Genomic DNA, 72,089 nt, shown 5'->3' on the forward strand with positions numbered 1-72,089 from the left:
GGCAACAGTCATCCCCTGTGTCAGAGATTGCTGCACGGCCGTTGGGAGGAGCAAAGAGGACTCCGAGCAGCTGAAGATGGCGAGTTCCGCCTCCAGTTGGAGGGTTATAGAATCTGTTATTAAACAAGTATTTTTGTTTGTGAATCAATTTGCTACTATATATTTTAACGAAAACACCGGCACTTTGCAGGGAAGGACATTATTACTGTTGACAAAATGTGATATTGTAAGTCGCTTTGGATAAAAGTGTCTGCTAAATGACGTAATGTAATGTAGCCTTGCAACTTTAGTGTACAACGTCAGAATTTTTATATGAGATGAGATGAGGTGAGAAGAGATAACAGGATACAGCACAGAAAAAATAGAATATAAACTGAACAATAGCCTACAGCAATGCACAATAACAGTGCAAAATGTACATTAGCACATCATTCCAGATCTCTCAGTGTCTGGATTATTGTGTGACACTGAAACCAATCACGTCATCAGTGTCCTGCAGAATCTCTCGGGAAACAATCCCTCGGTGGTCGGTCACAGTAAACAACAAAGGCTGAATAGGAGAGATAGTGTCTGCAGGTCTGCCCATAATGTTTTCCATCAGTCAGATCTCCAGTTGCTCAGATCTCAGTCAATGGCATACCACACACTATTGTCCATCTGGCTGCTGTGTAGCTGACCTGATATAAACCCTATGTGTCCAAGAAAACAAAAACAGACAACATGTGCTGCAGACTTGTCAGGGTTTTCATTAGATCAACTTTGTGGGCTCTGGGTTCTTACATATGGTTTTGGGTTACAGGAAGTAAAATTGAGTCACTAATCTTGCCCCTTTCTTACTCAGACTGTTGAACCCAGAAATGTGATCTGGCACCAAGAGGCCCCCTGTTGTAGGATGTTTTTTCCCCCTCCAAAGACTCAAAAATATTAGTGAGTAAAAGGTTCATATTGATAACACAGACTTAATACTTTCCTTTTACTTTTACTGAAATAATATGCCCATGAATGAGTCAAGTATGGATAGACATTCATAAACATCCATACAAATCATGAATCATAATTTATTTCCAAATGCTACTACAATATTTGGGAGAGCTAACTGAAAATGCCTGAACACACTAGATCTTTCCTTCTGGCGTATATCATTGGCCGTGCGTCATTTCAAAAGAAACACAATTGTTTTTGCAGAGTTGCGGACTTCCCATATGACACAAGATTTAATTTGGAGGACTGACTGAACATTCCACTGACTTCACCAAAATGTGCTTCATATGAAAACCCTTTATGTAACAAGTTGGCAGGTTAGCGTTGCATGGAAACATACAAGGTTGTAGTAGTAGTAGTCCTAGTGGGAGTTTTTAAAGGCTAATATAGCGCTGGGAGATTCTCCTAATTGTTTTTTTTTCTTTTTTCCTGTTGTTGGGCACCAGCAAGGAATAATATTGCTGCCATGATGGGACATTTGATTTAAACCTAATAGTAAAGAATATCCCATGTCCCATATATATTCTATTATTATTATTGTATACTATAATATTCTATAAATGTGGACATCATTAAAGATGGCAAAGATTTGAAGGCCCCACTATGTTCCCTCAACACATGGGATTTTTTGAAGCATGATGACAGTGTCAAAACTTGCGCTTCTGCATTTGGTGTAAATCACCATGATAGTCCCCAGACTTTAGAAAATGCCTGAGGAAATATGACAAATAAAATCCGAGTCTTTCCTCCATTTGGTTTAGATTTGATGGTGCACTTTTGTGATACAATTGAATGGTCTTTTGTTTCAATGTACTGTGTTATGGGCTGTATGGAAATGTGTAGCATATGTCCAATGTTAAATGATAAAGTTGCTGTTCCTTGTTTTATTCCTGTCCTGGTGAGCAGGCTTTAACAGAGCCAGCACTGGAAATCATACCTTTATCACAGCTGATGTTTCCCTTTAGGTTTAGGTCTTGCTTTATAAGGTTTAGTTTATGTTTTACTATTTCATTAGCACAAATAGATACAGTCAATGTCTCTTTAGACGCTGGGGGCGTGGTCAGGGTGGGGTAAATCCTCCTGTTCTCCCCATTCAGCATAGTTAGCATTTAGCTGCTAGCCCAGCCCAGGCAAACAGGATCTGTGATTCAACAACCGCAGTAAACGCACATCTGAACAGATGTCCATGTACCTGCTCTAGAATCCCCAATCCTGTAGTGTAGAGCCGCAGCACCGTCCTTTGGTGAGTCAGCCCATTGAGATATATTTTTTTACCCCACTCGCGTGCCAGCCGTAATAACATTTTGTGGGCGTTCCCACACAGACTGACTCTATCTGTGATAAACCCAAAACAAAGAGGACATCACTTCCAATGGGTCACTGACAGTAAACATAACAAACATCACACATGCATTAAAGAATAGATGCACCCATAGAATAACTACCGCAGTGGTTCTCAGTGGTCTTCTTTTCCATATCAAGGACCACTAATTTAGTAAACATGAGGGCCACAGACCCCCATTTGATGAGATTTGTCTCTCTGAACCGAATCTGAGAACATTTTTATTGTATGATTTTGTCCAGAATCCCATGAAAGATCATTATTTTAAATTCTCTAATTGTGTTATGTTATTGTAAATTAAATAATGAAGTATAACAATTCATCAATGTTGGGGGGGCCCTCAAGGACCCCACTATGAGAACCACTGATGTACTATATCTTAATCCTATGTCCAGAAAGCTGACTATTTCCCATGAGGCCACGCTTGGCCTGGACATTGAGTTTACTCCTGCATCATTAATTCATGTTAATTTATGTCCATTCATTGAGAAGCTACTGTACCTTGAGGAGATAGTGATAACTTTGTCAGCTCAGTGCTGTAGATGTAGACTACTGCCCCCCTGTGTTAAATCACTGGAATTTAATCTAGTATTTGGCATGCAAGTCGCTGAATTGTTATCTATCAATGGTTGTTACACACTACACCTCACATTGCCTTTTAAACACCTTGCCATGTTTTCTTTTCTTTTCTTTCATTTTCTTTCTTTTTGTTGTTGTTCTTCTCAACTGTTCTTGTTTATATTGTATGTTTGTTTTTGCTGTAACTGTTGGTTAACTTGGTTTAATTTCTGAGGTAATAGACCTCCCATGAGCCCTCTATGGTTTCTTGTCTCTTACAATGTTTGCATATACTTGTTTCTTTTATTCTGTTGTAACTTTGCTGTGTGCAAATAAAAAATAAAATTGTACTGGTTTAATTTCCACTGATAACTAACGTTTACCCTTCTTTGATGTATGAGGCTTGTTGTTATGATTTACAGTAATCACTTTTGATTGTGTTTTTATTTTGTCTAGCAGCAAGTCTAAATGGATTGAAGTAGGCCTAGCCTATGCAGTAAGATAAACAACACTGAATTTATCACCTTTCTTGTCTTCAGGAATGATTATTTTGTGGAGTAGCCTATATTAAAAACATATTGACTGACTGTCATACATTTCCATTCAGTGTAAGGCTCACACACATTACTTCAGATACAAGACACAATACTGTCTGCATTACCGGTATTTTCCTATACCAGTTTGATTTTTCTATATATTTTTAATTAAATTCAAGTAAAGCTAGTGGCCACCCATGATCCCAGATAATTGAAGTCCTCCACCTTTCCAGTGAGTATAAGTATGGAGTAAGTATGTGATTCAATGGATAAAATATAAGAAATAACTAAGAATATGACCTATATACACACACTTCAGTCAGAGAAGCTACAGTAGACTCATCTCATACGCGTGGTAACTGTTACTTAGTGACAGTAGGTGGCGGTATGCACTTACATGTTGATTTGCGAACCCTTCAAACGCAAAGACGAAGAAGCAGAATCACATTCTGTTAGCTTTGGTAGCTTCAGGCTAACCACAATTCTTATACGAAACTAAGAAAACACGTAAGCAAGCCACCTTGAACCTACATGTATTTTTCGGCTAATTAGTTCATTGTCAGTGCTAAAGCAGCTGAAGTTGCTAACACAGTTTAATCGCGAACGTTATCATTGTTCATGTAAGAGCTGTTAGCGTTAGCTATCCACATTCATTGTTGAATGTAGTTAGCCATAGCCATACGGTCGTAGCATACATTTCAGTAACAAAATGTGGTTGCTGTACTGTCACTTGATGTAGAAACAGTATTCTTGCTACGTTTGTGTTGTAAGGCCTAACAGCTAATGCTAGGTTATATAATATAACATAATATGTTAGGTTGAGTCTGGTTGAGTTTGTGTGCTTATACGTTTGCTAATTCTGCTAGCTGTTTCTCCGTCTTTTCCTCATGCACAGAGTTGTCTAAGGCAGGTAATGTCACCTGCTCAACCTGTCCTGTGTCTGATTCTGAGTTGTGCCACTTAATGATGAATCGTCCAAAGCCAACAACACTCAGGCGCCCTAGTGCTGCCAAACCATCAGGTATGTAACATGAACACCTCGTTAATTAGACAATCCTAGATACGTCTTGATGTCATTTCACTCAGATCATATTGATGATAGTCGCAAACCAAGCGTATGAAAATCATAACTGTTACGGCTCTTGCCAGGTCATGCTCCCCCAGGAGATTTCATAGCTCTAGGATCAAAAGGTCAAGGTGGAGGAGAGTCCAAAGCACCTGCGGTCCTCCTGAAGCCAGTATCCACAGGTTTACCTGCTGACCGTAAGAGAGAGCCTTCCTCCACTCTGCCCTCCTCATCGGGTCTGTCCACTCTGACCAAGCGTCCCAAACTGTCCTCCACCCCACCAGTGAGCGCCCTGGGACGACTCGCTGATGTTGCAGCTGTGGACAAGAGGGCAATATCACCCTCCATTAAGGAGCCATCAGTGGTACCTATTGAAGGTAAATCCGTGGCTTTTTGTCTGCTTTTGTGAAAGAGAAAAAAGCTTGAAATGCATGCACCAGAACGCTTTATCTGAATGTGGAGGTCCTTTGGCTTATTGAAATACTACCTAAAATCTTTTTAAAGATAGGAAGAATGCTACCCTAAGAATACTGTGCTGTCTGATATACAGTCTTGTGGTTTGCAAGGAGAGTTACAAATAATTTCTCTTTGTTTTATGATAGTTCCACCAGGAGTGCTGCTGGATGAGATTGAGGCTGCAGAGTCTGAAGGAAATGATGATCGCATTGAGGGACTGCTGTGTGGAGCCGTCAAACAGCTCAAGATGAACCGGGCCAAGCCTGACATCACACTGTACCTCAGTCTCATGTTCCTGGCCAAAATCAAGCCTAATGTATTTGCCACGGAAGGAATTATTGAGGTAAGAATAGATACTACAATGCAGTGATGCTCAGATAGTTAAACTTTAGCCTATTCACCATATGTAGCCCTGCCCACTTGACCCAGTTGTGTTATGAGTTCCTGTTCAAAACACCATCTGTTTTACCTGGTCTGGTCACTAGTACTGTACTGTCACAGGAAGTGTAAACACAATAGGAAGTAACTGGCTGACCCCTTTGTTGGAAAATAAGGGGAATAGGGTGAAATGACAGGGATCCACTGCATTTAATATACTATTTTGAGGATATTTATTTTAAATATACTGTAAATTTATTTTCACAAAATGCTTAAGTAGTTTTTGATACTTTGAGAAGATCACCACACTCATGATGAGTGTTGAATATGCCAGAAGACCGAAGAACATTATTAACCTCACAGATTTTGGAACTTGACTGCATCTTTTTTGACTTTCTTCCTCTCACCCTCTGTCACCAGGCCTTGTGCAGCCTCCTGCGTCGAGATGCTTCTATCAACTTCAAAGCAAAGGGCAACAGCCTCGTTTCTGTACTTGCTTGCAATCTGCTAATGGCCGCCTATGAGGAGGACGAGAACTGGCCTGAGATCTTTGTCAAAGTGAGAACCTCCCTAAAAAAATAAACTTTTTTTAAATTGCTTTTTGTAATGCTGCATTTTAGCCATATATAATGAACTCTGTTTGAAATGTCTCAATCTAAAATGTTGTATTTCCAGGTGTACATTGAGGACTCTCTGGGGGAAAGAATCTGGGTGGACAGTTCTCATTGTAAGAATTTTGTTGACAACATCCAGACTGCTTTTGGCACCAAGATGCCCCCAAAGAGTATGCTACTGCAGGCTGACACTGGGCGCTCTGGTGGAGATATCAGCGCAGGTACATTGAGAAGGAACTCTGTCTTAGTGGGGCAAAAGTTAGTTCATACAAGAGATGAATGATGATTGATTATGCTGCCTTAAATGTTTGCTTTCCAGGTAGCAGCCCTCATCCCTCGACCCCAGACGAGGATGACAGCCAGACTGAATTGCTGATAGCAGAGGAGAAACTTAGTCCTGAGGATGATGGGCAGGTTATGCCGAGGTATAACAAATTACCCATATACAGTAGATGTGACTGATACTAGAGGCAAAAGAACACTGATTGAAGTTGCCAGATTTGCCATCTATCTCTCTCTCTCTCTCTCTCCCTCTCTCTCTCTCTCTCTCTCTCTCTCTCTCTCTCCTGAAAGAGTTATCCTTAAATGGCAATGCAAACTGAAACACATGAAAGCATGTCTCTTTTTTTCCATAATAGATGACTGTCAGCAGCTGTTCTTTATTACCGTACTTCAGTCAGAGTGGCTCTGTTATCCTTCTGCAAATGAGTCACGCATTTGCGTTATTGGAATATTGTCATTCCTACCAAACGATGGATCCTTTTCTCTTTTGTCTTACCCTCTGGCACACTGTAGGTATGAGGAGCTGGCTGAGAGCGTTGAAGACTATGTGCTGGACGTCCTCAGGGATCAGCTGAACCGCAGGCAGCCCATGGATAACGTGTCGCGGAACCTGCTGCGTCTGCTCACGGCCACCTGTGGCTACAAGGAGGCTCGCCTCATGGCTGTGCAGAGGCTGGAGATGTGGCTTCAGAACCCAAAGGTGAGAGGTGTAACACACAAGGGATAACCTCTTTAGATAAACACAAACACCTGCAATGTCTTACTTCAGATCTCACTTTAACACTAGTGTTCAATCTGAGGTACTGCTTTTAAGAAACTGCTTTGGAATTGGTGTTTCAACTTTCAACTATAGTGTTTCTTCAGGTGCTATTTTCTGTCTGCAAAAAGTATTGAAATAAAACATGCAAATCAAAATGTTCCGAAAGCGTTTTCACTAAACACAGGTCAGTTTTAATATTTCCCATGAAAATCATACCGTAGTCAGTGTATTCTCTTCTGTAAAAAATGTCCAGTGTAACTCCTTTGTCGTTTTTTTTATTACCTCTAGTTTCTCCTAAATCCGTTTATGAGATTGTTTCATTGGTTCCTGTGTCTACAGCTGACTCGACCAGCTCAAGACCTTCTCATGTCTCTGTGTATGAACTGCAACACCCATGGGACAGATGACCTGGAGGTGATCTCCAACCTGATCAAGATCCGGCTAAAACCCAAAGTCCTCCTTAATCACTACATGCTCTGTGTCAGGTGTGCCAAGTACCTTTTGGGCAATGCTTTTTCTTTGTCCCTATATTAATGTTACACTAAGTGACTTGCAGTAACTGTTACCTTGGGTGTGACTCTCCAGGGAGCTGCTAAATGCAAACAGAGACAACCTGGGCACCATGGTGAAGCTGGTCATCTTCAATGAGCTGTCCAATGCCAGAAACCCCAACAACATGCAAGTCGTCCACACAGTGCTGCAGCACAGTCCAGAGCAGGCTCCAAAGGTGAAACTCGTCTTTGTTCTGACATTCGTGTCTGGGGAAAAAGAAGACATGTTAGAATAGCTTACACTGTCATTTGTAGATAATATTACCTTTTTTATCATGAGAAGTCTAGAAAAGATGCCCCAGCTATTAAATTCCTTACTTTGCTTCACTGAGATATACTGTATGTTGATGCTTTGCTTACATTGTTTACTCAAATTCAATCTTGTTCCCTTCTTCCACCCTCTCTCCAGTTCTTGGCCATGGTGTTCCAGGACCTGCTAACAAATAAAGATGATTACCTCCGTGCCTCCCGAGCGCTGCTGAGAGAGATCATCAAACAGACCAAGCATGAGATCAACTTCCAGTCCTTCTGCTTGGGTTTAATGCAGGAGAGAAAGGAGCCCACCTATGTGGACATGGAGTTCAAAGTAAGCATAATGCATGATGGACATTTCTCGGTTACATTTCAGCTTTTATTTGATAATGTATTTACATTTGGGTATGAACTGTTTTCCTGTCTCTCCCATAGGAGCGTTTTGTTATCCAGGTGACAGATTTGTTAACTGTCTCCATGATGCTGGGCATCACTGCCCAGGTCAAAGAAGCAGGCATTGCATGGGACAAAGGAGAGAAGAAGAGTGAGTGCTTTGCATTTGTTCACATTAGGGCTGCAATAATGGTTATTCTCATTATTAATTAATCTGTTGATTATTTTCTCCGCTAATCGATTATAAAATTAGTTGGTGATTAATTTTCTGTCGAGCGACTAATCGTTGCAGCTCTAGTTCACATGCCGTATTTATCATCATAGAGTGGATGTGTACAGTTGCCTTCAACATCTTGTTTCAGATCTGGAAGGCCTGAGGTCATTTCAGCATCAGATGGCTGCCATCCAGAGAGACGCTGTGTGGTGGCTTCACAGTGTGGTTCCCACTATCAGCAAAGTTGGTGCAAAAGACTATGTCCACTGGTAAGTATCAGCCCATATCTGACTGAGCAGTTTCTATTATTCAAATTGCATGTGGTAATCATATCAGGGTTTTTCCTAGCTCAGAATGGGCCTTTTGACCGTAAGCATGATCGGTCCACTGTCGTGGGTACAGTTGACTTTTGGGTTAGTGTATAGTCAGGGTTATCCTGAACACAAATATATCAGTCGTCATCAGAAATTATGGAGAAATGTGTTTGAACTTTGCACAGAATCCCAAGTTTCAGACATAGTCATTTCAAGGTACTGTAGAAATGTGAGACTTGAATTTGGAAATTCATGGTAAATGGTAAATTAAAATGATACAATAAAAAGGCTTTATTTTGAGTTTGTGTGTAGTCAGCATTGTCATGAACTCAAATATATCGGTCGTTGTCAGGATTCTGTTGGCCATGGGCCTTTTGGAAGTGGGTAAAACCTCTTTGGGGGGGGGGGGTGCAAACAATTCCTCTATGCAGAAAAACCCTGCATATGCACTTTTGAGCCTTGCCTAAGGAAATGTTCTGTTGCTTTGTGACAGACAATAGTTATTTTGAATCTTTTGAATCTCGAAAATGATGAGCTACTCACATTATGCATGATATATCTCATCTCCTTCTCATCTCTTTTTTCCCCATGTCCCCAGCCTTCACAAAGTGCTTTTCACAGAGCAACCTGAGACCTATTACAAGTGGGACAACTGGCCACCTGAGAGCGACAGAAAGTAAGCCTACCCCAATATAAAAAAGAAAGAAAGGAAACAAGAATGTAAAAAGTTTTTCTCTGATTGTGTGTCTGACTGCCTGTGGCACCAGGCCGTAATATATATTGGGTGGGACACCCGCCCCCCCCCCCCATATTCAAATATGCTCAAAATGAATCCTCCAATATTGCCAGTGTCTGCAGCCGACATTACTGGCTTTCAGAGGCTGTAGCGGACTCGTTTTTAAAGCTAGTGTGAAGATGCTGGTATCATATTAAATTAGAAGCCATAAGGCATGCATCCATTGTTACCAACCCTGTCGTGCTAGTTTGTCGGGAAGGGGGCTAAATAATACTCTAAATTTAGGCTAAATTTGGGGGGAAACTGGCATGGCCATTTTCAAAGGGGTCTCTTGACCTTTCACCTCAATATATCTGAATGAGAATGGGTCCTATCGGTACCCATGAGTCTCCCCTTTACACTTTATACTAATCCCATGCAGTTGTTAGTTTTTTGCATGTAGTATAAATGTTATTCTCGCCACCTAATCACCAACAAATGCAATTCTTACAGAAATCTCCAAATGTCAGTTTTTGATACCAAATCACAGCATGAATCTTTCTATGGTATTCCTGAAAGTCTTGGCACCTTAAGACCAAATAATGCCATCAACATTCTATCTAGTACTGATATTTATTTAATGTTCATTCACTCTGCTGTATTCAGAGTAAAGAAAGAGAGGGAGAGTGAGAGCACGAGGATGTTGACAGGGCAGGGGGAGCAGGTGATGTTGACTCCATGACTACGGCCTTGCTGTGGCATTTTGACTTTTACAAAGATGGTTTTTAATCTTTTTTCCCAGTTTCTTCCTTCGCCTCTGCTCGGAGGTGCCCCTGCTGGAGGACACGCTGATGCGTGTTTTGGTGATTGGGCTGTCACGTGATCTGCCCCTGGGCCCAGCTGATGCCATGGAGCTGGCAGATCACCTGGTTAAGAGGGCTGCTGGAGTTCAGTCTGATGGTGCGTGGATAACTACTTGGGCTCTTAGTGAGCTGGTTGTGTTGTCATAGAAAGCTATATATGTTTGACTCCGTATAGTGAGCAATCAACTTTCCTGTTTTGAGACACCGCATTTTTCTTTATTTTTACTATTCGACAAATTAAAATAATAGTAAAGACACCAAAACTGAAATAACACATGGCATTCTGAAGTGAACAAAAAAAGTGTTAAACAAACCAAAACTTTATATTTCATTTTAGATTGTTTAAAGTAACCACCCTTCCTTGATGGAACGGCAAAAGCTTTGGAAATAAATTGATACCTAGGCTCAACTTCAATGAAAGGAAGTTCACAACATCAATACGGATAGCTGGAGCAGCCAGTAGTTAGCAATTGACAAGCCGGCATTGGGCCCTGAATGCAGAAAAGTGAAAATGCTCTATAAAGTGAAGATTAAGCTGTAGAGCTGACCCGACTTTTTCTTGTTGAACAGATCTAGCTGTTTTGAGAGTGGAGAGGATCCAACTGATCGACGCAGTGCTGAACCTGTGTACATACCACCACCCAGAGAACATTCATCTGCCCTCAGGGTATTTCACATGTCTCTCCTGGTATTTTAAAACATGTATTTTTGACTTTGTATTTGGTATTTCAAAATAACAAATAACTGTTCCTGTTGAAGGTATCAGGCGCCAAATTTGGCTATATCCGCGCTGTACTGGAAGGCATGGCTTCTGTTGCTTGTGGTGGCTGCATTCAATCCACAGAAGATAGGTATGACAGTTTTCTATACATACCTTCATAACAGCAGTTATTGTCTATATTCAAAGCCACAAAATACTTTCAACAACTAATGTCTGACCCCTTTTTAGGTTTGGCTGCATGGGATGGCTATCCCACACTGAAAATGCTCATGGAGATGGTTATGACAAAGTAAGTAAAGATGATTGCATGCGATAAACTAAATCCAAAGTTATAAGACTTACTGTAACAACTAACATATCTGTTCCTTATAGTAACTATTCCTACCCTCCTTGCACCATTGCGGATGAGGAGACAAAGACGGAGATGATCAACCGAGAGCTGCAGCTCTCCCAAAGGGAGAAACAAGAGATCTTGGCCTTTGAGAGCCACTTGGCAGCAGCTTCCACCAAACAGACCATCACAGAAAGCAACAGCTTGCTGTTGTCCCAGCTCACCAGTCTGGACCCACAGTAAGAGACTTGAGGCACACTGCCAGGTGCCTCTAAGCCATTACCTTACATGATTTAACTTAAATCCATCTTACTGTGATGGATTTGTGATTCTAAAGCTTTTTTTTTTATGTTTACTTGGCTGGAAAACACTGTTTATATGTGCAAAATTGACCAATGAAGCCTTTATTATGCCTCCGGGTTGTCCGTCCGTACGTCCATCCGTCCAATGTTCGTTAACGCGATATCTGAGGAACGCCTTGACGGAATTTCATCAAATTTGCCTCAAACATCGACTTGGACTCAAGGATGAACTGATTAGATTTTGGTGGTCAAAGGTCAAAGGCCAAGGTCACTGTGACCTCTCGAACGCCATTTTCAAGCTTGTTAACGCGATATCTCAGGAATGCCTTGATGGAATTTCTTCCAATTTGGCTCAAATGTCGACTTGGGCGCAAGGATGAACAGATTACATTTTGGTGATCAAAGGTCAAGGTCACTGTGACCTCTCCAACGCCATTTTCAAGCTTGTTAACGCCATATCTCAGGAATGCCTTGACGGAATTTCATAAAATTTGCCTCAAACATTAACTTGGCCTCAAGGATGAACTGATTACATTTTGGTGGTCAAAGTTCAAGGTCACTGTGACCTCACGAACGCGATTCCCAAGAATGAACTAATGGCAGAGGCATAAATCCGCAGTGCGGTCGTTCTAGTTTTCTCTCTCTTTTCACAGTCTCCTCATATTGCAAGATTTTAAACAATATGCCCTAATGCCAGCCTACGTTGTGAATGAAACATAGGCTAATAAGTAACATTTTCATCCTGTTAGATTGAATTTAGTTAAATCACTCTGTAATAAATTGAGAGACTAGTAGTATTATGTAGAACAACACTTAACTTGTGTGATCTCAGTTTGAGTCCATCCTAATTGTTATGCAGCATACCGTTATATATGAAACTAGTACAACTATTAAATAAAGTTGAGATATAATGTAGAAAGTGATCAAGGGCACCGGTCACTAATCTTGTATCAGCACGTGAGCCAATTGTTTTATCGCATGGCGTTAATTTGGACTTGTGTTTTTGTCTTGTGTTCCAGGGGGCCTCCTCGCCGACCTCCACCTGCGGTCCAGGAGCAGGTGAAAACCCTCAACCAGTCTCTGCGCCTCGGCCATCTCCTCTGCCGCAGCCGCAACCCAGACTTCCTGCTCAACATCATCCAGAGACAGGTAATGTCTACATGACTGTCAAGAGCCTTAGATCTCAGGTTTGGCTCAAAGACTGACCCACTCAAATTTGACAAGCTTTGGTGACAACAGTGTTCTCCGAGTTGGCTTCAACATGGGGATTCTGTCTCATATCTCAAAATACAGCTAAATCAGGCCCTTAACCTGTGTAGTAACTATGCAGCTGGCTTAAGTGGCTGAGGAGTGAGAGGAGCTATCACACTGCTCTTTGTGAAGCTGCGGTGCATTCTCTTTCCTCCATAGGCATCCTCTCAGTCCATGCCATGGCTGGCTGACTTGGTCCAGTCCAGCGAGGGGTCCTTGGATGTGCTGCCCGTGCAGTGCCTGTGTGAATTCCTTCTCCACGATGCTGCGGATGACAGCCTGCCAATTGAGGATGATGACGAAGGAGAGAGCAAAGAGCAGAAGGCCAAGAGGAGACAAGTATGCTGGTTTAGGCACCATACTGTAGCTTACTGTTCAACTGATTATTCAGATGGACAGAAAAAATGACAATAAGCATTTGACGAAATTGTCTTGCCATGATATTATTTTTGAAAAATTTTAAGTTTTCTTTTAGTATTTGATGAAGACAAACCAGGTCATAATTAGATTCATAAATTCATCTTTACCTCACTTTTGTTTGTCAAAATGAACATGCAGCATGATCAAATTACACCCAAGTTTAGATTTATGCTCTGAATAAATGTTTCAAATATGTTTTATTTGAGCATGACAATATATACACATATACTATATGTACATACAGCAGTGGTTCCCAACCTTTTCCAACTCAGGGCCCACTTTTATGTCTCAAAAATGTTCGCGGCCCACCTCCGACCCCATAAATACAAAGGCCATATAATGCGTTCTCAGAGCACTTTTTTATTGAAAATTGAACATAAAGGACTGAACTGAATACAGGAGAAACATGTTGGAAGCTCCACAGTCACTAACACAGCACCTGTAACATGTTGCAACACCTTCAGTATTACAGTTTTCAAGGAGCTGTCCACACACACACACGCACACACACACACACACACACACACACACAGACACACACACACACACACACCAATCATTCAAGGAGCTGTCCATCAGCACCACACAGATGTCAGAAATGACAAGCAAGGGGCTGTCTGTAACAGGCTAATTAACAAATGATTAATAAATAACGGTATCCTTCAACAATGGAAAAATGCATTCTCATAACAATTTGACATCCAATATCAGATCCAAACAAAATCCAAATATCAGAAGAAAGCCCATTAAATCGATAGGGTTACAAATAAACACAAACCCAATATAAAGATGATGTAGGCTAAAGATGAAACTTCAATTCAAGCAAAAGCAATAACATCAAAGAAACAAAAATCATACTTTTTCAAGTATGATTTTTCAAAATCTTTAAAAAAAAAAATTGATTCATTATAGGCTAGGGACATTTGAGATTTTTGCAGCTGGTTTAAAAAAAAAAGTCTTGACCTATCTTAAATATTCTCTTCTCCTCATGTTAGAGACAGCAAAAGCAAAGGCAGCTTCTTGGGCGGCTCCAGGATCTGTTGTTGGGTCCTAAGGCTGATGAACAGACCACATGTGAAGTGCTGGACTACTTTCTGCGTCGTCTCAGCTCTTCTCAGGTGGCATCGAGAGTCCTGGCTATGAAGGTACAGTATGCCTGGGAAGCAGGAAACATCATACAGCATTAGCATTGTGTTTACGTTCTACTTGTGTGTGCAGGGTTTGTCTTTGGTGCTGAGTGAAGGAGGTCTCAAGGATGGAGAGGAGCGGGACCAGCCCATGGAGGAAGACTCTGTAGATACTGAACTCTTACCAGGTTACCAGTGGCTGCTGCAAGACCTGCCCAAGCTTCCCCTGTTTGACAGCGTCAGGGGCATGACATCCACCGCCCTGCAGCAGGTCAGTGTCTGTCCCAACAAACTACCCTGGCAAAGTTTGGCATTAAATGTGAACTTATTTAAAGGTCCAGTGTGTAGTAGAATTTAGTGGCATCTAGCGGTGAGGTTGCAGATTGCAACCAACTGAATAACCCTACTTATCACATAGGAGAACTGCAGAACTCATGAAAAACGTGGAAGGCCGGCTCTAGAGCCAGTGTTTGTTTTGTCCGTTCTGGACTGGTGCAACATGCCGGGCTCCGTGGAAGAGGACCCGCTCCCTATGTATATATAAAGGGTTCACTCCAACGTAACAAAAACACGATTCTTATTTTCAGGGAATTATACACTATTTAAAACATAGTGTGGTGACCACAAATTGGCAACTAGCGAACTCTAGTGGGAAACGGACATAAACCAGAAGTGCAGGTTTGGATATGAGTCACATGACTCTCATGGCATGGGCTAACTAGAGAGAATATAGAATAGCAATACAATAGAATAAATAAAAATAGCACCACTTGTCAGTGGAAGGTGCAGTCAGGGCAGTTTGTGCAGCAGCAGCAATGTGCAAATGGCAATACCACAGATTTATTGCACATAGTCAAGGTATTGTGTGTGCGTGTTGTGTGTCTGTGTTATTTATTGTTAAGGTATTGTGTGTGCGTGTTGTGTGTCTGTGTTATTTATTGTTGAGTCTTGTGGACTGAGGAAAAGCTATTCCTCAGTCTGTTGCTTCATGTTTTGGGGGTCCTGCATCTCCTCTCACTGAATATTATATTCCATTTCTGCCAAGTCAATTTGCTAGATGCATTTCACACACTGGACCTTTAATAAGTTTTAGTGAGCAAGTATTTGTTACTTTTTATTTAACGCAGTGTGTGTTGTCTGTCGTTGCCCAGGCTATTCACATGGAGACAGATCCACAGACCATCAGTGCCTATCTCATCTATCTAGCCCAGCATGCACCAGTAGAAGAGCAGGCTGCTCATAATGATCTGGCTCTGGTAAGCTCATGTTCTCATCACCTTCATGGAGCCATGCTGAGACCTGGGTTGCAGATTTAAAAGACTTCATTGACCTACACTCAAGTTAATGAACAAATGATTCATGTTTGCTGGACCCAAATCTGTTATAAACAAACAAACAAAAAACTTGATTTCCCCCATTGATATGGCATGTGTAGTCTTAGAAATTGAAACTGGAGAAATTCAGCATAATACAAGTGTCCAGTAGTGTATATTGCTGATCATATTTTCAAACCTATTACAGATAACAGCCTAAGATAATAAGACACTGACTGCAGCTCTATATGTTGAACATCCAGACAGAAATTAAGCTTGTTGGTTTCATTTTCGCCAGTGTTTAAGACCTATACATACACCCCCCTCAGAAATCTATAGCCTGTGTCTCCCTCTTGTGGCCATTTTGAAATATAGTAGTTACCCTTCAATAAAGGCCTGCTAGAGATGAGTTCATCACCACGATATGTCAAATTGTTTAATTTGACAAATTTAATCTAGATTATTACACAACAACAAACATTTGAGTATCAATCGTTCATGTACATCTCTACCTGATACTGATCTGGTTTTTCTTTTGCATTCTTCAGGATGTTGCTCGGCTAATCGTGGAGCGTTCCACCATCATGAACACCCTGTTCGCCAAACACTCCTGCAGGCCTGAGTCTGATGCTGTGCTCTCTGCTTTCCTCACCATCTTCTCTTCCTACATCAGGAGGATGAGGAAGACCAAGGAGGGAGAGGACCTCTATAGCTGGGTGACTGGACTAGCTTTACCTTACTAATTGACCTACAAAATCATTTACATTACAGCTAGGTATGTAGCTGATGCTCTTATCCAGAGTGACTCGCAATTAGTGCTGCACGATTTGGGGGAAAGGTGCGATTAGCGATTAGGGTGGACAATATTGCGCTTTGAGATTGTGATTGCGATATAATAAACAAATGGTATCTAGGGATGTGCCGGCATGAGTTTTTGATGGTATGATAACCTTGGACAAAAATACCACGGTTTCACGTATCACAGACTAAAATACATGAAATATATTACAATTTAAAATATATTAAAACTAAATAAATAAAACAATTTGAAATAAAATTATCTTAAAAAAAAAAAAACGACAGATGGCCATAAAAAGGCAACACTCACGTGACGCTTCTTGAGAGAGAGGCGAGGTAACGTGCATTTGCAGACTTTATCGAGGGACCATGAAGGCATCATGTGACAGGCTAGCTAGCTTAAGCCTGGAGGTGCTGCTGCTGGCAGCTGCAACAATGTTTTCTCTGCTATCAACCTTGTAATCTCGCTATATTCTTCATCACAGCGGGTCATTACCGACTGTGCACTTAAACGTGCACTAGTTCTGCATAAGCACCTGCAGCTCTCTCCTTACTTTACTGACTTTCTCACTAATCACACGGCTGTTTACATGCGTTTCTGAACGGCTAGCTAGTTATTAGCATAGCTAGCTGTTAGCGATCATGGATGTTCTCTCTCTCCCTCTTTGTAAGATGTTATATGTTTGTGAACCTTGCTGCGCATAACATTACTTATTTGCGGGAGTGCATGGGAGAAGTCTCCTGCTAGTGTTGATGCCCAGTGTGATGGCAGAGAAACGTGTGTTTGCTGCGTCGCGTGTAACGTTAGTTTAGAGGAGGCTCACACACACACACTCAAAAAGACGTGAAAAAAAAAATCGCGCACTTTTGCAGTTATGTAATCGCACGTGCTGACATCGCGATTGCGATTAGATTAATCGTGCAGCACTACTCGCAATGAGTGAAACATTTCAATAAGCTTCAAGTCCTATATCCCCCAAAAGTACAAGCAACCGATGTGCGATGAAGGCAACGTTTGGTACATTTTAAGTTTTCAGTCTACAACGGCAGAAGATTCATCTGCGTTTAAAGACTATGGTACATTTAATGGGGAAATGTAACCATGACGAAAAGTTTGTCTGTTTGAAAAATAAAAATGTTTTTGCTTATTTTTTCCTTCAGTCAGAATCTCAGGACCAGGTGTTTCTGCGCTGGACTACAGGAGAGACGGCCACGATGCACATCCTGGTAGTCCATGCCATGGTCATCCTGCTGACTCTCGGGCCGCCCAAAGGTAGCAGAGATAGACACACTGGCCCCACGGGACACCAAGCCCCTAAATTTGGTGGCCAAAGTTGTTGTTTTTTGGTGTGTGGTCCAAATGTAAACTGTATTTAAAAACTATACAGAAAATTAAATTTAAGGTAACACAGCCTTCCTTAACTGTGACACTTCAGTAAATGAAAAGTCATTAACAGAATGAAAATATATAATTATTTACTGTAATAGAGTGATCTTATTTGCCACCTTGTAGCTTTAAAATGTCACTTAAACTCCTGCTTCCATTCACTTCAAAGCATTCATTTATGTTTTTTTTTGTTTTTTTTCCCCCAGTCTGCCTTTTGTGTTTCTGGTTCTTCTGTAATCATGTTAGCAGTTTGAGTAGTTAGGCTAGTAAACCCATAATGTTACTTCAGTAGTCCCAACATATCTGTAGCTACTAGCTTGCCGGCGATGTTGCTGTACTGTTCCCTGGTTTTGTAGTATTTTTAACTAAAAGGAGTGAAGGATTTAGGGTGTTTGTGAAACTGTAGGAATCAGGATGTTTGTGTAACTGTAATGTTAATGTTGCTTTGGTGAAGACTTGCAGCGTCGTGGCCACAGGGGGTCACCTAGACGGGATCTTTGGTGGCCAAAAAGAGAAACATTTTGTGGCCATGGTTAATGTCTATCCCTGGGTAGACTTGCTTACTGCTACAGTTTACGTAACCTTGCAACATGTTGTTTACATTGTGTAAGGCAGTGTTCAAGTTTAAGTTATAAAACTACGGTATGTGTTTCTGTGTGTCATTTCAGGAGAGAGTGACTTCTACTCTCTTTTGGACATTTGGTTTCCCGACAAGAAGCCTCTCCCCACCGCCTTCCTGGTTGACACCTCAGAGGAGGCCCTTCTGCTGCCTGATTGGTTGAAACTGAGGATGATCCGTTCAGAGGTTTCTCGATTGGTGGATGCAGGTACAACCTTCACAATAGAAAGCTTCCCACTACACAAAACATTTGTTGCTTGCTAAACTTGTATTTACTATGATACAATATATATAATTCCCCCATAGCTTTGCAAGACCTGGAGCCTCAGCAGCTGCTACTGTTTGTGCAGTCCTTTGGCATCCCAGTATCCAGCATGAGTAAACTACTTCAGTATCTGGACCAGGCTGTCTCCCATGATCCACAGACCCTGGAACAGAACATCATGGACAAGCGTAAGAGTCTCCTGAAGATATTCTGCTGCTCTGGCAAAATATTTAAATTGTATAATCTCATTTTGGGTTTCTTCTGCAACAGACTACATGGCCCATCTGGTTGAGGTGCAGCATGAGCGAGGTGCCACCGGGGGGCACACTTTCCACACACTACTCAGCTCCTCTCTGCCTCCACGTAGAGGTCAGTGTCTTTATCCTCCAAGAGGCGGACTGTGCACCACTTAAACAATATACCGTATGACACTAGACATTTAATGAATTCCATTTATGTTGAGTAATCTAATCATTACAATGGTTAACAACACAGTATCTGTTTATGCTTAGACATAATCTGACATGGGATGGGAGTGTATAAAAGGAGGCTGACAAAAAATATGTATTGTAAATGGTCTAAATTTGCTCGTTTTAGTTATTTCTATACCTGCATGTCTTACGTAATACTTCACCTCAGTCTATATGTTAACTGTGTCTGCCATTAAAGATTCTTCTGAAGCGAGCAAGTCCAAAGTTACCGTGGAAACCCCCCATAGCTCTGTGAAGATGAGGGCAGCCAATCAGATTCCTGTGATCGGGCCTGATGATGACCTCACTGGCATGATGCTTCAGGTTGGAACTTTTAGCTCTTTTTTCACTATGTCCCCTCTCTCTTTTTAGCTTGTTTTTATAACATGGTGTAAAACGCTTGAATTGATCTGTGATTAGAAAATAAAATATATTAGCATTGTGCTGACATTCTTGTTCTTTTGTTCAAAATCACAGGTTTTAATTACCGTAACAAGATATTTAATGTATTTTATTTTTCACCTCAAACCTAAAGGCTGGGCTAATATGGCTAAACAGAAAGACAGAGGGTGGTTGCCAGCCATTAAGGTTGAGTTACATCTCCAAATATTTCACTCAGTAGCCTCAAGGCATTGCATTGAAATGTTCAAGACAGCCTTGTCTTTCACTGTTTCACTCGTTTTTCGCTGTTATCTAAAGCTGTGTTGTTATGCGATCCTGGTAAGGCTTTCTGAGAGCAGTACAGTAACTAGTAACATGAGATACGATTAAGAAATATTGAATTTCCCTTGAGTTTCTTTGAGAGCAAACACGGGATTTGTGAGATCCTGTATTCTAGTATGGTATCATTGTTGGTGCTGAGCAATCATTACAATGGTGTTTCTGCTCTTCCCAGAGATCACCTCTCAATTAACCAGTGTTTCCAATATTGTGACAACTTTTTCCTTTGATTTTCTGTTAACTTTAACTGTTAACTAACTTTAGTGTCTGTAGGTGGCACTCTATTCTTTGTCTGTTAAGCCGTTGTGAATACCACTGCTTATGCTAACTACCCAGTTCTACCGTTTAGTCCAAACAAATCTGAAACATAAAAGGTATTATTATTATCCTGTGCAGCAAAGGGTTTTTCCTGGAAAAGACCGACCTGACACTGGGTGTTTAGAACATCAAATGTAAACGCTTTCATGAACTGCCTGTACAGTAGGTTGAATCACTATTGCATGTCTCAATTGGCGATGGAGTGTAGCAAAACTGACATGTGGCTTATCATTCAGTTGAACTAGTTTACTGATCCGTTTCCCTAACTGCTTTTAGGTCTTGCAGTGAATGACCTTTGTATCTACCTCTGCTTCCACAGATATTCCCCTTAAAGGTAGATGCTCGCTGGCACGGCCCTCCTCCCAACCAGCTCTCCCTGGCCTTGCAGCAGGCCCTGGCTAAAGAGCTGATCCGGGCCAAGCAGGGCCACATTCAGCAGGGCGGGTTGGCGATGCGCCTCCTACAGGCCATAGCAGCCCTGCTCACCTCTGCCCATGCAGGGCCCATCGTCATGGCAATGCACCGCAACCACGCCCTCTCCTGTCCTCTGATGCGCCAACTGCATCTCTACCAGGTATGGCAGAGTGTTCATCTGAAAAGTACATTTCATCAAACAGAGATATGATTGGATTGTAATATTTACCTTTCTTCCTCCCCTTTCTCATGCTTGATTTCCGGGCTTCTTAGCGCCTCGTGTCCCAGGACGTTGCTTTCTCCTCGCTGTTCCTCAAAGTCATTGTGGAGATGTTGACCTGGTTAGAGAACCCACCTGTGGAGGCCGGGCCGCTAAAGACGCTGCTCAAATCCTTTGCTGGCCAGTATTCTCACAAACACAGGCTCAGTGACGGTGAGTTGCCCGACCACTTAACGCTTTTCGTAATGCTGATGAATTCACTGTATCTCAAGTGTGTCTGTCCTGCAGTGCGTACAGGTTTCCTCCACCTGGCTGAGGCTCTGGCATATCGCAGGGACACCGAGGTACCAGTGAGAGCCATCATTGCAATGCTAAAGGCCAGAGAGCGATGTAATGCAGAGGCTGAGCTCATTAGCAAAGGTATTAAGTCTATATTACTGTTGTCATGGTGATGGTGTGAATGTGCCCAGATTCAATATGAAGTGTCAAAACTCTGTAGCAACAACGCTAGCGTCACGGCCAGTGCCTCTAGCATTAACAGTAACATTAACATCAGAGCTCATTTGTCCAGAGACTTCTAGCAAAACACTGGAACCATGACACATACTGTAAATGGCTGTCTTCCTCAAACAGAGGTGGTAGCTCACCTGGTTAACTGACTTGGGTAGCTCAGGCGAGACATCTGCGCATCCGGACAGCCCGGTATTGTTGTATACGAGGGCCCCGTTTTAAACGATACCTCGGTCCATTAGGTTGGACGCACAAGACATTCACAGTACACAAAAACAAAAGATGGCTACAAAACAGATACACTGTGGCACACTATCAAACTAATGGACACGCTGTGGCAACTGGGCGCATCCATCTCGTGAGCCATTATGAAAAGGGGGAGAGGGGATGACACGACTACGGAAGCCTTATATAAGGACATTCACATCACGTCACTAATTCAGCTACGCCTCCTGATGGACAGCCCAACTAGTACACAATTGTACACAAGCAGGACCGTGACACTAGCCGTAGTATTGTTGTCTTTTTGAATTGGTGGCTATATGGCACAGTAGCCTCAGACCTGCTTATGTAGTTTCTGCCTCTTTACTGTCCCTGTATCCCCCCAACCCTTATATATTATACCGTAACATTTTAGTCTTCCTTGATACCAAATGAGACCAGCCATAGCAGTGACTGGCTTTGACCTCTTTGAACTTAATAATAATAATAATAATAATAATAATTGATTGCATGTATATAGCGCATTTCTAGATACGAAAGATACTGTACATATCAGGGGAGGGGAACTCAACTCATCCACCACCGATGAGTTCACCACACATCAGCTGTCACGGTGGAGAGTTGTGCCAATGAAGTAACGAGGGATGATTAGGTGGCCATGGTTGAAGGAAGGCCTGTGTAGAAATTTCACAGGAATTTAGCCAGGGTGAAATTCTTGCATAATGTAAATTCTTGCATAGATGTGCATTATCTGCACTATGCTGCCACTAAGCCAGAAAAGATGTTTCCACATTTAACTTTTGACGTGGTGACATAAGGATGCAATAATGGCAGCTGTCCAAAACCTATTATTATAGCATGTTGTTTGTTCCTCAGTGTTACAGGGACTGATGGAGGTGAAGTCGCCTTACTTGGAGGAGCTGCTGTCTCTGTTGATGACTATTGGTACACAGAATGGGACAGCTGGCCCTGTTGCCATGGTGATTTCACTGCTGCTTCAGGGGAGTGAGGAGAGGGCTGTGAAGAAGGAAGTCGATTCTAACAAGTGAGTACCGCATTTCTATTTCCCTCTCAAGTCATGCAAGAAACATTTATATTTGAGAGGACTGAATGACAAACATGGCTGGCCGTGAAAAAAATACCGAAATGGTACTTGTTGTCTGTCCTTGTACCTGCTTGTAGACTCGTATTCGATTTGGCTTGGAAATCCTTCATTGGTTTTGCGACTTTCTACTGACTTGTACACACCTCCTCTCACACACACACACACACACACACTCACACTCTCTTTCTACTGACTGTACACACCTTCACACGTTGGGAAAAATCATATAACACTCCACAGAATCCTCACCATGTTGCCTCTTAGACAATGAAATCACAGTCATGTTGTCAATGAGGCGAGTACATACTGAGAGCTTCTGTAAAACAAGATGACAAGTTACATGTTTAATTGATTTGATAGCATAGCTGAATGGGCTAAACACACAAAACGAGATTTTGGATTGTTTTCATACACTGTGAGCCCACATCACACACAATAGTTAGTTTAATATTTCAGCAACCATTGCCTGTACATGCTCAGCTGAAACCAAGGCTAAGAACAAAAATAATTTCCCACTTGTACTGTTCTGAACAGAAGACAAAAAAATCTCAACAACACTTGCCATTAAAAAAATCATCATAATGTTCAGGTAAACTTTGACAAATGCAGGCCACTGCAGGAGGGCTCTTATTTATAGTGGACGTATTGCACAATTTTTTTTTTCCGGGGTCTTGAATGCTGTATGAATTCAATAGATGTAGTTCAAATTTGTACATTGGTAACGTTTCAGTTTCACCTTTTTCAGCACCTGTGAAGTGACGAGGACAGGACTGAGTTCAGGGTTGCTGGTTGATTGGCTGGAACATCTTGACCCTGAGGTCACTTCGGTGTGTCCAGACCTTCAACAGAAACTGCTGTTTGCCCTCAACAAGGTAAGATATGCATTGATACTCAGCAGATGATGTAGGTCTCTTGCCTCATCACACTGAAGTCGGTCTTTATGCGGTGTTAGTAATTGTAATTTCTTACCGTTTGCTCATTTCAGGGACGAGGCTCCCCTGCCTACAGACCCTACCTGTTAGCATTGCTTACCCATCAGTCGAACTGGACGACCGTCCTGCAGTGCATCAGCACTCTTCTCAGCAAGCGGAAAGACCAGAGGTGCATAATGTTATCAAAAATTTTATAAAAACGTTAAATGTCATCACTGTCTTGTGTGCTCTTAATAGATTAATGTCATTAGCCAGCACTGATTTGTTCTGTTTCTGATGAGACTTTGAGCATAATATTATTTGCTATTGTGAGAAATTACTTTTTAATGACTTTAACGTTGTCAGACTGGACCCATCATCAGCCCTGGATTTCCTGTGGGCTTGCAGCCACATCCCGCGTATCTGGCAGGGACGTGACCAGAAGATCCCTCAAGTAGGATGAAAAGCCCACACACAAAGTTCAAGTTGTCACACTTTCCCCTGCATTTTTAATGAGACATAAATCTAGAGTCAGTGGGAGTTCATTCTAACAAAACCCATGTCTCATACATTTCCCTTTTGGTCTACGCAGAAGAAAACTGAGAAGTTTGTGCTGCGGCTCAACCCGGAGGAGCTCATCAGCCTGGTGGACCTGATTCTATCGGAGTCGGAGCTGAACGGTCGCGACTCGCCCCTCGACAAAAGCACCCTGGACCAGGCCTCCTGCTCCCTCATACAGGCCAGGCTTCCCCTGCTTCACTCCTGCTGCAACGGAGACCTGGAAAACATCAAGAAACTCTCAGAGTATCTCATCAATTGCACAAAGAAATGGGAGGACAGGTACAGTAAGCTGCACCAGTTTTCAGCTAGTATAAAAATTAGGGCTGTCAAAGTTAACGCGATAACGCGTAAAGGCAAATTCCTTATAACGCGCGATTAACGCATGCACTTTCTGTGATGTTTGAGCCTTGGTCCGACCCGTAGTTTGGGAAATCAGGAAGCAGTAACATTGATAGCAAGCAGAAAGAAACCTCCGTGAGCAGAAAAGGAGGAAGAACATTGTTATAATGGCAAGTTCAGCTTAAAATTGAGAAGATGTCCCGCATTTTGGGTGAGGGAGAGAAAGAGAGAGCGCGTCAGTGCGATCAGATCGTTGCAGGGAGAGAGAGACACACACACATGACACAGACACACACACACAGACAGAGAGCGGGGGGCGGAGAGAGGGAGAGACTAGAGAGAGAGAGAGGCAGACAGTGAGAAAGACGGGAGGGCGATCAGACCAGAGTCAGAGAGAGACCAACGGGAGAGCGGGAGAGAGAGACCAAGAGAGAAAGCGAGAGGGGGAGAGAGCTGGCACACAGCTGCTCCTGGATAGCAGGTTAATTTCACACAGAGCATCCTGAGAGATGTGTATTCCCAGTAACTAGTAGCAATAATAACAATATACCAATGGCCAAATACTTACCCATACTAATGAGAATAGCTACTACCCATATTAATACAACAGTGCATCTTTGCACAAAGCTCCCATGTTTAAGGTACCTTGGTTTAAGTAGATTTAGAACAGATAAAAAATTGTGCGATTAATTTGCGATTAATCACGATTAACTATGGACAATCATGCGATTAATCGCGATTAAATATTTTAATCGATTGACAGCCCTAATAAAAATACATAAATATAGACACCTTTGTATTGCTGTCTCTTTTTTCAACTCCTCTCTCCTCTGCCCCCTCCCTCCATAGTTAAAGACACATACACTTAACATATCTTGTTGTACAAGGTTCACCAAAATGCCCGCAGGCGATCCAATCTGACACGTTGTTTTGTTCTTTCTAATTAGCCCAAACACGGAATGTCTTTTTTTCTCCTGTTATGGTGCGCTGATGAACTTTGGGTAAATCACACTAGATTTTCCTTCTCGGCGCAGATGAACTTTTCAGACTTCCTCTGTCAACCACAATACTGTGGAGCAGGGAGAAGTCCATAATGAGGTCTATTGGTGTGAAATGAGTCGTCTGTAGTGTAGTATGATCTCTTTAAACGCTCAGTGTGTTCTAATGAAGGCAAGAGGATTAGGGCTGAAGCTCTAAACTCGCCTGTGTTGTGAAGTGCTGCTCTGACTTAGCTGTCAGAGATCAGGGTGCAACAAAACCTCCTTTCATCAATATGTCTCTGCTTATTAAACCACTTTAATGAGGAAACTTTGGCCAAGGTCAGGCAAAATTAGCTTCCGAATTACAATATTTTAAGTACAGCTAAGCTGTCTGCTAAAATGGTTGCTACTGAAAACATGGTTGGCTATATATATATATATATTTTAAGTAAAGGGTTTGGCCTTGTGTTGAATAAACACGATTGTATGTTAAGCATTCTTCTTGCAAAAGCTCACTGCCAGATAAGCTGGTGTTTATTCCAATTACACATCAACTATTGAACAAGTAGTGGAGTCTTTACTTGGTCAAGGTCGTTGTGATTTGCTTAAGGCGTTGCTGTAATAATAAACTCTTTGATTTGTAGAGAGTGCATCATTTGAGCCTGACAAGAGCCTTAGCTAGTAAGAGGATTTGATGAAACCGCGGTGACTTGAAAAGGGAATAGCTCTGATTTTCATTCATCAAATGTTATTCAATGTGCCCAGTTTGGATTAATGAACATCTACTGTCCCTTTATAGATGATAGTGAAATGCTTTGTCATGCTCCCTAATCTGTGGTCTCATATCAATATACTGCTCTATTGATCATCACTGAGTTGGAAGAGATGGATGAAGTGATTGTGACAATACCCAGCTCATTTTCTGGCAATGTTGGAACATTATCTGCTTTACATTAGTACCGCTATGCAGTAAAGCTCACTTGGGTGTAAAAGCTGTAACAAACTTTCTGTGGCTCCACAAATTCAGCCAACCAGTCACTGCCAATAAACTCCAGGCTATAAAACTCAATTACATCAGGGATTTAGAGTCTTGATTATTTTGTTACTAAGCTGCTAGCTTCATGAGGGAATAGGTCATATTCACAAATAACAATTAAACAGTCCTAAGCTAGTCTCGCTTACCAGACCTATCTCCATATTAGCGCTGTGCCAAAGGTCTGGCTCAACCTACTGTCAAACATTATTTCATTATTAGATTAACCGACTAGTATTTTGGTGCCAACTAGTGAGGGTAGCGGATGTTTAAATGTTTAACCGACACCACATCCCTAATCATCAGTGTGTATAACATAATCAGTCACCACTGGCCACCACTCGACGATGATGACAATGACGTCATCGCTCTGGCCACCACTCGACGATGATGACAATGACGTCATCGCTCTGGCCACCACTCGACGATTGTGGGGCATGACATCAGTGATTTATGATCATCAGCCACCACTCGGGACACTGGGATTTTCTGACCTACTAGAAAAAGTACACTGGAACGCCACTCAAAGTTGGAGCTCCAAGTTGTAAACTCAGGGAAGGTGGGGGTGTAATCTCCCACGACTTCACGGAGAATGAGTTGTCTGACATCACCCAACACACAAAACGGTATTGGGTGATGGGTGACGTCACACAACAGTGTTGTGCAGCTGGAACGCTTTGAGGGTCGGAGGTGGGACTTTTCAACTGGCATGCAAATGCCAACTACTGATGATGTTGTGGCCCACAATCATCGAGTGATGTCATATCCACTGATGATGTCATGCCCCACAATCCTCGAGTGGTGGCCAGAGCGATAACGTCATGGTCATCATCGTTGAGTGGTGACCATTGACTGATGACGCACTGTTGCCTCACAGCAAGAAGCTCGCAGGATCCGAACCCCGGTCCGTCCCAAGGTGCTTTCTGTGTGGAGTTTGCATGTTCTCCCTGTGTTCGTGTGGGTTTCCTCCCACCATCAAAGACATGTAAGTTAGGGTTAATACTCCTGTCTGTGTGTGAGGCACTGGCAGTTCTAACTGGAGATCCAAGGGACAGCAGTTGAAAATTATACCAGCGGTTGCATGTTTGACAGCTTACTGCTCGAGTCGCCCAGGGCAAATAGGAAGCAAGTGATCCCGTTATTCTCGGTGTTGCTCGACTTCTTCAAAGTTAACTGGGGCCACCCTTACAGCAGCAAGGGTCCAATCCCCGGTGTCGCCTCCCAAAGCTAGGATGCGAGCAGAGCATCCAAGGGGTTTCCCAGCTCCCCACAGTGGAACCGGAGGTGGCCTCCCCCCTCCTCTACAACAAAGGAGCCCGCTCTGCCTCTGCTTTCACTACCATGCCCTCCAGGTCTGAAGGTCACTACCATGCCCTCCAGGTCTGAAGGTCACTACCATGCCCTCCAGGTCTGACCGCTTCCAGACCGGTTTGACGCAGCGCCAGTGGAGCTACAAGGCAAGTGCCATCGTCGCCAGGGTGCTCAATGTCACTACCATGCTGGGTTTCTACAAGATCAAGCTCTGTAAGCAGTGTGTGGAGACGATGCAGTGCATCGCTATCCAAGCCACAGGGAGAGCCCTGAGCACAACAGTCCTCCAGGAGAGAACCCACTGGCGGGCCCTCGCTAACATCAACGATAGGGAGAGACGGGGTTATTTGGTCCCTCCCTGCCTTCCCTGTGAGAAATCTTCATCTTCTCCTCCTGGTGCTTCTTCTTCAGCTGCTCAAACTTGTGGTGCAGCTCTCTCTCCTTACCTTTCAGCTCTGCTTCCATCTCCTTCACTTTGTTGAAAAACATCTGTGTCATCTCCTGCTCTTGATGCTGCAGGTCACCCAGGAACCCTTTCCTCTTGGCCTTGTACGTCTCCTGAAGACTGACCGGCTGGCTGTCAGGGTCTGTGTCTTTGAAGCCCATCTTCTCCAGTTTGCAGCGTCTGTAGAGTTCGTAGTGGCGGTCATGGGTCTGCTCCCTCAGATCCTCCATGTTCACCCTGATCAGCATCTGTCGGAGCTTGACAAAGTCACAGTGGCTCTCATTCTCCACTTGCACGACACCCCAGGGATACTGCCTGGCTCTCAATGTTGTGTTCCCCACTTTGACCTCCTCCACGCTTCCCACCACAGCAAATGGCAGGTGGGCATTCATGGAGGCGTTTTCCTCGGCGACAGCCTCATCGTCTGTCGGAAACTGATAGATCTGGATGCCGTTACTCACAAGCTCGCTCATAATCTTAATTTTGAAATTGCGAAGCTCGCTCATTGAGATTGTGTCCGCTTTGGCAATGATAGGGATTATGTTGACCTTGCTGTCAATTTGTTTCATGGTGACGAGGTCGAGGGATTTGAGCGAGTGTCCTGTAGGCGCAATGAAGTAGAGGCAGATGTGGATCCTCGTGTCGTGGTAGTTGAACAGCGAGCGCTTGATCTTCAACTCCTCCTGAAGATAGTTTTCAAATTGAGTGTCGATGTAGTCGACGATGGGCTTGTGGCTGTCCTCTTTGTTGATCTGGTCACCAAAGCCCACAGTGTCTACAATGGTCAGTTTGAGATGGACATTGCCCTCCTGCAGGTTGTAGGTTTGCGTTCGCAGGTAGACAGCATTTTGGTCATGGCTGGCCTCTTCATTCTCAAACGTGGTGTTGAAGAGTGTGTTCATTAACGTTGACTTGCCGATACCCGTCTCCCCTACGCAGAGGATGTTGAAGCAGAACCCCTGTGTAATCGATTTACTGACCAGCTGATCAGGCAGGCTGTCAATTCCAACATGGCCATCCAAAGTCAGGTTACGCTTCTTTTCATTTGGGAATATGTCAACATCCGTGGCAGCCATGGTGCAGTATGGTGTTTGTGTGCGTTGAGCCGAGCAGAGGCAAAGAATTGGTGATATCGAAATCTCGAATTGGACCGGTCCTAATTATAGGCTCTGCAGGGATGGATTTGTGATGTCATCAGTGAGTGATCAGTGATGATGTCAACAGTGATGATGTCACCAGTGATGTCCCTCGAGCAATTACATTACTACTATAATACGGCGGCGTTTACTACTACTAGGCATCTCGCGTGCTACACGCGCTCGATTCCTAGTGCGACCCTGCAGCTCACATACGTGGGACAAAATAGTGGGACAAAAATTGAAACAGGACAGACAGAGAACAGAGATTGCCCGCCACGTGCGCTCGATTCCTTCCTGTGCTCGCCCGCTGTGCGGCCTCGCTAGCTCGGCACCTGTGTTTACCCTGCCTTTTAGACACAAAATGGTAGCTGTGAAAAAGGCCCATTGTGCATTGCTGTGCCATGCTGCCCTATTATAGTAGTAAGATGATTTTATGTTTGTATGTATATTATACATATGTATATCATATTTTTAGCTGCGGCCAGCAGCTCTATAAGTCACTCTCCAAATGCCTGACATGTAATTTCATCCAGTACCTGCAACGGCACCAATGGCAGAGCTTATACCCGCAGCCTACTTCCGTTGAGTTAGACAAGTCATAAGCTAATAACATGTGAATTGTTAAAGTGAGTGTCACATTACTGTCTTTAGTGGCTTCTCCCTAAACTATAGCATCTACTTTTGTGGTCCCTCGCCCCCCCCCCCCCAGTGCAATGAGTAAGCGGTGCCAGAACCTGCTGCTTCAGATCTACCTGCACTTCCCTGAGGTCATCCAACATGTCAGCCTGCCTGACGCCACCTTCCGCAGCGGAGGGGCTGCAGACGGCAGCAGCTGCAAGGTAAAGCTTTCTTGCATGTTTCACAGATGACATGGTTCTTGCCAACTCCTTTGCATTTTGATGTCCCTCCACCTCCACCATGGTACGCTGGCATCTGTCTGTCCATCTGTCTGTGTGTAGAGGCATTCTTGTGACTCAAGAAAAATACATGAACGAAACTTCACACTCACACGACTGGTTCACCCTATAGAGTAGATGATCTGATATTGGAACTGCATACATTTGCATATTAATGAGGAAAAACTGATTTTCTTGAAGCTACTATAATGATACCTCCTGTGTGTTATGTGAGGACAAGTATGTTGACATAGAAATATGTGCTAATTAATGCTTTAATTAGCTTAATTAATTACCTAATTAGCATAGGTAGTTAGTTATGTTTAATATATCATGGTAATTATGGCAAGACATTAGGCAGCTCAAGTGCCTCTTGTTTAAACATGCATACATACCTCAGTGAGTTTATGGACAGTCTATATATAACCAGCTGCTCCATAACTGGAACTGAATCTGGATCCTTAATCTGGTAACACAAGGGCTCAAACCTGCGAACCCTCGTGTTGGTGCAGGGAATCTACCGCCGCACTACCCGGATGCCCCGTGCCATATCAACTTAATCAAAGAAAAAGTAAATGTTTTGTTCTAGTGGAAATTTAACCTCACTAGAAATCAAACGTGCTACCGAGGCTCGCCCACTGCGGGCTCGCATACGCGGCTTTGGCTTTGAATTTTCACACAACTGTCACAATCCGCTCCTCATATACATAAAGAACTATTCTGTCCGCTGTATCTCTGACTACACCAAGAAAACACAATATCCCTTGTGTTTTATACTTTTTTTTATACTATTGGAAATGCAGTAACCATGAGTGGGGATTTACAAAGTCATTACTTGCTTTATGTTTGTTTTCTCAGCTTGACGTCCTGGTCCATCGCCTGGTCACATTGCTTGCTGAGACAGGAGACTCAAAGTCTGCTGAGAGCCGAATGTCTGACGCCAACCTCGCCTGCAGGAAACTGGCTGTGTCCCACCCTGTCCTTCTGCTCAGGTAAATTAGATGGGGGTGAAATGTATGCTCCTGCACCCCCCCAACCCCCCCCCCCCCCCCCCCCTTCCCTTCCTCGTTTTTGTGGTTCAATCTACACTCACACACTCTTTTGCCTTTCTGGTCAGACACCTGCCCATGATTGGGGGTCTCCTACACGGTCGCATTCACCTCAACCTGCGGGAGTTTCGGCAGCAGAACCACCTGACGTTCTTCACCAACACGCTGGCCATCCTGGAGCTGCTGCAGCCGCTTGTTTTCCACAGCGACCACCAGAGGGCACTGCAAGACTGCCTTCTCTCCTTCATGAAGGTCCTTCAGGTGGGTGGCTCACACACTTAGGAACTGACACCGCAGGATTTAGGGTCGAGTTTAGACATAGATATCTGTTTCTATATGAGTTTTTACAAATCAGAGGTCTACAGTAATGTTGATTGATGTTTGTGCCACATGCTTCTTGCAGAACTTTCAGAGGAGTCGTTCTCCACTGGCCTTCATCAATAAGTTTCTCCAGTTCACGCAAAAGTACATTACCCATGATGCAGCTGCCGCCATTCCCTATCTACAGAAGCACTGTGACATCTTGCAGTAAGTTTATCAGTGCAGCCATATGTACGTTTTGACAATACATTTTTCGAAAGGGGTTTTCATGGCTCAAAAAGAGGAAGAGGTGGTCCTAGAGCCCGACCAATATGGGATTTTTGAGACCGATACCGATTGTAGTTGAGAAAGAAATTCACCGATTACTGATAGGCGGCCGATATAGTGTTTTTTTTGCTGGAATCAATATAGATGTTTTCTAAGGGGATTGTGCACCAATATGACTATGCAAAGGTACTTAGAAGGCTGCTTTCTTAAACAAATAACTTTATTAAAGAATATTTACCATACATGTAATTTGTCAACACATCGGCGTAACGCCGCAATTACAAATGACAGAAGTCCACCAAGGCAACGCTTGTTAGAAAATAGTGTTTTCCATGAAGACGCCTGTCAGAGTTTTGTCAAGAGCTATTTGCCACCTCGTAACTCTCTATGCAGGAAAAACCCTGCATGAATGAGTTACTTTTTATATTACTGCAACAAATTTGGTGACATGAGTTTTTGTTTTGCTGTTCCTGCTACCAGGGCCCTGTGCTCAGAAAACCCAGACCTGCTCCAGCTGAAGTCTCTGCTGGCTGGACTCACTTTGCCAGTGAAGAGCTCTTCTGCAGAGATTGCTGCTGAAGACGGAGATGGTAAGCAGCACTGCTCCCATATCAGCGCGCTTAAAGCTTGTGCACACATGTATAGCTGAAACAGAACATTTAACGCGTGTTATATGGTTACATTTGGGGCGGCTGTGGCTCAGGAGGTAGAGCGTGTCGTCCACTAACCAGAAGGTCGGTGGTTCGATCCCCGGATCCTCCAGTCCGCATGTCGAAGTGTCCTTGGGCAAGACACTGAACCCCAAATTGCTCCCGATGGCCGTGCCATCACCCTGCATGGCAGCTGGCTGCCCTCGGTGTGTGAATGGGTGAATGTAGGCACATTGTAAAGCGCTTTGGATAAAAGCGCTATATAAATGCAGTCCATTTACATTTTGGGTTTGTAAACATTAAACCCACAGACCGTCTGCTGTAATGTCTTTTGTGGGCTCTACAAATGCTACAATTTGTACAGAAACTATATATTACTATATAACTACTATATATTTTGTTTCCTTTTTGTCAGACGACTCGTCCGCTGGCTCCCTGCCCCTAGTCAACATGTCAGCATCTGTGTCGCTGACTGCCGGTGACATGACTTTGTACCTGAAAAAGATGTCCAGAGGAGAGGCAGTCGAGGGTAACTGACACACCACCTCTGCAATTTGACATGTACAAATCCAGAATAAGGATGAGCACTGTGACTATGCTGATTTGTATCTGCCATCTGCTATAGATGTACTGGAGGTGTTGACGGAGGTGGATGAGAAATCTAGGAGGAGTCCAGAAATCATCCAGTACTTCATTGTGAGTCATGAACAACAGCAACAGAAGAAAAAAGGTCAAGTCTAGTGCCTCTGTGTTGTGTAACATGTATTAACACCACCACCCTTTGTTACTGTTTGTAGAACGATCTCCAGAGACTAATGGCTACCTCTGAGGAGCTGTGTCGGAACATGGCCTTCAGCCTAGCACTGCGCTGTATCCAGAACAATCCCTGGTAAGTTCACAGCACTTTTAACGCAGTTCTCAATTTGAGACATGCCACCTATGGGAGGCATGGTGGAACAACAACACCATATGCGGAGAGAAAAAGACAGATTGGCATCTTGCTGCTGTTTTTTGTGGCGCTGCAATGAATAATTAATTAGTCGATCATCAGAAAATTAATCGACAGCTTAATCAATTAATCGTTTAGTTTAATTTTAAGAAAAATATATAGTAAAATGATCTTGTTCCAGCTTCTTAAATGTGAATATTTTCTGGGTTCTGTAGTCTTCTATGACAGCAAACTGATTATCTTGGGGTTGTGGACTGTTGGTCAGGACAAAAGCACACATGTGAGGATGTCATCTGGCTTTGGGGGAAAAGTGATCAACATTTTTCACCATTTTGTGACATTTCATAGACCAAATGTCTAATTGATTAGCCAAGAAAATAACCGACAGATTAATCGATAATCAAAATAATCGTTTTTCCTTTTTGGTATTAATGCTTCCGTGATATGTTTGTAATGTGAAATGCCAAAGAGAGGGGGAAAAGGGAATAAATTATGATTTCCAAACTAACCAAGAACTGGCATAGGAAGTGAATGGAAACACTAACAAATAATGCACTGTGCTCCTGCACTGATGTTGCAGCTCCCACCTCCCTATACAGTTAACATGTGCAATACAATACAATTCATGCATATAACCTGTGAATATAACATGTACCGTGTACACTGTACAGTATATATTTTTCTAAAATGGCCATCTCTGATAACTGTACTTTTGCCAACTTTGTACTTGTTCCTGTCACTTTGCCTTGCTAACTTTGTACTCTCTCTGCCACACTTGGAAAGACATTATAGTTTGTGCATCTGGTCTAGGTAATTTCCACATTAGAGTAATGCAACAAAAATACTAAAATAGTCAGATTCCTTTTTTTTTCTTTCTTTCAAAAAGAGGCATGTTTAGAAAAAGTTGCTGGTTGGAACAGATCTCCGGCTGTCTGACCAGAAGCTACTGCACTAATTTTCTTTGCTACCTTTCACCGCATTGTCGGTAAGTAATACTGTGTGTTTTCTCTGGCGCAGCCTGGCAACAGACTTCCTGCCCACCTTCATGTACTGTATGGGCAGCGGTAACTTTGACGTGGTGCAGACTGCTCTCAGGAATCTTCCAGAATATGTGCTTCTCTGTCAAGGTAAGACTAGCCTCTTTAATCACATATTTTTACTTAAGGGACTTTACCTTTACATACTGGGTGACAGTGGTTTGGTAGGAAATGAACACTTGATACCAAGCAGCTATGCTATGCTTGTCCTACATTATAGTCAGACAACAACCCCTTATTTTTCCAGCAGGAAAATGCCTTTTAGCGAAACATGCAACCTAACTGAGTGTATGTGTGCTTTGTTGAAGTATATTGAGTAATCAAAAATAATCAAAGTAAAAAAAGATAATCAAGGTAGGTTACACATCCATACCTGTATGTTGTAACTGTTCTGTGTCTCTCTGTCTCTCTCTAGAACATGCAGACATCTTGCTCCACAAGGCGTTTTTAGTGGGCATCTATGGACAAATTGACACCAGTTCAATGATCGCAGAGTCGATGAAGGTCCTTCATATGGAAGCAACAACATAAACAAGAAGAGTAGGCCTACACCTCCACATCTGACTAGAAGCGGTGTCATGACATTTTTTGCATTCCAGAGATATACCTTTTTTAATGCCTTTAGCTCAACCTGTTCTGTAATTTTATTGTGGCAGATTGATGGAAACTGTGGCCCTTAAGTTGTATTGATTGAAGGACTCTTCACTGAGCCTGTAGCAACTGATGGTGTAATAACTGCTGGATAATTTAATAACTTGTAGGAATGTAATAAAATGTCCCTCTAAATGAGTTGAAAATCAAATAAAAACCTGTTGATGTAGTAAATTGCTGGATAATGAAATATAAGATGAATGTAATAACTGGAGTTGGTACCGTACATTAGTCAACATTATTATAAAGAACATCACCAGTTAAAATGTAACTGTAATGTAATGTAATTTCTTATACTTTTTCCTATATACTTATTGCCGCATTGTAGCCCGCACAGCTAGAGAACAGTCATTTATATTCAGCCATGTACAGGATTTTCCCTTCATTGTAACTTGTTCTCCTTTATGAGCATATCTATATACTTATAATGTATAAAAGTTCAAATAAACCAAAGACCTAAAACAAACAAAATGTTAGCAGTTGTACAAAGCAAAAAAGCAACGGCATATAAAAAGGAACACGACTGACGTTTAATACATTTTCAACCTTTTTAGAGGGAAATTATAATGACATTTGTTATTAAGTTATTACATTACAGTAATTACATTATCAGTTGCTACAGAGCTCTGTGTATTTGGACAGTGACTCACTTTAATTTTGGCTCCATATTTTGGATGTGAAATGACATCAGTATAGGGCTAAAGGGCGAATTGTGCAATTCACTTTTGAGCTTAATTGGTACATTGAAATAAATGTGATCATCCCATCTCATGGTAGTGCTACTGGCATCATTAGGGCAGCACTTTTGTTCTCCAATAATTTTGTCTAATGTTTATGACTTTCAGAAGTCAATATACTGTAACAATCTACATGCATACAAAAATGAATACCATTGGCACTTAAATGGTATAAACAAATGGCTGTTTTTTTTTACTGTTCATCCTATCCATATCATAGGAATACCCTCAAATTGACAATTGGCATTTAAAGTTCAGAGTCAGTATTTTTATTTAACATTCAAATAATTAAGTCTGAAACCAAAACAAAGATACGTGTTGCTGTGCTAATACGTATGAAACTCACTATGAATTTGTGCTTAATTTCGAAAAAGCAGCTTAGTGTTGAAATTGTATCGTAAAAGCACGGAAATTTCACAAGAACCAATTATTACCCCTCATATTAATATTTCAGCACCTCAAACAAGACGGATGGGGGAAGAAAATAAATGGAGCAAGGCCTTGTGCCCTTTCATTTCATTCCAATAATTCTTGTATGCTGATAAAAGTGGAAACAGCTGTCATAGGTCCGCTTGCTTTTCACTGGGCTGTAGCAGACAAATTAAAGGCACGGTGCTCACGCTGTGATGGAAACCAGTTTGCCATGAAAGTGTGAGTTGTTTTGCCCAGTGCCACTGACTTCAGCTGAAAACCTCTTGATGGAGTCAAAGGGATAAGCTAAACAATGTGCAGGCATGCCGGTAAACCAGGAAAGTGGACGTTCCTATTGATGGTAAATTAACCATGGCGGTAATTGTTCAATCACACAGAGCCGAGGGCCCTTTGAAGACGTGATGTGGGCAGCACAGAGGCTGTTGGTGGTGTTTGGTTACCTGAGAGAATGTGGAGATGAAGCGGCTGTATGGTGAAGGTTGGATCCTCCGTGAGGGCGAGACATGCCCACACTGGTGGGTCAGTGGAATCCGTCATTCAGGACTAACAGGCGACTCGGAAAGCTGCGCTGACTGGACCGTTGAGAGCAGTCTGTCTCAGCGAGGCCAGCACTGCCTATCTGCAGCTCTCCTTCCTTTTAAAATGCCATACAGTAACTGAGGCTAGAACTGGGGAAATGCTTCAAAGCTGCCTGTTCACTGCTTGCTACTTTGTGAGGTATAATAATGCAAAATGAAAACTGCCTTTCACCTACTGTATTTAAGCAACAGAACATAGGAATAACATTAGTTTCAGGTGTTTCTGCTCTATTAATGTGTCAGGAAGAATGATGGAAGAGAGGTGTGACAATGATCATGAGAGGGATTCAAAACCATGATATCCCATGATGATGACCCCAAATATTTTAATTCTTTAATATGTATCCACCCATACATACAGTACACGTACATTCATTCATGTATGTTTAAATTGATCATGTGTAAATCCAATATGATACATCCTGCCCTAACCGTCAACAGCCTCCAACTGCTGTTTCTGGGCGATGTGTTAATTGCACCTGTAAGGTGTCCTATAACTAGCTGAAAGCTCTGTTTATGGTTATCCATCAACTTACTACACAAGTCCTAGCAGCCTGGGCTCTTGGTCAGGCGCCAGCATCCCATTGGCTGGGCAGCAGTGAGGCGGAACAGAGATGAGTGACAGCTAACGAGGAAGTGGAGGGAGGGGGGCAGGCTGTCGCTGAGCGCTCTGATGGACCACTGACAAGTTAACAACCTCTGCCTTGATTCATCATACCAGTGTGGATGCTGCCAAGAGCCTCCACCTCCATCGGCCATTTTCCCCCCATCACTCTCAGTTATCTTCCTGGTGCAACTTTTTGAGGCCGCCATGGGTTTGTTGATTTGTAAAATCCTGTTTCTGACATACTTGGATGCCCGGCGCACGGTTCCCACTGCTTCATCCTGCTCATATAAAACAGGACAATGAATGTGGAGTGAGTAGGAATGTGACCAGCGGAGGGATCCTGGAGTCTCGCTCATGCTATAGGAGGGGCCTCGATGTGCTGCTACCTGCCCGCGCACATCTGTCTGCTCTCCGTCTTCCTCTCAATGGCACCCTGGTCTTAGATCATCTCCTCTTCCTCCACGCTTGAGTTGCACTTGGCTTGCGTGGAAAAAATGTGGACCGTCTCTCGCCTCTTTTCTCCCTGGCACTTTGATGTGTGAAGTGTGATTGCTCTTGGATTGTGGCCGCTTTCCCTTGAAGGTTTTGACATGAAAAGCAGGCTGGGCTCTCAGGTTTATCCCATGGCCAGTGATCCAGGACTAAAACAATCAGCTGCCTCACTGTGGGATACTATTACCAAGGAGAGTGAGGCACCGCGCATAGGGGCTTCCTCAGCCATGAAATACACTATTCTTTGTCTTGCCCGAGTTACAAACACATTCCAGACGTGATGATTGAATTATACCGATTCATGAAACCATTAATAGATTTGAGTGTGACTGAAGTTTGTGCTGGCCATTGACACTAAAATACATGTGCAAGCAGCCAGAGAGAGTATTCTCAGTGTGTTTGCAGAGGTGGAAGACTTAAAGTACTCAATATTTGTAATGAATAAAAAAAGAAATTAGGCTAGTAATTGCAGTTGAGATTGACCCAATCTGATAAATATGATAATGTGACATGTCATTAACAGCAGAGGCACAAGTGACAACCCTTAAGCTTCACTTATACTTTCATTAAATATTGATCTTATCTGTGCTCATTGCTGTTGCAGCCTGCAAATTACACCAGATAGATATATTCCCATGACAGTGGAGCTAACGATAATCATCCATCTTCGCGTGACATTTGGCAGAACTCTTGTTTTATGAGCTCGAGTGCCAGTCTAGTGGATGAGTAAGAAGGATACTGCGCGCTGTTCACCATCTGTATTATGTCAGCTCGTATCTGAACAAAGTCAAGGTAGAATGCGATAGTTAAGACACTTGATCAGCTCGTATCTGAACAAAGTCAAGGTAGAATGCGATAGTTAAGACACTTGAGCCATGTGCTTCAAGGAGAAAAGGGGGGCAAAATATCATCATAGATACATTATCATACACTACATTACCAGTATATTATAATGATTAGAATATACTGGTAATTCAAATTTCAACTCATTCAATGTGTCCTGCAAGAATTTTACAAGAGCAAAGGATTTTTTGGCAATGTGGGCTCTGTTTACATTTTTGTCCCACTCAAGATGTCATCAGTGATGTCATAAATCACTGATGATGTCACAACACTGATGATGTCATCAGTGATGTCATAAGATGCAAATTTGTGACATAAATCACTGTTGATGTCATCAGTGATGTCATAAGATGCGATGTTGTGACATCAGTGATGTCATAAGAGCAGGTGAGCCCGCACAGCGGTCGATCTGCAGGGTGTGCTCGGCCGTGGCATTGTGACATCATCAGTGATGTCATAAGAGCAATGGTGATGTCATCAGTGATGCGAAGTTGTGACATCATCAGTGCTCATCAGTGATGTCATAACAGCAAGTGAGCCAACACAGTGGTCGAGGCTGCGCATGCGAGCTGCAGGGCGGGGAGCCTAGGAATCGAGCGCACGTAGCGCGCGAGATGCCTAGTTACAGTACATCAAACTTGGTAACAGTTTGGGAAATGATCAGGGCATCACCAACTATATTTTAGTCTAGAAATGTGGCAATACAGTATTCTTTTAATAGTTTTTCTTGTACAAATGAGGTTAGATCTACCTCTCACTCTTATAAGAAGTAATAATTAGGCTACCTTTTTTCCTGTTAGGCGTTTTCACACTTGAGAATCATTCTGTTACCTGAGATCCATCAACATGTCACATCGTATTCCAGGGGGATTTCAGATGTCCCTTTCCCTCTCGTTCTTAATGAACGAACACAAGCTCAAACACGTCCATTTCAAGCTAAAGCCAGTAATGGATAAAGGCCAGCCCACTGGTGGCTTGTTAAACCTGAGGATAATGTGCATTGGGTCCCTCCAGTTTAAGGTCTGCTAATGATACTATGATTGTCATTTAAGCTGAGGATCTCCAATGTTGCCTTGTCATCCAGGGAGCTGGAAATACCTGAGAGGCCAATAAGGCCTGGCGTTATCCATTACTATTGTTGTCTTAATGCCCTTTTCAATTACCCACAAGCAGTTCTTTTGAACACAGGTCTGCAACTAATGTCAGAACCGCCCCCACCGGTTTCTCACCAATTTCGGCCCTGATTATCTGGATCAATGGGCATTAAAGGACCCAGGCACAGACAAACACAGCAGGGTGTGTGTGTGTGTGGGAGGGGGGGGGGGGTCTACTTTCAGACATGCCAGAAATCCCTCTGTCTACCTGTGTGCCAGGGACAAACGCAGATGGCTATTCAGTCGTCAGTCCCACCACACACAGTGTTTATTTAGCCGTTGCTCAAAACAGACACTTCTAATCTATTTCCCTGTTTCCTGCAGAGCTACCAGAGCCAAGAAATGATTTCTCTCTCTGTCTCCTTCTCTCCTTTTGTCTTTACCACACACACATGTATGCATACTATGATGCATACACACAAACATGATTGCATCCTGACTCGGATTAGACCAATTATGGATTTGCAATAAGGCTGATATTGGCCTTTTATTAAAATATTAGTTATCGGTCAGTTGACCTCTGACACGACACAGCTACTGTAGAGGAAGACAGTTTGTAAAAGCTGAGGTTGTGTTATATTGTCTTTGCACATTTCACTTAGCACTGAGTGGGTGAGCCATAGCCTGGTAAACCATACTGATCACGTGGACTCACATTCCGTTTGGTTCTGCAGATCAGCCTGGCCTCTGAGCCGTCCACACACGGAGTACTTGCCTTGACAGACTCCTTCAGCCAATCAGCGTCGCCAAATCCAATCGGAAGAACGTCGAAAACGTCTTTTCCACCGATAAACTCCGTTGCTGCATGCTCTTGTTCTTGTTTAATTATATGATAATGTGCAATAACTCCTTATGGCTGTGTTTATTCTACTGACGTTAACATTACAGCTCCGTGCTTCAGGAGCTGCCATACCATTTTTCCAGCGGCGTCACTGATTGGCTGGTTACGTTGTCAACTACGAGGCAGGTCCCTGATTGGTCCATGCACTTTGTAATTTCTGGAAGTCGCTGGGGCCGGGCTGGAGGCCAGACTGATCTGCAGAACAAAACGTATTGTGAGTTCACGTGATCAGTCACAAAATGTCGGCCATCATCATCAGCTTCATTCCAGAAGTATCAATCCCGGCATCGGCTTTCAAAAGCCCGTATCGGTCGACCCCTAAACCTGACCTCTTTATTACCGGGACCAGGGCTTAATTTAGTGTTTGAACAGGTGCAGATGAAAGGGCCACAGGTGAGGCGTTTGCTGTCCTCGCTGTAGCGGCGGGATGACCAGGCTGTGATTCACTCAGTCAGGTCTGAGCAGCGTCTCTGACCAGCTGGCTGCTGCTGCGGTCCCGCGCTGATCAAAGCCGCTGGCTCAGCGGTGACAACACTGACAGCCGCGTGTTTTTGGCGCCGTCTGAACTGACGAGCAGTTAGCGAGAAGTGTTGTTAGGTGATACGGATCTTCGGATTAATTGACACACCTGGGCTTCATTCGCGGAGACAGTGCTCATCATCATATCATCAGCGATCCGTCAACACTAAGCTACAGCTGCCCTGTTAAAAAAAAAAAGTGTTCATAATCTTCCTGTCTGAGATCTTAATGTGTTGAGGTGTTCGGCTACACTGTGAGACACTGAAGTCCTGTGGGTTTGGTAACACTTCCTATGACTAGCGTATAATGTTAGTGCTTTATAAGGAATAGAATGAGAAGGAATGGACTCAAAATACCTCATGACCATAAGAATGGATGCTGATGCATTCTATCAGAAGCTCATAAAACATACACACACACTTTACGCCCCTCGCCCTCATTTGGTCAACACAAAGCCACACAAAGATACAGTCACGAAAATGAATGTGTGTAGTTCACATCACAATGAAGGCGGAGTTTGAAGATGGGTGTGGTCTGAGCCCCCCCCTTCCCCCCCCCCCCCCTCCACACACACACACACACACACACACACATTGCCCCACCGGATTTACGCCCCTGGCCCACATTCGTTTTATCCCATCGCAAGATGGTCTCTCTAACTTTTGATACTAACTTCCTTACTTCCAGTACTGTACATCTAACTGCAGTTGTTTTATTATTTTACTGGTATAGAGTTTTGATTGCAGGGCTAACATTAATATTCTATAGGGTATTTCTACCTTTACTTAAGGAAAAGATGTGTGGACTTATTCTGCCTCTACTTGTCAAGCTGATTGCTTTAAGTTCCATCCTATTTAAGTCTTCTTGAAATAGAAAATAAAACATCCCTAATCAACAGCAATGGAGTAAATTAAACAGAGTTACATAATAGGCTACTGTAGGGTTACAGGGAATGAGAAAAAAAAACATTCAGGAAATAAGCTTTCAATTTGGTCACTTTGTTAAAGGAACACTCCGCCCATTTTCAACCAGCTTTGTATCATTAGAACATCAGTAGTATATCAGAAAACTGTAAACGGTTTTGAAGTCTGTCATTTAATTTGACAGTTATTGAGTGTTAAAGTGTGGACCAGTGACATCACTGGTCCACACTAACTCTCAATAACTGTCAAACTATTCATCATTCATCTAGTTTGACAGTTATTGAGAGTTGATTTGAGTTAATGAGTTATTAATTTGAGTTAGTGTGGACCAGTGATGTCACTGGTCCACACTTTAACACTCAATAACTGTCAAATTAAATGACAGACTTCAAAACAGCTTACAGTTTTCTGATATACTACTGATGTTCTAATGATACAAAGCTGGTTGAAAATGGGCAGAGTGTTCCTTTAAGTGTTTATCCTGAAGCAGTGGCTCAGTGTCTGTTTTCATCCCTCCCCTCACTCCCACAGGACTGAACAACCCTCTGTCTTCATTATGTCTCTACTGGAATAATTTGTTGTTATACTTGACAATGGTTAAAGGAGTCTTTAACTTTTTTGAAGGTGTACGTGTCTAACTGAACATTCACATCTTCACAATTCCGTTTCCACACATCCATCTCACTGATTGAAATTTCAGGAGCCAAAGGTGTCTTAACTTGTCCAAGGTAAGCAGAGAGAGAGAAATTGAGAGGACATTATACCATGTCACTATAATGTAGGCCAACAGAAAATGTCTATCTATGTGTTTGGGAAAATAATGATGCATTCAGTGAACACTGATAACAGCACGGATCGATACACCACCTATAAGCCAAGCCCTGCTGTGTGTCTGAAAGGCATGGAAGTCATGTGACTAGGATGGGGGGGGGGGGGGGGGGCGTCGAGGGGGATGGGAGGAGAGCCAGAGCAAGCTAAGGTGAGACCACCTCCACCACTGAAGTCTTACCTTGACTCTCCAGCCAACACCTTGCACCTCAACTGAGCTCCTCTGCCTACAGCAACTCTAACTCTTCAGGCAATCAGCTGGATTGATTGGCATCGGAGCTGAGAACTGCACCCCCTGTGTATATCTAGCGGAGTGGTTTTATTATAATGCTTTTTATTTCTTCCCTTCGGACATTGCTTATGATGCATTTCGCCATTCCCTCATCATTCCTGTAGGGCTCCACCTGGCCCTTTTTGGACTGAAGCTTAAGACTGGACTATCTAATAGCTTGGACATGTTTGGCCCCGGGCAACTGGTATCTACTCTCCTGCCAGCGGTTTTCCACTCATCTGCAGCTCACTATTTCCCTGCATTCCCAACCAGATTGGGCTCTCCAACCCTCCAGCAGATTCTGATCCCAGGCCCGTTTATCAGCTACGAATCCTTGAGGAATTATCTGCAGCCAGAACCATGCAAGGAGGCGTTGCTCCTCGCCACACAGGCAGCAGGGATGCGGCAGCTCACAGAGGGCATAGGTGAGTCAAGTTCAAACCACAGCTACTGTAGCCTAGGAGGGTCAGTTCCTACAACAGAACTGACTGATGCTGGTGAACTAAGACAGTCGGTGAGTGCCATCTGATTGCAGTGCAAATGTTTACAAAAGATTGGCTAACAGCTCGTAACTAACAATCAATTACCACGCAACGTTAAAGTGGGCCTAATGAACGCGCTGCTAATTATCCAATCTAGAGCCATTAGTTCCTTGTCACCCGTTGGCGATTGTGTAATTGGTGCTTGCGCGGTGCTTTCCAGATGAACAGAGGCCAGTGAAGCAGCGTCGCGCCCGGGCCAACTACAGCAGCTGGCAGCTGGAGGAGCTGGAGAAGGCCTTCGAGACCACACACTACCCAGACATCTTCATGAGGGAAGCCCTGGCCCTCAGACTGGACCTCATCGAGGCCCGAGTACAGGTCATTTACACACCTACTCCTTCTGGAGATATTCACCTTTCACTCCTGCAACTAATATTGATTGTACGAATTAAGGTGGCAGCGGTGGCCTAAAGGTTAGAGAAGTGAGCTTGTGACCAGAAGGTCGTCGGGTTCAATCACCCAGACCGGCAGGATACATCTGGGTGGGGAAAGTGACAGGTAGTGCTTGCCCCTCCTCGCCCTTGAGCAAGGCCCTTAACCCCAACTGCTCCAGTGGAGCTGCTCAGTGGCCAGCAGATCAGACTGGTAGTTGTAGGCCACTGGTCAGCTTGTGTGTGTGTGTGTGTGTGTGTGTGTGTGTGTGTGTGTGTGTGTGTGTGTGTGTGTGTGTGTGTGTGTGTGTGTGCACGTGTGTGTGCACGTGTGTGTGTGTGTGCGTGAGAGAGAGAGAGAACAGGGTGCTCCTGAAAAAGAGAGCATTGTTCTCAGTGAGACTCCCCCTGTATAAATAAAGGGAAAGAAAGAAAGAAAGTATACTGTATTACTGTCTTCTCTCTTTTTTGTCAACAGATATTTGTTGTTGTTTTTTGTCAGGTGTGGTTTCAAAACCGCCGTGCCAAGATGCGACGACAGCTGAAGCTCCAAGGCCAGCTGGCGGGGCCTTATGTGAAAAAGGACAGTGAGGAAACGGCAGAGAAAGCAATCAGGAGTTTACAGCGAGCCGATGGCTCTGACAGCGAACACTGGGAGAGGCCACAGGAAGGAGAGAACTATCCGTGGACAAAAGCTCCGAGTGCCACGTTGACCCAGCATGCGCAGCCTGTGATCCAGGGGTCGGGGAAGTGGGAGGGCCCAGAGGGGCCGAGCTCAGAGGAACTCCGCTCCAGCAGCATCGCCAAGCTGAGGGCCAAAGCCAGGGAGCACGAGGCTGAGATCCACAGCACCGTCAACAAGTCAGGAGGGGACACACAGACGCAAACACAGGAAGCCCATGATGCCACACAGAATGACTGATGGCTTTCCTTCTTCCTGTTTATACAGAGAATCACACATAAATAGCAACACTATCAATATGGAACAACATACTTTTTGAATGTTCTTTGGGGAACTATAAGAGGAGCATCATTATCATACTGAATTATGTAGCTATCATATCATTATTTTAACTTTTTTTTGGTAATATGTTACAAGCAGAGTGTGTTTTTCATTTCCTGTACAGTTTTCTATCAAATGAAAAACAAGGGGTTATCAATAGTCAATGTTCTTTTTTTATATTCTGTCATTCCAATTAAACTCTTTCATGACAGCTTCTGGGACACATTTTGCTTTAAACGGAATTGTCTTGTTGAAGATTATGAAGTGGTCAAAATGTGTATCACTGTTTTTTTTAGCGTTTTCAGTAAAATATGTCAGTTATATGTCATGTTCTTGTAACAAATGTGGTCCGCTTCACCTATCAGGGCAGAACTGGGATGGGAAATGAGATACACTCAGATAATTTCCAGATGATTTGACTGATGACGCATTTATCCCTGACCTATCCTGCTACCTCCACAGACAGAAGCAGGATGTCAGCATGCAGCAACAAGTCCTCAAAGAAACAATGGAAATAGCTGAAAAATGAAATCATAAACAGTGAGTCTATAAAGATTCCATGATAAATGTCTTGCAGATTTTTCCCTAATATACTGCACAACTTAATACTGTATCAAAATCAAAGAAAACATATTACTTATTGAAAAATAATAAATTTGCCCAATTGATGTGGATTGCATAAAGAAAGTTGTAAAACTAAAAAGGTTTTGAGTTGGGGTTTTTATGGATGAAGTGACTTCAATGATCTGCAAATGAGCTATGGTACTGTTGTATACCTGGGTACATAAATGGGGAGGAAAATAAATGTTACTTAGATATGTACAGTAAAGTGTTTAGAAAAGACTCATCAGACATTTGGAAGTAAATGCTTTTTAAGTGTTAAAAGTTTACTTGTATCATTCAGTACGCACAGTCAGTACTCCCCGACAGGTGAAAATTGGTCTCAAAAACATACGTACAGGCCTAGAGTTATTGTTTTTTGTTTTTAACTTGTAAGTGTGGAAGTGTTTCAAAACCCCAATTTGTGTGTCTCAAAATACTACCGTACACACTTCAACACACTCAGCTGCAAATTGGTGTTTTACAAAAAACAATTTTCAGTTTGTGTGTGTGTGTGTGTGTGTGTGTACTGTGTCTATAGTGAAAAGAAAATCAGAGTAAAAGAGGGAACTGCCAACACTTCACTGAAATCTTTATAATACCTGTATAGCAACAAACAATACAAATCATCTCATCATAAGGAAATGGAAATAATGGCAGCAAATCCGCTTTCTGATTAAAATTGTCATGAAAATGGCTTATTTCCATGACATCTTCAATCTCTACTTTGTCCAAATTCCATACAAAATAGCCGATTTCATTTAGTTGTAATTAACATTCTGAAACAAGGCTCCCAAACCCCCCCCCTCCCCCCCTCTGACGTTCTGCATGGAAAATAAGGATATACTACGCCCGGTAAGACTGTGTGTTTGCATTGTTTATGAGATTGAGCCCAGACATGGAGTGGTGAGACAGTCTTTAAGCAGTGCAGTCTGACAGTGCCCCCCTCTGGACATGAAGATGCCCCACCTAAAGCTCAGAGGGGACAATATAGGTTCTCTAATGCAGTGGTTCTCAATGTGGGGTCCGGGGACCACCAGGGATCCTTGAGAGGGTTCCAGGGGGTCCCCAGCAAATTTATGATTCATTTACAAGAAGTTAACAGAACTATCGAATGTAGTAGAATGACTATTTTGATCATAGTTTCTCTGTTATCTCTCTACCAGATGGGATTCTGGACAAAATCATATCTGACCATAAAACTATTCTCAGATTTGGGTCTGAGACAAAATCTCATCAAATGGGGGTCCATCAGCCTACTGTAGACTAAATTAGGGGTCCTTGATGTGAAAAAGGTTGAGAATCACTCTAATGCATATTTCACTTCTTATTCCGATGTCCTGTATGAATACACACATTATAGCCGTTTTCCCACATGCGTACCGGAAAATTACCTGTAAGTCAATATCGGACATTTCCCTGAATTTCCCTTCACACCTTCACGCTCGCATATGGGAATCTAGCAGCGAAATTGCCTGTATGTTGGGGGGCGGGGGGAGCTTATTTGGGGGGTCGGCAAAACTCGAAATAAGTTAGCTTGTCACACAATAAATCACACTCGTTTGACTTAAGAGCAGCGTCAAGCCGCCAGCGTAATAAACACAGCCGATTTCCCCCCTCCCCTCTCTGCTCGAGAGAGGCCAGTCCTTCACTCAGTCCTCCGCACTTCGCAGCAGCCACACAGGACAGACACAGCGAGAATGGCAGAGGCTTGAGCTGCCCAACGCTTGTATGTATGTAGAGAAAGCAAATGCACGAAGCGAAATGTGGAAGTAGTTTGCTTTGATGTGCGCGAATGATTAGATGATGCACTTTGAAGAAGTTGGGATCCGTGTCTGAGAGAAATAGTTGCTGGTTCGATGTTTATCCGTTCACCTGCGTCGCGTTGAAGCACTTTTTACAGACTGGCTTCGTTTGATGTGTCCGGGCTTGCCTTCGCCTTCGGAAATCAGCACGCCCACACATGAAGCTGACATAGGCTACCGCTCTTATTATCACAAGATCATTTCGCCAGTTTGCTTTAATGTGCGCGAATGATTAGATTATGCCCGCTGGAACATTAAGCAACTGTGTAGGCTACACCTCGCCCATGAGAGAAGGACCAGTGTCGCGGAAAATGACTGGACCCGTTTCCCACTTGTGTACCCTTAACTCATTCACCGCCAGTTTAGGACTGCCAATATTTAGCACAGGCCAAAGATTTTCATAATTGTTGGTCATCTTTCAAGACCCACAGTAAATTATCTATTAGCACCAGAGTGATTTGCAATACCTCAAAATGAAGATGTACGTCTCTGGGTTCACCAGGAAAAAAAAGTGAGCTTTTAGCATGTTCTGTACTCTACTTATAGCCATTTATATACACCCTGTTTTCCCCCAAAATGTCTCTCTGAGAAAAGAAATTGCAGAAAATGGCATTTATGTATTTATGCACACAATCTCATGCAGAACTCGCTCTCAATTCTTTTATTTTGAACTGTATTGACATCAGACATGTAAATATTATTCGTTAGGACACAAATGACAAAAAAAAAAAATATATATATATATATATACACATGAAGTGCTTTTTTTTTACATTCAACAACACAGTTTACTCGGTGTGAGTGAGTGTACAGACAGACAGACAGACAGACAGACAGACAGACACACCGACAGACAGACACACCGACAGACAGACAGACAGACAGACACACACACACACACACACACACACACACACACACACACACACACACACACACACACACGATCCCCCTTTTAGATTTCTAACCCCACATAGGATAAGCAATAACCACGCCCTGTGGCGCTGGGATTGGCCAGGAGCAACACTGGAGGGCACGCAGCCCAGCGATTACATGAACCAACTGAATAGCTCTTGAGAAAGGACAGCGGGCTGCTCTGACTCCCGCTTCTGCCTTGTGCCTTGCTGTTGTGTGTTTATTTTGCACCCGTCCTCGTCCATGTCTCCCTGTCATATCGTCCCTGCTATCTGATCGTTCCCGTTTTCCCCTCGGCTATTCAACACGTCCTCACCGCCCTCGCAAACTGATCGATCATTTCCTCATTCCTCCGATGATCAAACACATCTCTTGATTACTTTCTCCCGGCTGGCACAGAGGAAGGCGACTCCAGCTCGTGCAGCGCGCCGAGGCGCGTTTCAATGGCGTTTCTCCTGTCTGCACAAGGAAGCGTTACCAGTTTTCTGCTTTTCCTCCTGCTCAATTTCAAAACAACAGCTGCGGTATGTGTTTGTTCACGTGTTGTCTTAGATGCTAGGGACCTGATACCATGTGACAGGCTGGGGAAGTGTTTAAACTACGCCCTGCAGTAATAAAAACAAAAACACGTCAAACACGTCATTGGCGGGGAGGGCTATTTCTGATAACACGTCAAAGACGTCATTGGCGGTGAATGAGTTAAGAGCATACCGCTCTTCTGACTGGCTCGAAACTGGTGAAATGTCCGCGACGATGGGGTCGCGCTTATACCGGAAAACAACTTTCCCACATGCAGGCATTAGACCACGTTCCGGTCATTTAGCGGTACAAAGCGCATGTGGGAAAACGGCTTATGTGAAACTTTCAGAATGATGCTTTGTGTCGTTTCTCTCAGGCCCACTGGCGGTGACAAATAAACAATGGATGTCTTATTTGTGCCCCGTTTCAGTGAATGAGGTCAGCGCGGGGTCACACTCACATTTCAGAGAGACGATCAAGTTCAATTCCAGTCTCGCCCTAATTACATTCCCCATGTCAGGGCTTTGAATGCTCGCCGATTGGGTTTGTGGGTCAAATTTGAAACTGCTTTTCGAAATGGGTCAGTAGTGTTTCCTGTTAAAGTGGAAGGGACTGAAAGTTTTCAGACGGATTACTTAACTAACTTAGCAAAGGTGTGTAATTCTTCATGATCAGGTTTCTATGAAAGTCTCGTCTAAAAACTTTGCAGGACAATGTAATTAGGGCTAATTAGGTCAAAGACTTTATTTCACAATAGATAGCCTCAATTAAGCCTCAATTAGGCCCCACACAAAGAATAGTGAGGTGAAAACGGATATTCTGGATATCCTTACTGGAGCACAGGGACCTAGTGATCTTGATACAGTGGCTTAGTGGGATGACAACTTTGGTGTTTAATGTTCCATAGCCGATGGAGGGTGGTGCTTGGAGCTTTTGTCCAACATGCAATGCAAATGAGAGAGAAAAAGGACAGCAGCTTCCTTTGTCAGAATACAATACAGCAGCTCATTAGCGGCCTATAGCCTTTATTCTATCAAATAAACCCTAGTCTGGAATCCCAACATCAACAAAGAGGCTTTAAAACTAGGGATGCATGATATGTACAATAGAGTAAACATAGCCTATTTAGAGATGATTGAGATATAGGCTATCCTACATGCTGTAAGCTTGCCTAGACCTCTTTCCAATGATGGTGAATAAAAAGGTGGACAATTAAATTATTATACTATGACCTCCAGTCGATCAAGGCAAACAACCACAAACCACAGAAATCAATTATTTTCAGAAAAGCTTTTTTCCCCCTCAGGACTATACCACACCAGCAGTCTGATGATAGTGATGTTAGGCTGCTACAGTATCACGCATACTCTGAATTTCACATCATAACGGTTCGGTTCATAATTATCTAAACTGAGTTGAGGTGGATTACACACCTGCTACCTGTTTCCCACAAACTGTTGTAACAGTAAACTCAACACCGCATCCCCACTGAAACAATGGAATGGGCTGATGTAACAGTGCAGGCTTCACTTATGGGATTAACACACTCAACTTTGAACACCTCACACACATCAGTCGCCTCGCTGCACGGCAACTCTTAATCAATCAACTGTAGTTGTGAATGACGAATCGGCACTTCACTGTGTCAATTAGTCTAATGAGCCGAGACACGCACACGACACCAGCAGCGCGCCCGCGCGTTCTGCAGCCCTGAGCCCACTGTATGTATGTGGTCATTTTTGGAGGAAACAGGACGCAGCTGCATGCGAGGCGAGCCGCAGTTCACGGTCAAAGACAGGCGAGACGGACGCTCTGTTGCGTTGGTTTGTAGCTGACCACTCTTTCCTCTGATCGTCCACACAGTAGGTCTGCTGGCGGCCGCTGTGTGTGAAGGAGCATGGCTGCCACTGCCATCAAGGCTTTGGAGCAGTGGTGCAAGCTGCAGTGCGAGGGCTACCGAGACGTCTCCGTCACCAACATGACCACTTCATTCAGGAGCGGACTGGCTTTCTGCGCGCTCATACACAACTACAGACCCGACCTCATGTAAGCGTTCACCATAGAGGACTGGTGGTTACAGTGTCGCTATGTGTTGTTGCTGGGGCTACGTGATTGGAATCGCAAACAGTGTGAGCTGCAGCAGACTGTCCTAGCCTGCTGCATCTCACGGCTTTAAATGACTATAACCTTAATATGACTATAATAGGCTAATCTACTCTGTGCTGTATAGTGAATTTATCATAGGCTATTTTGTTGTTTCCTAATCTCCTGGCTAAATATAGTAGCCTACCTTTTGTTTTTCTGTTTTTGACGTAGCCTATAAAAGCAGCATGGCATTTTAAAGTTGTGCTGTATTATGTGTGTGCATCTATCATTAAATCAATTTCTGTATGGGGCATCTATATATAGGCTATAAAAAAAAACAATTGCCATCTCTTATGCAAAAAGGCCCTAAGGAAATGCAGGCTAGCTGGTTTTTGTTAATGCTGAACCTTTTTCCAGATAGTTGGACTGACCAAACAGTTCTGATCTACAGTTTGAGGATTACATTTTCACATTTTTGAATGTCTGTTGTGCTTCTTTGTCTTCCAGAAACTATGACTCACTCCGTAAAGAGGATGTGTTTGAGAACAACAGTTTGGTAAGATGGCTGAAGTTGTTGAACCCTTGCTGTAATTTCTTTTTGAGTGGACCACCAAACAGCCTCCACCTGCAAATAATGATGTAGTAGCATAACACATCCTGTCCAGTAGGCCTAACCACTACGCAAGGGTAAATTCAGGACAGGATAACTTGCTGTTAAGAAGTCAGTTTTTTTGCTTTTAGACTATCTATGCCTGAAGCCAATTGGTAGAAACTCATCTCACACAATGAATTTTTTACTCTTCAAATTGAAATTATTCCGAATTTCACACCGCCCCCGTGTCCATTTGACCTAATTTATTTTGTTAACCCTGAAGTGACCCAAACAGCACAGCTGGGACCTTCCCATTATGTAGTCGTCCTCCGTTTCCCTGGCTTCCTGTGAGATTACCGGCCCCACAGTGCGCTGCAGCACAGTGCTCTAAAGGCCTGTATTTCACTTGTCTGGATGATCCTGACACAAACCTGAGCTCAGGAGACGCTCTCCAGCCTATTCATTTTGAATGAGGCTTACTGTCATCGGCCACTCGATCCTCACCATAAAGCTCACTTTCAGACGGTGTCATGGTATACAGGACAGGAGGAATTTTACACTGGAAGAGAACACATAGGGGCATAGTGTGTTTGATTGGGTTTAACTTTTAATCAACTGTTATGTTCCCTATTGACAACCCCCCAAGTCCCACCCCATGGTTCCCTCTGTGTAATGCAAGCCCGGTAGCCCACCGGGCCTAAGTAGAGCCCACCTACCACCCTAAGCATCAGGGATTTTTTTTTTTTAGATTGTTTTTATTCTATTTCTGCGTAATCTTGCCTATGGAAGCTGTCATAGCTCTTTTGAATTCTCAATTCCATGATAACACCTGATTATTTTATCACAGAAACTATAGGGCCGTACCTTAATGCTGCCACCAGTCTGTCACTGGCCTGCGCCAGGCGCCTTGGCCGGCGCCGCCGGCGTGGCAAAGATACTTGCCACCGGGCCTAAAAAGTTTTCCGGGGGAAACCTGCCCACCCATCTATATTTCATGAATGGTGTCATATTTCTTACAGGTGGTTCTTTCAGTTGTCAAATGAGAATTTATATCTTTGTATGTTTGCAGCAAAACCCCTCTTTAGTTTTCAGACAGGGTCCCCACCTCACAAATCCAGGCGCATCTTTATTTTCTTGTCCTCTTCTGTCACATTGGCAGACTTGGTATTCAGCAAGGCTTTGCTGGCCAGTTCTAATGAGCATGTCCAGGCTGATCCTAAACAATGCCCTGATATCCTGCTCCTGGTCTTAGCCCGGAGTGTGAGAGCACAGGAAACGCGCCATTCATTATACAGCCATCCAGACTTACTGCTGTGCTACTTTTCTATTTATGGGAAATCGTATTGTCTGATGTTTTTACATATACTGTACTGTAATTGTAGGAGCAAATGTTACTATGAAATGCCTTTGAAATGGGCTTACTTATACACTGCTATTAAATGTCTTGTTTTCCGCTTCTGCCCAGGCATTTCGCGTGGCAGAGGAGAAGTTGGGGATACCAGCCCTACTAGATGCAGAAGACATGGTCGCTTTGAGGATCCCAGACAGACTGAGCATTCTCACCTACGTCTCCCAGTACTACAATTACTTCAACGGACGCTCTCCCAGTGAGAATGCAGGCTGGCTCAAATGTCTTTAGCTACTTTGTAGATTGGTCTGAGTCTGACTCATCCATATTTTACTCAGTGGCTTCCTGAAGTGTTTCTGCTTTGAGGAAGTTATATTGTTTCTCTCTTGGCTACTGTGTGATGTGTTGATAGTTATATTGCTTTCCCCCCCCTCAGTGGGAGGTGTAAAACGGCCAGCAGAGGGCTCCAAGGAGGAGCCGTCAGAGAAGAAGAATCTCCCAGTGGTGGCCAAAACCTTTGTGTCTAAAACAGCCACTGAGAATCGTTTGCCTCCCGCTCTCAGAGCTCAGACGTCACCCAAACTGACCAGAGCTGCAGTTCAGGTTAGTATTCAATGTCAGGGCACATATTTATCACACATAATCACAGCATCTGAAGGTATAGCTGTGGCTGTGTTTACAATACATCCCAGTTGTCTTGCACTGTAACATCTTATTTTTGGTTGAATTGTTTTTTTAATATAATTTTTAGTAGGTTAAGAACATGCCTTCATATAGACGGTCACCTGATGAGTTTTCTTCCCTTCGCAGAAGGCGGTTCTGGCCGAAAACTCCAATAAAAATGGGACCCTCAACAGTAAATGTGTTGCATGCAACAACCATGTTCATCTGGTTCAGAGGCATTTTGTGGATGGGAGGCTCTATCACAGAAGCTGCTTCAAGTAAGAGCTTAATATTCTCTTGATGAGTCCTCCTTTAAAGGTTATAATTTATATGAATAAGTAATTGCATGTTAAAACTTGACTACCAGATGCAGTGAATGCTCCGGTACGCTGCACGCTGGAGCCTATAAGGCCGGGAAGGAGCCAGACACTTTTATCCACCAAAAAGGCTGCAAACCCTCCTCTGAAGCTGTGATCAAAAACGGACCTGGCAGTTTGCTCGTGCGGCCAAATGGTGCCAGCCAAACCCAGCCTGCGCCTCTACTCCCCTCTTCTGTGCTGTCGACCCCGCTGAACGTCGTCCTGAAGCCGGTCAGCCCCACCCCACCCTCCAAGGCCTGGACCAGCTCGGCCCAGAAGACGCAGGCGGCCCGGCAGAGGTTCTTCCAGGCCGCTGCTCCACTCGCTCCAGCCCCGGACGGCTACAGGAAGCCCTCTGAGCCCTGGGATGTGTCTGCGAGTCTGCGTCCTGACCAGAAGAACAGCGCCAGGGCGACGACTGGCAAGAGGCTAGCAGAGGAAAACTGCAACAATAACAACAGCCGCCCATTCACCATCCGATCAGCGGAGAGAAGGTTGTCTACTATTTGTGGTCTTGAATAGATCATATATCTACATTTGAATTCAGAAGTTTACATACACTTCGGTTGAAGTAATTACAACTAAATGTTTAACCACTATACAGATTTCATGTTAAAACTAGTTTGGCAAGTCTGTTAGGACATCTACTATGTGTATGACACCAAGTAATGTTTCCAATAATTGTTTACAGGCAGATTATTTGACTTATAATTCACTATATTACAATTCCAGTGGGTCAGAATCAGAATGTACGATACACTAAGTTGACTGTGCCTTTAAACAGCTTTGAAAGTTCCAGAAAATGATGTCATGGCTTTAGAAGCTTCTGATGGGCTAATTGACATCAAATTATGTCAATTAGTGAATTATAAATTAAACAAATTACAGAATTTTAAGTGAAATAAATTAGTGAATTATAAGTGAAATAATCTGTAAACAATTGTTGGAAAAATTACATGTCATGCACAAATCTCCAAACTGAGAGTTTATTAATGACTTCAACCTAAGTGTATGTAGTCTCTCAAGCCAGTCTCTCTTCCACAGTCTTCGAATGCTCCAGAGACGGTCTGTACTTCAGACCGTTAAAATTTGGCCAGAGGAAGTTGTCATCTTCCAATGAAAAAAAGCAACACTCAGAATAGAAGGAAGTTTGATATTCGATCAATCACAACACATGTAAACAAAACTGAGGCAGGTGATTGGAGAAATGAGTGGATGTACCGCCTCACATCCATTTTGACCAACTTAATTTACCTTAACTTAACTTACTTACCCTCCACGAAGTAAAGTACAGACGGGTAGGGTTTTAAGTAAAGTGTTTGTAAACTCCTGACTTCAACTGTAGTCTTAATAACTTTCTGCCAGGTTTGCAATGACTTTTGTTGATGACATTATAAAGGCTGATGTGAGGGTTTTCTCTCTCCCCAGGTTTGGAGATGAGCCAAATGTAGCTGGCAGCCACAGTTGTTTGAGACAGGATAAATACAGCCAAGGCCCAGCAGGAAAGCAGGCAGGATGGCCCTCCACTGGCCAGACCAACAATATGCAACCGCCATGTCTGAAGGCCATCAACAACAAAGACGGCACAAGGCCGACAACTGTGTACACAAATGCCAAAGGTAAGTGTGATGGAATTGATTTGAGTTTTTCTAATCCATTTGCTATATATTTTTATGTTCCCTCTCCTTAAAGGGATACTCCACTTTTTCGGGAGTTTAGCTCATTTGCCACATCCCCCCCACATAACCAAGATACACCATGCCTTACCGGCACTGTCTGCGCAGTTTACAGTGAGCTACAGTTGTGAAGTTGGTTAGTATCACCATAGAATGGATGGTAATGGTACAGCTGTTAAAAATCTGCCAAAACACACATATCACGGTGCCAAAATACATGTTGTGCTTCGGGTACTTGCCACACGATGAAATATTAATCCAAAATGCACATAATTGGTCTTTTTGGAAGGAAAATAGGTCAGCGGCCATGTTTGGAAAGTAGTACCGGCTACCTCTTTTCCTTCCAAAAAGACAGATTATGTGCATTTGGGATTAATATTTCAAAGAACAACATGTATTTTAGTGCCGTGAGATGTGTGTTTTGGCAGATTTTTAACAGCTGTACCATTATTACCATCCATTCTATGGTGACACTAACTAACTTCACGACTTCGCTCACTGTAAACTGTGCGGACAGTGCCGGTAAGGCATGGTGTATGTTGGTCATGTGGGGGGGATGTGGCAAATGAGCTAAACTCCCCAAAAAGTGGAGTATCCCTTTAACAAGCATTCATAGAAAACGGAGCCCTTTTGTCATGTTGGCCCTATTCCTACTTGTACTGTCAAAGCAGCTAGCATGCTGTTAGTTAGCCAGTGGTTGGATGTTGTGCTTGCAACTGACATTTTAATTTCCCCTTCAAACCTTCGTAGTTTCACTTCTGTCAGATTCTTGGGTTTTGATGTGCATGCACTGGGTGTGATGTCCTGTCAGGCTGCAGCTCTGCAGACAGAAACTAATTCCGTTAGACAGTTGGTTTAAAATCTAAGTGTTAAACAGCTTCATTAGCGGCTCTGAAAGAATGCAAGCGTTCTGTTAAAGAATGTTTTACTATAATACAGACGTGACCCGTCATATCTATAACTTCTTGTCAATACAGATGGGACTGAGAGTTGTGCATTTGTGGGGTTGTGTCTAGTCAGTACGTGGATTCGGCCATCATTCTGGGTCTTTGATGCAGCTGTGGAGCTCAAATTGAGTTACACAGTGAAGCATTATGAGTGACGTTAAATAACGAACAACGGGCTCAGCAGAACCAATAGTTGGACGCATTATCAGCTGTTCATGTGCGTGTGTGGAATTGGCAAAGAGAAGAGTCAAGAGAGTCTATTTTGTCAGATTTATGATCTGCCTAGATTTGCTTCGAGGGCACAGCTCATCCATAAAGAGGACATGACATCAAAATGAATGCACTCACTTCCCATTGGTTTTAAATTGGTGAATGCATGTAAAGGAGCTGAAATGCTATTTGGAGCACCTGTCTAAATGTGTTTGTCCTGTGCTGCAGATCCAGTCCATCACGACTGGAGATCGAAGCTCAAACCTGTCCAAACGGCACCGGGCCTGAGGTAAAGTCCGCTCAGCCATCTTTTATAATCACCATCACTTTCTGTCTCACTAAACTGGAAGCGGGCAAAGTCACACAGGTGGTGAAAATGGCTTGAAACGTGCCTTTCTAAGAACCTGACCATTCAGCTTATTCACTCTCCAGAATGCTGATTCATCCCGCTTCGTCCATCTCTGTTATTGCTGGCTGTCTCAGAGTGCAGCCGCTGTGTCTGTCCCCCATCTTAAGAAGCCCCAAGGAGTGCCACGCCTGAACTAACCCTACTCTGTCCCCCATCTTAACAAGCCCAAAGGAGTGCCACGCCTGAACTAGCCCTACTCTAGATTCTTTCGTAATTCCGAATCCCTTCTGATGATTCCTCCATTGTTTTCACCACTATTCTATCATTGCAAAATTTAAGGTGAGTACATTTTCATTCTATTTACACTACCAGTCAAAAGTTTGCATGCCACATTTTTCTTTATTTTTACTATTCTCTGCATTTTTAGAATAATAGTAAAGACAAAACTATTAAAGAAATCAAATGGACTCATGCAGTGACCAAAAAAGTGCAATACTCAAACAAACAAACAAACAAAAACTTTGCCTTGATGGAAAGGCAAACGCTTTGGAAACAAATATCGGAAAATTCGTCCTCAACTTCACTATTTATAATTGTCTAAGAAACAGCAGAAGCCTTTAGATCAAAATGGCTTTAACCCATTGATACTTGATGCAGCAACACACAAATGCTGCATCAGGTATCAATGGGTTAAGAGAATGAAAAACACATTCAGGTGTCCAAACTTTTGACTGGTAATGTATCTGTATCTGTGTCTGTAGTCTGTGTCAGATGTACACTAAACATATGTACAGACTGTTTTCAAATGGTCTTCTTTGAAAACAATGTTATGTCATTCTTTGATCATGTCTTTAATGTTTTGATTATGTTGTTCTTCCAGAAACCCTGAAGCTGGAGATGGACCAGCCACTACTGAGCAGCCTAAACCTGAGTTCATCTCCACGCCTGATGTCTCCTTCAGTACAACAAGGTCTCCCTCGGCTCCAGCACCTGGAGCTTCTCCAGTTGGCTCTCGTCCGTTTGCTCCTGCACCGTTCACCGTTCAAGTCTCCCCCCAGAAACCTCATCCTGCCTCGAGAAACCTGGGTCAGTTCCTTCTATATTGGATGTCTCATTACCATGTAAAGTCAATTTGTTGTAGATTTCATTATGAATGAAGACAACATGGTTGACTTTTGATCTGAAAAACCAAATAAATTGGGTTTCTGTGATTTTTCTTCTGGGCATACATTGTTTAAATAGGTGCACTCTATGACCAGGGGGGTGTGATCTAAAATCGTTGAAAAGTAATTTTTTATTTCAGCTCGACTTTAAAATCGCAGGACAAACTAATTAAGAATATCGCAAATATCAAGTGTTGACCTTTGTCCAGCCTAGTCTCTATGCTAAAATACTACATGAAGTGACATCATGCTGCTCTATCAAAGGAAAGTGGCAAACCGGCATGACCCCCCCCCCCCCACACACACACACACACACACACGGTTTCAGATTGCAGACATTCAGTGTGTTAACTTTCTTTTCATCATTTTAGGTTTGAAGCCTGGGGGTTACTCTCCTATGAAATCCCCACCCAGATGGCCAGCTGTGGAGCCGATTGGCCCGTCAACGACTGCTCCAGCCAATCATGGGAGTCCGTTGACTGGCGGTCCCTCAGGTTGTGTCTCAAAGGATACGTGGCCTCAGGCTTCCTGTTGATATTTTAGTTTCTTCCTATGAGCAACGCATTAACTGGAAATAAATCAGGCGAACTCGTATGTGACAATTCTGTGCTGAGAATGTGCCATAAAAGGCCTATCTAATCCTATTTTATCTACCTCTTAGGTGCTAAAAAGGGAAAGTATTTGTCACCCACCAACGCCTCCAGGACTGAAATGAGGTCACCCTCTGTAAGTTCCCTCCATTAAGTCTCTTAAGAGATTAATTAACAGTGATGCAAATATGCTTTCATTACATTAAACCTTCTTTAGATTTTTCACTGGCTGAAGTCAGTGGAGTAAAGCTTCTCTATCATGTGTTGTGACTCTTCGGGGCTTTTTGCTTTAAATCAGATAAAGTCTCATCACATCCCAGCGGATCAGATTGTGAAGCAGCTGAGCGATATTGAGACAAACTTGAGCGACTTGGAAAAAGAAGGCGTGGAGCTGGAGAAGAAACTCCGCAGCTGTGAGGAAGGTAACGGTGCAAGCAGCTAACGAGACCAGGGGTTTCCCACAAAGACTGCTATTGGTCCACGATCGGCGAGCTGCACGATCAAGGCAACCTGTCAATAACAGTCTTCATTATCTATCTTTTGTCTATTTTACTCGAAATGGGACCATCATTTACAAAATGAACACCATGCTGTATTGAAGAAGACTTGAAACTAGAGATTAACCTCATTAGGAAAGTGCCTACTGAGCTCATAGTAAATCAAGTGAGAAGTAGGGTAATCTTCCCATTGACTTCCATACAATCAGACTTCTTTTTGGAGCCAGTGGAGTTGCCCCCTGCAGGCCATTTGAAAGAATGCAGGTTTAAGGTTCCACATTGGCTTCACTTTTCAGAACCGGAGGTTGCCCTTTGCTTTCATTTTGCACCTTTATTTTTCACGTGCATGTGCGCACACATACCACACACACACACCCAGTCAAGTACAGCCTGAGGTTGGGGGGGGGGGGGGGGGGTTGACCAGATATTTCTATTACTGTTTCTATCACCAAATGAGGTGAGAGGCGTAGACAACCCAGAGGGATGCTGCTTCCTCCTTTGAGGAAGTTGGAGTCGGGGTTCTGATTGCTTTGCTCAAGGTCAACATGGCTTGGGCGTAGTAATATATATTCCGCTCGATTGCTTACTCCTTTTCTACGCGCCCCCCCTGGAAGCCTGAGCGGAGCGCGCGTCATTTTGGCCAAGAATTTGACATCAATTCCCCACCACCTAGGAGATCTAATGCTTCTGAGCTGGAATTTGCAGGAGTAAAACTAAACCTTGGCACTCGGGTTCAATTCACAATGAAAACATGTCTCTTCTGGTGAAAGGACAGTCCCGTAGTGAGTCCCTGTCCAGCCCACTCGTCACTGTAAATGTGTTTTGGGGAGTGTTGGTGTTTATTGACGTTTTTATCAATTGGCCGCTAATTGGTATCGGCAAGTATTCACTCTAAAAATCAATTGATCCACCTACTCAGGTGTTCTGAGCTGACTTGGTCAAGCAGAAAATGAAGCCGTTGGCATGGCTACACATGCGAGTCCTGGGTCTGATGAGCACTGTGTTGTAGTGTGTCGTCGTAGTGGGCAAAGAAATCACAACCTCGTAGTAGTGGGCAAAAAAATCACAACCATCAACACAGTTAGGAAAATATTTACACCACAGCCCTCTTGATATTTTAGATCTTGGGTGTGAATAGTACAGACGCTTCACTGTGCTTCGGGTGTTCAATATTGGGTAAAAAATGACAGCAAATTTCGGACATGATCATTCCCCTTCAGAGTGCAAGAAGTATTAAGGGCAAAGTTAACCCCCGCTGGATATTCTCCAAGTTGTCAAAGTCCAAAGTCGTGATGATAAACTGCACTTGGTTCTGAAGCCCCTCTGAGCTGCTCTACAGCCTCTGTCCAGGTTAATAACAGCATATTTAGACATTTGCAGGCCAATTAACTCGTCAAAAGGTTTAATCTTAAATTGTTCTCCCCTAGATTAGGGCTGAAAGATATACGAGGAATCAGCATGATGTCTCAACAACAACAAATCACCGCAAAACACCTGGAACTGCGGCAGTTAACTAGTATGAGTTGTGCCAAACAAAACTATACATGACATTGCTTATATTTTGACATTCTGAGTGAGGGCAGAAGTAGCTCAAGAGTTTGATATATAATATATGCATGTCGTGTTAAAGTTGTGTGAACTGTCCCGGTTTTTAAAATGTACACCGCACAGCCAGGGCTAGAATGGGCCATTCAAGGCAGCTCCATAGGGTCTCATTGCCGTTTCCACCCGGAAACACGGTTTGTTTACTGAAATGCTGCTCGGCTGATCCCTCGTATATTGTTTTAGCATCGTCATTGCCATGAGCGCATGCACAATGGCAGGATGTGCGATATCTAACTCAGACACGTCATGCAACTTTTTTGCTGCTTGATAGAAATGGAAAACTCCCATGGTTCTCATTTTCCATGACTAATTTACTAGAGACGTCTGTCTGATTTAACATAATTTACTCCAATTTAATGTTTTTTTTTTGTAAAAGTAGTCCGTTACCTTTCCCGCTTTCGCAGCTCCGAACCGTAGTTGGGAAGGCTCTGGTGTTGTGCTAGTCTCTTTTAGCGTAGCCTGGCTCATAAGAGTTCGGACCAACTCTGCAGTGGAGAACTGGCACTTTATTTTGATACATCAGCGTGGGCATTCTCTGTGACGTTCTAAGCTCTTTTCCTTCTAACTACAGTATGGTTACTTTACTCACTTCACATCCTGCAACTTACTCTGGCTGCAGCTAAAACACTCACTTCCTTCCACTACGTCACCCTGCAGGTTACCCACAAGACCACCTTCTTACATTTATAACAGTCCTGCTGACCTAAAGTTTATGACAACCTACAGTCCCCATCTACAATATGTTGGCTCTGTGATATATAATAAAAAGGATTATACCGCTCCTTTACCATCTGGTTAAAGTTATGCCAAAGTTAATAATTTATATTAGTAGTTTTGGGGCTAGCTAGGGTGAAAACGCTGTAGGTGAAGTCCTACAGTTGAGTTCATAAAGGCACTTTTTTCCCAACATTTCTACAAGATCTGCAGGTGTCAGAGGGGTATTGGCTAATGTCCTTTAAAATATAAAACTGATCGCTAAATTTCCATATGTGTGTGTACTGTACATCAACACCCACATGTTCAAACGTGACCATAATAAAACCTTATGTGCAGTCACTTATGTCATTAACAATGTATCACTAATTGCTTTTTAAAACTTGGTGGTGTGTGTTTCAGAGGGAGAGGGGGACGTATTGATGGACCCGCTGATGGTTGACTGGTTCAACCTCATCCGAAAGAAGCAGATGTACGTTAGGAAGGAATCAGAGCTTGTATACATGTGAGTTCTACTCTCTCTATTATACCCCATCACCTGAATCCTAATGAGATGATTAAATGGGTACTTCATCTGTGTTAGACCTGAACTCCTTTGTTCCTTCCTCCAGTGTAATCGATTCATCCAGAAAGATTGTTTTTACCATGGTCTTTAGATTGGATAGATTTTTAATTCCTAACATTAAGAGACAATAAACAACTTCCTACCTTGAAATGTTTTCCAATAGTATCCCTCTGTGAGAATGGAGGATATTCTAACATCATTATTCCAATAAACTGTATTTTAACGGCACGCAATTGTCCTCGGCGTGACATCACTCGGACAAATTCAAACTCATTAACTCTCAAAGCAAATCGATTTGTGCAAGACTGTTTCCAGTGTTGGTATACACGTGATGTGATGCACATAATAGCATCGGGTTTGTTTGTTTTTTGTGCATACGTGCATAAAGTAGCCGTGATTAATTAATTATTAACGAACGCAGAGCCAGGACTCAGGAGCTGGAGCAGCAGCAGCCAGGTGTGGAGGGGGAACTTCGCAGGCTGCTGGAGACGCCAGGTAAGGGATAACGGGCTCTCTTCCTACTTCCTTGTCCCACTTTAGTTCCTTGACCCACACTGAAGTCAATGTGTCAACTTGTTGTCCCACACTGAAGTCACTGTCAACTTGTTGTCCCACACTGAAGTCACTGTGTCAACTTGTTGTCCCACACTGAAGTCACTGTCAACTTGTTGTCCCACACTGAAGTCAATGTGTCAACTTGTTGTGCCACACTGAAGTCACTGTGTCAACTTGTTGTGCCACACTGAAGTCACTGTGTCAACTTGTTGTGCCACACTGAAGTCACTGTCAACTTGTTGTCCCACACTGAAGTCAATGTGTCAACTTGTTGTGCCACACTGAAGTCACTGTGTCAACTTGTTGTGCCACACTGAAGTCAATGTGTCAACTTGTTGTGCCACACTGAAGTCACTGTGTCAACTTGTTGTGCCACACTGAAGTCACTGTGTCAACTTGTTGTGCCACACTGAAGTCACTGTCAACTTGTTGTCCCACACTGAAGTCAATGTGTCAACTTGTGCCACACTGAAGTCACTGTGTCAACTTGTTGTGCCACACTGAAGTCACTGTGTCAACTTGTTGTGCCACACTGAAGTCACTGTCAACTTGTTGTCCCACACTGAAGTCAATGTGTCAACTTGTTGTGCCACACTGAAGTCACTGTGTCAACTTGTTGTGCCACACTGAAGTCACTGTGTCAACTTGTTGTGCCACACTGAAGTCAATGTGTCAACTTGTTGTGCCACACTGAAGTCACTGTGTCAACTTGTTGTGCCACACTGAAGTCACTGTGTCAACTTGTTGTGCCACACTGAAGTCAATGTGTCAACTTGTTGTGCCACACTGAAGTCAATGTGTCAACTTGTCCCACACTGAAGTCAATGTGTCAACTTGTCCCACACTGAAGTCACTGTGTCAACTTGTTGTGCCACACTGAAGTCACTGTGTCAACTTGTTGTGCCACACTGAAGTCAGTGTCAACTTGTTGTGCCACACTGAAGTCACTGTCAACTTGTTGTCCCACACTGAAGTCAATGTGTCAACTTGTTGTGCCACACTGAAGTCACTGTCAACTTGTTGTCCCACACTGAAGTCAATGTGTCAACTTGTTGTGCCACACTGAAGTCACTGTGTCAACTTGTTGTGCCACACTGAAGTCACTGTGTCAACTTGTTGTGCCACACTGAAGTCAATGTGTCAACTTGTTGTGCCACACTGAAGTCAATGTGTCAACTTGTTGTGCCACACTGAAGTCACTGTGTCAACTTGTTGTGCCACACTGAAGTCAATGTGTCAACTTGTTGTGCCACACTGAAGTCACTGTGTCAACTTGTTGTGCCACACTGAAGTCACTGTCAACTTGTTGTGCCACACTGAAGTCAATGTGTCAACTTGTTGTGCCACACTGAAGTCACTGTGTCAACTTGTTGTGCCACACTGAAGTCACTGTCAACTTGTTGTCCCACACTGAAGTCAATGTGTCAACTTGTTGTGCCACACTGAAGTCACTGTCAACTTGTTGTGCCACACTGAAGTCACTGTCAACTTGTTGTGCCACACTGAAGTCAATGTGTCAACTTGTTGTGCCACACTGAAGTCACTGTCAACTTGTTGTGCCACACTGAAGTCAATGTGTCAACTTGTTGTGCCACACTGAAGTCACTGTGTCAACTTGTTGTGCCACACTGAAGTCACTGTCAACTTGTTGTGCCACACTGAAGTCAATGTGTCAACTTGTTGTGCCACACTGAAGTCACTGTGTCAACTTGTTGTGCCACACTGAAGTCACTGTCAACTTGTTGTCCCACACTGAAGTCAATGTGTCAACTTGTTGTGCCACACTGAAGTCACTGTCAACTTGTTGTGCCACACTGAAGTCACTGTCAACTTGTTGTCCCACACTGAAGTCAATGTGTCAACTTGTTGTGCCACACTGAAGTCACTGTCAACTTGTTGTGCCACACTGAAGTCACTGTGTCAACTTGTTGTGCCACACTGAAGTCAATGTGTCAACTTGTTGTGCCACACTGAAGTCACTGTGTCAACTTGTTGTGCCACACTGAAGTCACTGTGTCAACTTGTTGTGCCACACTGAAGTCAATGTGTCAACTTGTTGTGCCACACTGAAGTCACTGTGTCAACTTGTTGTGCCACACTGAAGTCAATGTGTCAACTTGTCCCACACTGAAGTCAATGTGTCAACTTGTTGTCCCACACTGAAGTCAATGTGTCAACTTGTTGTGCCACATTGAAGTCACTGTCTACGCTTTCAGACAGACACGGTTCTGGTTCTGGCTCCGGCTCCGTTCTGGAGTCTCAGAACCTTGGTGCTTTCTGGCGAACCAGCCCGTGTTCACACCAGTTTAAGCGGAACCAAAGTGGGAGGACATTATTTGGTAGTCCTTCTTCAGTTTATTTTTAATTTTTTTAAGTTTATTAATTATTTGGTCTGGCGTTCGAGTGAACCCAGCCTTGGCCCTCTCTTCTGCAAGTTCGGCATATGACTTGCTCTTTCTTGTACTGCTTTCTAGCTTTTCTTGAGATTCGGTAGATGCCCAAATCGCCACTAAACATTTGGTTTCCTCAGGAGACCACTGCAAATTATTTTTCTCCATGTTGTCACTGCCTTCTTCTCCTTCCTGCTCGTTTTCACAGCCTAGAATGAGACACGCCCACTGATGATGTCACGGTTCCCAAGGAAAACCAACTATTTTTTGGTTCCGCTGAGAACCAACTTTTCAGGTTCCGAACCAATTATGTTTTCGGTCTGAACGCGCCGGCCAGTTCAGATTAGGGTTCTGGAACCGGAACCGGCACGGAGCCCTGCCGGTGTGAAAGCCCTATCTGTCAACTTGTTGTGCCACACTGAAGTCACTGTGTCAACTTGTCCCACACTGAAGTCACTGTGTCAACTTGTTGTCCCACACTGAAGTCAATGTGTCAACTTGTTGTCCCACACTGAAGTCACTGTGTCAACTTGTCCCACACTGAAGTCAATGTGTCAACTTGTTGTGCCACATTGAAGTCACTGTGTCAACTTGTTGTCCCACACTGAAGTCACTATGTCAACTTGTCCCACACTGAAGTCAATGTGTCAACTTGTTGTCCCACACTGAAGTCAATGTGTCAACTTGTTGTCCCACACTGAAGTCACTGTGTCAACTTGTTGTGCCACACTGAAATCAATGTGTCAACTTGTTGTGCCACACTGAAGTCACTGTGTCAACTTGTTGTGCCACACTGAAGTCACTGTCAACTTGTTGTCCCACACTGAAGTCACTGTCAACTTGTTGTCCCACACTGAAGTCACTGTGTCAACTTGTTGTCCCACACTGAAGTCAATGTGTCAACTTGTTGTCCCACACTGAAGTCACTGTCAACTTGTCCCACACTGAAGTCACTGTCAACTTGTTGTCACACACTGAAGTCAATGTGTCAACTTGTTGTGCCACACTGAAGTCAATGTGTCAACTTGTTGTCCCACACTGAAGTCACTGTGTCAACTAGTTGTCCCACACTGAAGTCAATGTGTCAACTTGTTGTCCCACACTGAAGTCACTGTCAACTTGTTGTCCCACACTGAAGTCACTGTCAACTTGTTGTCCCACACTGAAGTCACTGTCAACTTGTTGTGCCACACTGAAGTCACTGTGTCAACTTGTTGTGCCACCCTGAGTCACTGTGTCAACTTGTTGTGCCACACTGAAGTCACTGTCAACTTGTTGTCCCACACTGAAGTCACTGTCAACTTGTTGTGCCACACTGAAGTCAATGTGTCAAGTTGTTGTCCCACACTGAAGTCACTGTGTCAACTTGTTGTCCCACACTGAAGTCAATGTGTCAACTTGTTGTCTCACACTGAAGTCAATGTGTCAACTTGTTGTCCCACACTGAAGTCACTGTGTCAACTTGTTGTCTCACACTGAAGTCAATGTGTCAACTTGTTGTCCCACACTGAAGTCACTGTGTCAACTTGTTGTCCCACACTGAAGTCACTGTGTCAACTTGTTGTCCCACACTGAAGTCACTGTGTCAACTTGTTGTGCCACACTGAAGTCACTGTCAACTTGTTGTGCCACACTGAAGTCACTGTGTCAACTTGTTGTGCCACACTGAAGTCACTGTGTCAACTTGTTGTCCCACACTGAAGTCACTGTGTCAACTTGTTGTCCCACACTGAAGTCACTGTCAACTTGTTGTGCCACACTGAAGTCACTGTGTCAACTTGTTGTGCCACACTGAAGTCACTGTGTCAACTTGTTGTCCCACACTGAAGTCACTGTGTCAACTTGTTGTGCCACACTGAAGTCACTGTCAACTTGTTGTGCCACACTGAAGTCACTGTGTCAACTTGTTGTGCCACACTGAAGTCACTGTGTCAACTTGTTGTCCCACACTGAAGTCACTGTGTCAACTTGTTGTCCCACACTGAAGTCACTGTCAACTTGTTGTCCCACACTGAAGTCAATGTGTCAACTTGTTGTCCCACACTGAAGTCAATGTGTCAACTTGTTGTCCCACACTGAAGTCAATGTGTCAACTTGTTGTGCCACACTGAAGTCAATGTGTCAAGTTGTTGTCCCACACTGAAGTCACTGTGTCAACTTGTTGTCCCACACTGAAGTCACTGTGTCAACTTGTTGTCCCACACTGAAGTCAATGTGTCAACTTGTTGTGCCACACTGAAGTCACTGTGTCAACTTGTTGTGCCACCCTGAAGTCAATGTGTCAACTTGTTGTCCCACACTGAAGTCACTGTGTCAACTTGTTGTCCCACACTGAAGTCACTGTGTCAACTTGTTGTCCCACACTGAAGTCACTGTGTCAAGTTGTCCCACACTGAAGTCACTGTGTCAACTTGTTGTCCCACACTGAAGTCACTGTGTCAACTTGTTGTCCCACACTGAAGTCACTGTGTCAACTTGTTGTCCCACACTGAAGTCACTGTGTCAACTTGTTGTCCCACACTGAAGTCAATGTGTCAACTTGTTGTGACAGATCATTTGAAGTCCAGAGAGGAGCAACGGCGAGAGAAGAGGCTGATGGAGAGACTGGTGGAGATTGTGGATAGCAGAAATGCCATTGTGGATGGGTTGGATGAAGACAGGTTAAGGTAAGTGTCTTTTCATAATTAATTTTTACATTACTCCAGTCTTAGCTAACGCAAAACAGTCATTCATGTGTAGCCTATAGTTTTGGATTGCACAATTAACTCTATTCACCTGAACAGTTTGAGATGAAAACGAGAGTAAAGGCTTACAGTAATTGTGAGACTATTTATTTATTTTTCAGGGAGGTGGAGGAGGATCAGCAGTTGAATGAAATGATGAGGAATCTTGGTAAGTGTTCAAATGTTTTTCTTTTGAGATGAGTTTTTCCCATTAGATGAACCATTCTAAGACTTTTTTTTATGAATGAATAGGAGTAAAGAGAGCCAAACACAAGAGGAAATCCTCCATCTCCAAACTGTTCAGGCGAAGAAGTAAACGACTAGTGGAATGATTCTCTGAGCTGCCGTGCCTCGCTGCAGGACCTGAGAATCATCTTCTTATTCACAGTATTTGTTTCCATTTTTAATGCTTTTTATCTGGAAGGACAGCAGTACATATTGTGCGAGCAAGAAAGGTATTTTTATGGCGAGGATCAAGCCGTGTTTAATTTAAAATCTTTGTTTCTGGTTATTGTTTAAGAATGTTTCACAATGAATACATGTTTTGTTATGGTTTAAAGATTCACCTTTAATTCTTAGTTTGGTGTAATGTAAGTGAAGTGAGAATTTGTTATATGGGGAGTTATGATTCAATCATCTGTGCTTGTGTTTAGTTTAATTCAATTTCTTTTTTTCTTTGCTTTTCACCCCTTCACAACATGGTTTTTCACTGTTTAAAAAATGTTTTCCTTTCACGACATGGTTTTTCACAATTTGAAAAAAGGTGCTTAAATTATAGAAATGCACATGTTTTTTTCACCGTAAAAAAAAAAGGTGCTTAAATGAATTATAGAAATGAAATTAATCTGCAAGTCTTTACCTTTTATTCATTTGACAGCAGCGGGCTCGTGCCACCAGAAAAAATGCCACAATGGAAGTGTTTAAAGATTGCAGAGCGAATATTTAGAAGAATTGTCCTCATCGTAGTAACTCATCAAATTAATAGTTTGATGAGCAAAAAACGGAAAGGATGTGGAGCCAAAATCTTAAAGTGCCCTCGACCACCACTGTCATAAAATATACAGGGGAAACACTAGCTCTTACACATGCAAATAAGAACACCAATGTTATCCTTTGATACTGTTGATCCAAAATGAAATTATTTTAATATTTATTTAATAATGGATTTTAACAAAATTACTTGAAGGATCTTAACAAGAGAAAAAAAAAATTAAGTAAGTTTCAATGGCTTTAGTGTCAAATGGATACCAGAGCCACACATGTTGAGCCCCCTTGTGTCACAGACTGTAGTTCCTCTCCTGCTGTACTGTAGGTGGCAGCCTGGGTATGCAGTATCAGAAGGGAAGAACTTGAAAATCCAATTTGCCACAGTACACTCAGTTAATTTCTTTGCTAATTTTATAAATGCTGCAAAATGTTCAGCTGTGCTGATGCAATAATGTTTTGTGAAAGAGGATTAGGTAGAGCAGTAGCTTATGGCCATGGGAAGGCTTATAAACTATAGGTTGTATTGAGCTCTTTATCTTCCAACCTGGTTTAATTAAACATTACTCTTTACTAATATCTGCTAAAGAATTGCTCCATACCTGGGCTATTATAATGTTCAAATTTAACATTGTTGACGTGCGTAGTCGTTCATCTGTGAAAGTGGTATTCCACTAAGTTGTAAGGAATGTACTGTATTTTAGAAGTGATAATGAATGGTGTGTACTTAATGTATCTATTTATAATGTTTTTAAACTTATACTCCGTTGTCCAATAAATCCTTTGAAGATGAGTGTGTTTGAGAGGTTGAATTATTTTCTTAATAACGGTTTCATTTGACACACTTCCTTCGATTTAAACATGCCTCTGAACTTTTTGTCATTGTATAAACCACATTAGCTTCACCAATGGCTGTTGATGCAACAACAGGCGAGATCATCAGACTTTACTTTGAGCACGAGACCAACAGTGTTGGGACTCCGTAGCACCGAAGCCGTGTAGTGATCATTCAGGGAGTTGCATGCATCAGTATATGCATTTAATGTGGGTTTTTAAGGACGGCATCAAGATAATTCACTCGCGTCGATATATTGCAGCTACTTATAAATGACATAGCCCTCATTTTGAGATGCATGAAATTGTGATCATGAACTTGGAACACGATCTTTCTAGCCGAGCAGAGCTGGGGATGATATTGGTACAGAATGCCATGCGTGATGTGGGTGACAGTCAAGACTGAATATGTGTGATATTAGAGTTAATTAAAGCTTTGCGCCCCATCTACTGCAAATGCTTGCACTTCTGCAATTAAGAATCAAAGGCGAGGGCTTAGTGTCAGGGGGGTGTCTAATACATGGTTTTAACAGGAATGGGACCTGATTTGCCAAGCTCCTAGCGACAAGCATTAACAACAGCCTCAAATTAGAGGGACATTAATATTCATAAGTAAAACAATTCATCCTGTGGATGTGTGATGAAATGGAATCCTCCGAGGTGAGCTCTTGTGTCCAGGCTGCCATCGTTCATTAAAATATGCCATTACCCATGAAGTGCTTAATCTTTATGAAAGGGTGGTAAAAATCTGTTTGAACTGCTCCGACAGAAAGGTCGAAATTGTAATATTGTTCAGCACCTCACAGCATAACATTTCTGTTCTCTCTCTCTCTATATATATATATATATATATATATATATATACATACATACATACACATATATATACACACTGTATAACAGTATATAGTAATGTCAACAATATAGAACATGTCTTCTTAAAATGAATAAACTGTTTATATACACAGTTTTCACGGAATTGTCAGTCCTGCTCTGCTTCTTTTCCCCCTGTCCATAGCATCGACATATAATAGTAATATAGCTCAATGGTCCATGGCAAACTGCAACAGGAAGTGAGCTGGGGTTCAATTTAGAATGTTTTTGTTGTCAAGTTAAAACAGTCTATAATTATGAATGGAAATGTACAATCCATCTTTGCTTGTGCACATTGATATAGTTTCTGTTATTCTATTAAGACATCTGAGTGTTTGGTGATCTTCTAGGTTAGCTGTTTGCTGCACAATCTAAATTCTGTGTGTGTGTGTGATTGTGTGTGTGTGTGTGTGTGTGTGTGTGTGTGTGTGTGTGTGTGTGTGTGTGTGCGATCTCATTCCGAGTGCCAGAGTCTCTCTGCCACTAGCCTGTAATTATGATCCTCGAGGTAATTTTATCAGGCTCATTAGCTCTGATGAGTAAATGAGAAGCGTGCCTCTAATTTATTGGCCATCCAGGCTGGAGCCATAACTCTCATCAGAGAGATCATAATATTTGTATAGAGAGACAGATCTATATACCGAGTTAGGCTCTTAGACCAACACTGAGGCAGAGAGCAGACTTTTGTCACTTAAATCCAGTAATTACCCCCCTAATAGCTGACTGACATGGAGGCTACAGATAATTGGGCCTGTGCTCAAATTATTTCCATAGATGTCATTCCGATGAGCAGGGCACAAAAGCCACGTCCCTTTATTCTGATCTTTGATTCAAGCATGATTTCAGATGAAAGTTGTTATTGTTTGTATTCGACCAAGTCTTTATCCCCGCTGCACAAAATTACATTCTCACACCTCTGTCTTGTGACTTTATCCCCGCTGCACAAAATTACATTCTCACACCTCTGCAAACAAAATTGCATTGTTTTGTTCCCTGTTCAATAGAGATGATCCATTTTCTGTGTCGGAGAACGTGTTAAGGGAGCGGGGTAAATATGCTC

At 43.1% G+C, this 72,089-nt stretch overlaps 3 protein-coding genes and 1 pseudogene across 4 annotated transcripts; 3 read left to right on the top strand and 1 right to left on the bottom strand.

Moving 5' to 3' along the window:
* Positions 1-3,846: 3,846 nt before the first annotated feature.
* Positions 3,847-36,086, top strand: ints1 (integrator complex subunit 1). The gene is made up of 48 exons (XM_083649413.1): positions 3,847-3,924; positions 4,313-4,438; positions 4,567-4,860; positions 5,086-5,282; positions 5,738-5,875; positions 5,993-6,152; positions 6,251-6,356; positions 6,727-6,913; positions 7,313-7,458; positions 7,559-7,700; positions 7,934-8,110; positions 8,212-8,320; positions 8,532-8,652; positions 9,296-9,373; positions 10,215-10,372; positions 10,846-10,942; positions 11,035-11,126; positions 11,225-11,285; positions 11,369-11,566; positions 12,649-12,778; positions 13,040-13,219; positions 14,296-14,445; positions 14,519-14,698; positions 15,579-15,683; positions 16,289-16,456; positions 17,700-17,811; positions 18,594-18,752; positions 18,851-18,997; positions 19,080-19,178; positions 19,479-19,603; positions 20,637-20,891; positions 21,005-21,164; positions 21,240-21,371; positions 22,560-22,728; positions 23,534-23,660; positions 23,774-23,889; positions 24,066-24,153; positions 24,292-24,539; positions 30,217-30,346; positions 31,262-31,395; positions 31,521-31,713; positions 31,856-31,980; positions 32,521-32,630; positions 33,106-33,219; positions 33,316-33,386; positions 33,488-33,579; positions 34,657-34,766; positions 35,092-36,086. Exons 2-48 carry the CDS (start codon positions 4,381-4,383, stop codon positions 35,205-35,207), a joined length of 6,564 nt encoding a protein of 2,187 aa, XP_083505539.1. The 5' UTR covers positions 3,847-3,924; positions 4,313-4,380; the 3' UTR covers positions 35,208-36,086.
* Positions 28,245-29,444, bottom strand: LOC310787807 (septin-8-A pseudogene; annotated as a pseudogene). Its single transcript has one exon. The product of its transcript is annotated as a septin-8-A pseudogene (transcript).
* A 7,650-nt stretch (positions 36,087-43,736) lies between the features above and the next one.
* Positions 43,737-45,387, top strand: LOC310788426 (visual system homeobox 2; the record flags this gene model as incomplete). The annotated part of the gene is made up of 3 exons (XM_083649984.1): positions 43,737-43,977; positions 44,255-44,412; positions 44,968-45,387. 3 exons carry the CDS (start codon positions 43,737-43,739, stop codon positions 45,385-45,387), a joined length of 819 nt encoding a protein of 272 aa, XP_083506110.1.
* A 5,817-nt stretch (positions 45,388-51,204) lies between these two features.
* On the top strand, positions 51,205-68,670 carry micall2a (mical-like 2a; the record flags this gene model as incomplete). The annotated part of the gene is made up of 17 exons (XM_083649985.1): positions 51,205-51,353; positions 51,900-51,948; positions 53,450-53,591; positions 53,769-53,935; positions 54,143-54,273; positions 54,363-54,848; positions 55,783-55,973; positions 57,416-57,476; positions 58,417-58,622; positions 59,071-59,196; positions 59,361-59,425; positions 59,588-59,711; positions 62,508-62,610; positions 63,092-63,165; positions 68,167-68,281; positions 68,461-68,507; positions 68,591-68,670. The coding sequence occupies 17 exons, from the start codon at positions 51,205-51,207 to the stop codon at positions 68,668-68,670; spliced, it is 2,316 nt and encodes a 771-aa protein (XP_083506111.1).
* Positions 68,671-72,089: the final 3,419 nt, after the last annotated feature.

This window comes from Poromitra crassiceps (assembly GCF_964638095.1).
Source record: "Poromitra crassiceps genome assembly, chromosome: 13".
Lineage (NCBI taxonomy): Eukaryota > Metazoa > Chordata > Actinopteri > Beryciformes > Melamphaidae > Poromitra > Poromitra crassiceps.

Coding starts and splice junctions, on each gene's coding strand:
- ints1 (XM_083649413.1), top strand. CDS start 4,381: ATGATGAATCGTCCAAAGCCAACAACACTCAGGCGCCCTAGTGCTGCC. Junction 18,998..19,079: donor ACAGAACATCATGGACAAGC/GTAAGAGTCTCC, acceptor CTTCTGCAACAG/ACTACATGGCCCATCTGGTT. Junction 33,220..33,315: donor CAGAGGAGAGGCAGTCGAGG/GTAACTGACACA, acceptor CATCTGCTATAG/ATGTACTGGAGGTGTTGACG.